Source organism: Stenella coeruleoalba, assembly GCF_951394435.1.
Source record: "Stenella coeruleoalba genome assembly, chromosome: 16".
NCBI lineage: Eukaryota > Metazoa > Chordata > Mammalia > Artiodactyla > Delphinidae > Stenella > Stenella coeruleoalba.
Window position 1 is genome coordinate 19,362,857 of NC_137162.1, and position 51,868 is coordinate 19,414,724.

Sequence of the window (51,868 nt, forward strand, 5' to 3'; positions counted from 1 at the left end):
TGTCATCACCAGTGTCATCACCACAAGGACAATAGAGGCATGCCCATTGCTGTTTTAGGCCCCTTTGGCCTAGGGAATGGCAAACAAGACTCTGATGAAATTACCATGGAATGAAAATAGTCTGGGGCTCCAAATCCTAAAGTACCTGAACCCCTGAGGCCCCTAAATTTCCAAGTTCTATCAAAGGGTCATGGATGGCTCATGTCTGGTGGCCGTAATGGTTTTGCATATGGTAACTTGTGACCATTCAACCCATTCCGGTCTTCCTGGAGTGACTTACCCTTAACTGGCAGCTGTTCTTCTGCCCTTGCTGGCATGGGTTAGGCTCCCTGGTCTGTGCTCCCACAGCATCCTGGGCTTCCCTCGTCCCACCCTGCCTTGTATTTGCCTCTTGCAGGCTACATCCCCTGGAAGCTGTGGGCTGCTCTGTGAAAGTGAATGTTTTTGTCTTGCTGTTGTATCCCCTGGATCTAATACAGCACCTGACAGCATCAGAGGAGCTAACTAAATATTTGTGCAACAAATAAATGAATAATGCTCCCCCCCAGCTCTTTTAATCATCATACCCAACAAGGGAAAAGGAAGTGGGTGAGTTAGGAAACATTACTAGCATGTAGCAATTAACAACCCCAATCATGAACACTAAATGGGAACTTAGGAAAATAATTACGTGAGAATGTTAAGCAATACACAAGTTAAATTTCTTTTGGCCTCACCTGGAAAATGGGGCTATTAACATCTACTATACTGGTTTGTTGTGATGATTAAATGAGACAAAAAAGGTTTATCATAGCGCCTACTTACTATGAACATGTGTTTGATAAATGATATTTATTTTGTTGTTGTCATTTACAGTGACATTCAGTAGTAAGTGAAAGAAAAAACAGAACAAAAATAATTCTTTTAGGCTGATTTTGACTAATAAAACAACAAATTTTAACCATTTCTTTTAATGTAGCAAAATAAGGTTATTTTTTCTATAATTTCAAAAATTTTGTGATTAAAGTAAAAGTGACCAGGGTTTAGTACCAGCTCCCTGAAACTCATTCATAAAGTAAAAATAAGTATCATGTCCTCCTTGCCTTATAAGGTTTCAGTGAATTAAATGAATTTCCAAATGTGAAAGTGTCTTAAATGTAGTCACATACCTTTTTCAGTTCTTTCTCTCTTGCCTTAATTTCCCCCTCTGGTGTCCTTGCGAAGGATGTACTGGCCATGAGGCAGACCCTGAAAAAGAAGCGAGAGTCAGCAATTCAAGTGAAAATCCGTGTGGGGCTGGCCATGACTTTAGGAGTCAGGTGCCAGGCTGGAAGGGATCTGGTGGGCACCTCCAAGGGAGAGGGAGCCCACAAAAAGAATCTTGGAATATCTGGGAAGTGGAGACAAATCCCCCATGCTGGGTCCTGGGTTTGGAAGTGCTCCAGAAAAATGCTATCAAGACTCAAGAATTTAATTTTAAAAATGCCAAAGGCGGCTCCCCTGGTGGCGCAGTGGTTGAGAGTCCGCCTGCCGATTCAGGGGACACGGGTTCGTGACCCAGTCCAGGAAGATCCCACATGCCACGGCCAATGCCAATATTCTGTTGGCAGAATATCAGATTGCTCTGTTTCATTCATGCTGTATGGGAGAGTCAAACACAGTTTCAACTACAAAGTCAACATTTGGGAAGCCGGGCCAGGCACTTTTCACTTAATCCTCACAAAAAACTCTGCAAGGCAGGTGTTATTATGCCCATTTGTTGGATGAGAGAACTGGGTCTCAAAATTCACAAGCATGAACAAGATCATACGGCAGAGCTAGGATTCAAAAGTAGGGCTCTGGCCTGCTGAGAGCCTGGCTCTTTCTACTACACCAGAGTATAGACAGAATGTTGGACTTTAAAGATTTGCTCTATAAGTTCATATTTTAAGGCACTACTGCTGCTTCAAGTACAAAAGAATAATAGATAATATCAAAAACAATTAATCCTTGCTCCAGAGCACAATAAACACCTCTGTGGACTACTGAAGATGAACCTGAAAACCAAAAATCTTGAGCACATCAAGAAATCTAACCCTAAGAAAGAAAGCTAATAAAATCAAATAATAGAAAGGAAATTTTTAATACAGATTAAATTAAAATAATAGGATTTTCTGAATAACATTTCAAATGATTTAGGATGCATTTTTCTCATTGCATCTTAACAGGGTGCATGGTTTCAATTTGTCCCATTAACAGTGATGTTCATTTTGACCACCTGATTAAGATGACATCTTCCAGGCTTCTATACTGTACAGTCACTCTTTTCCCCTTTGTAACTAATAAGAATTTTGTGGGGAAGCCATTAGGATGCTGCTGCATGTGTGCAAACTAGAGTCAATGATGTCTTCTACTGAGATAACAGCAAAGGAGATGGGCATATTTCATAAACCTCAGGAAATAAAAGCCACAAGCCATGGTAGTTATTTGAAGCTAAGACAGTGTAAGAAGCTAAGGACAGTGTAAAAGTATTCTGGCCTAGGCAGGTGGGTGGATGGAGATGAACTATGGCACAAGAGAGAGAGTAGTCAGGGGAAGATGGAAAGTTCAGTGTGTGGGTAGATTCTCCTAACTTGTGAGTCATTATTCTTATTTTAAAATTATTTCAAATTTAATTTTTGAATAATATATTCATATCATATGAAAATATTAAAGAATACAGAATATTTGGAAATTAAACAGCAAACTACTAAATAATCCATGGGCCAAAGTAGAAATCAAAAGGGAAATTAGAATATATTTGGAAATGAATGAAAATAAAAGTACCACATATCAGGGCTTCCCTGGTGGCACAGTGGTTAAGAATCTGCCTGCCAATGCAAGGCACATGAGTTTGAGCCCTGGTCAGGGAAGATCCCACATGCCATGGAGCAACTAAGCCTGTGCGCCACACTACTGAGCCTGCGCTCTAGAGCCTGCGAGCCGCAACTACTGAAGCCCGCGTGCCACAACTACTGAAGCCCACATGCCTAGAGCCCGTGCTCTGCAACAAGAGAAGCCACTGCAACGAGAAGCCCGCGCACCACAACGAAGAGTAGCCCCCACTCGCCACAACTAGAGAAAGCCCACGCGCAGCAACGAAGACTCAACGCAGCCAAAAATAAATAAATAAATAAATTTTTTAAAAAAGAGGAGATAAAAAAGTACCACATATCAAATTTTGTGGGGTGCAGTTAAAGTGGTGCATAGAGGGATATTTATAGCTTTAAATGCTCATATTAGAAAAAAATAAAAGGAAAGCTCTAAAATAAATTATCTCAGCTTCCATCTTAAGAACTACCAAAAGAAGAGCAAATTAAATTCAGGGTAAATAAATAGAAGGAAGAAAATAATAAAGACAAGGGCAGAAACCAAAGAAATAAGAAATGGACAAATGGATAAAAATCAATTAAACCAAAATCTACTACTTTGAAAGAATCAATAAAATTTATCCCAGGGATGCAAGGATGGTTCAGTATCCATAAATCAAACAATCTGATAAGTCATCTTTAACAAGAATGAAAATTATATAGCCATCTCAATAGATGCAGAAAAAGCTTCTGACTAAATTCAACATTCATTTATGGTAAAAACTCACCACAAAGTGGGTATAGAGGGAACATACCTCAACATAACAAAGGCCATATATGAGAAGCCTACAGCTAATGTAATACTCAATGGTGAAAACCTGAAAGCATTTCCTCTAATATCAGGAATAAGGATGCCCAGTCTTGCTACTTTTATTCAATATAGTTTTGGAAGTCCTAGACACAGAAGTCAGGCAAGAAAAAGAAATAAAAGGAATCCAAGTTGGAAAGGAAGAAGTAAAACTATCACTGTTTGCAGATGACACGATACCATACAAAGAAAATGCTAAAGATGTCACCAAAAAAACTACTAGAACTCATCAATGAATTTGGTAAAGTTGCAGGATACAAAATTAGCGTACAGAAATCTGTTACATTTCTATACACTAACAATGAACTATCAGAAAGAGAAAATAAGAAAACAATCCCATTTACAATCACATCAAAAAGAATAAAAAGGAAAAATAAACAAACGGGACTGTATCAAACTAAAAAGTTTTTTGCACAACGAAGGAAACTATCAGCAAAATGAAAGGGCCACCTACTAAATGGGAGAAGATATTTGCTAATGATATATCTGATAAGGGGTTAATATCCAAAATATACAAAGAACTCATACAACTCAACATCAAAAAAACAAACAACCTGATTAAAAATAGGTAGGGGACCTTAAGAGACATTTTTCTATAGAAGACCTACAGATGACCAACAGACACAAAAAAAGATGCTCAAAATCACTAATCAAAGGAAACGCAGGGCTTCGCTGGTGGCGCAGTCGTTGAGAGTCCGCCTGCCGATGCAGGGGACACGGGTTTGTGCCCCAGTCTGGGAAGATCCCACATGCCGTGGAGCGGCTGGGCCCGTGAGCCATGGCCGCTGGGCCTGCACGTCTGGAGCCTCTGCTCCGCAACGGGAGAGGCCACAACATTGAGAGGCCCGCGTACCGCAAAAAAAAAAAGGAAATGCAAATCAAAATCACAATGAGATATCATCTCACACGTGTCAGAATGGCTGCTATCAAAAAGAACAAATATCAAGTATTGGTAAGGCTGTGAAGAAAAGGGAACTCTTGTGTAGGGTTGGTGGGAATGTAAATCGGTGCAGCCGTTATAGAAGACAATACGAGGATTCCTCAAAACAATTGAAAATAGAGCTACCATATGATCTAGACTTCCACTCTTGAGTATTCTTCCAAAGAAAACAAAAACACTAATTAGAAAAGATATATGCACCCTTGTGTTCATTGCAGCATTATTTACAATGGCCAAGATATGGAAGCAACCTAGGTGCCCATCAATAGATAAATGGATATAGCAGCCTTGGACTGAGCCTGGGAAGGGCCTGAGCTGGTGGGGAGGGGACAGGGGCTCAAATCCTTTCTCTGCCACTTAGCTGTGGATTCTTGGGCAAGCTACCTTAGCTCACCTTGGCTCAGCCAGTTCACTTCTCTGCAAAATGGGGATAAATGAGGCCTGGCTTAAAGCGTTTTCAGAGGTAAGTAAGAGAGCGTAGGAAAAGCACCTGGCACCTGCCTAGCACAGAGGACAAACCCTCTAGACAAGGTACTTCTCTCTCTCCAAATGATGTGTGTGCCGGTGTGTGTGTGTGTGTAAAGGTGTAAATACACGTGTGTGTTCGTGAGAAAAGGCAGGGCCGGCTGTGGGATGCAGCACACAGTTGGCTCAATTACTCATGGCCTCGAAATAAAAAAGCAGCTCCAAGCATGTATGGGCCCCAGGATGACTGTAAATCCCACAGCCCTGGGCCCAGGCCAGAACACTTGCCAACCCTACCCCACCTCCTCTGCTGGTGGCCAGAGCCCTGCTGCCCTCCTCTCTCCCCAGATGGCCTGGTCCATGCCTACCCAGGGCCCTGGGAAGCCACAGAGCGTCAGGGGCTCCAGAGTGGTCCTGAAGGGTCCAGGGAGGGGGTCCGGGGCAGAGGCTGGGACCCCAGTTGTCTGCAGGGCTTTTTGGAGACTCTGCACTGCTTGCCTGCTCCGGGGACCTCTCCAGGTTAAGGAGATCCATCTGGAACCAGCGAGTGGAGGGATGCACAGCCTGGGCCTCTCGCCTTACATGTGGCTCAGCCAGGGGTGTGGATCCTTAGTCCCTCCCCCACAGGAGCTGGCAGAGCAGGTGGAGCTCTTTAGCCTCAGCGTTTCTGAGGGCTCAGGGATCCCCTTCCTGTTCTGGAGCTTGAGGAGAGCTGGCCATCTAAAGGACTCCTGCTGTGACTTTATTTCTAAACAGATAGCCCCCTCCCCGGGGGAGCTCATTTTGGCCTCAAATATTACAAATGTAACTTGGATGCCAACTGGCATAAAAAAGAATTAAACCTAATTCTTACGAGCAACCAAGGCGTGCAAAGCACTCTGTTCTCATTTAATTCTGGAACCACCTTTTAAGATAGTTTCATGTGGTATCTCCATTTTCCTAGAGAGGAAATGGAAACAGAGGTTAACAAGCTGGCCTAAGACCATACAACTAGCAAATGCCAGGGCTGGGATTCAAACCCCTGCTTTTTTCCAGAACCTCCCTCGATGGCGGGTGCTTCCACGTATGAGACAACACACCTGGACAGGCTGTGTTGGTGGCACTAGGAGCTCTGGGCAGACGCTGGAGTGAGGGTCCCGGGGCCCCAGGAGAGCTGCCTCTAGGATAATGAACGAGCACAAACCCCAGGCCCAGCCTTCCTCCACCTGCCCAAGCCCCTTCCTCAGGCCCCTGGCACAGCTGTCGCCATCCCAGCCTGTGATCCGATTACAGACCCCAGAGCCGCTGGTCTCTTCCTGCCGCTGCCGCTGCTGCTAGTGAACAGGAAAGCAGAGGCCCATCCTGCCTGCGAACAACGCGGAAGCAAGCGGAGGACGAAGCTATCAGAGGCCCTGCCAGCTGCCGTCATCGCTGGGGGCCCCGCCCTCCGAGCTCATTCTCTGGGGTCTTAGGCGGCGACTGCTGAAGAGGGGCAGGAACGAGGGCCCCGCGGTGAGGATGTGAGGAATCCTGCAGTTGGCTTTGTTTAGACGGGTGGTAGGGGCGCCTCCTCCCTTGCACCAGAGTGCGGACACGTGCGCACACACAGAGGAAGCCCCCTCCACCTCCCACCCAGTGGCCTCGCACAGGAGGCCCAGGCCTGAATTAATGCTGGGCTTCACCAGATATGAATTTGGCGACTCTGGGCCTGCTCCTAATCTAAGCTTGCTTCCTCACGTGTAAACTGGGTTCATCATAGCACCTAACTCGTAGGTTTTTACATCCCAGGTCCTCACCAAATGCTTGTTGAGTAAAACCATTCCCCGCCACATCGACCCATCCATTCCCTGTGGTACAGGCCCCGGACCCCTCTCTCTTCTGCACTTCTTTCCTTCCTAGCATCCCTACACCTACTCAGCTGGGCTTGACCCGAGGTGTTCTTTCCTAAGCCTCCCCCTTCCAACCCTGCAAGTCCGTGAGCTACTTTCCTCAGGGTCACACTTCTGAGGGCTAGAGCGGGGGGTCCAAGAGGCTTCGGATGTTTAGAAAATGTACCCAGTTCTTGGAAATAAGGCGCAAGCCTACTGAATGCTCTTTCAAGGTCACACTAGAGCAGTGTCCAACAGGCCCCCTAGGGGCCTTCTGACTCTCTAAGGGAAGGCCATTTCGTTTGACACACTGTCTTCCACTGATTAGGGTGTAGACTCTGCAAAGTTAGATGTTAACTTAGAAAGAAATAGAGGATTGGGAAGTTGGGAATGATCCTTGTAGGCTAGAAAAATAACCCCAAAGATTATAGTTTTATTGACCTATAGAGCTTCTGTCATGCTGCTGGTTCCCTCATTTATGAGATAAATCTCTTAACACACGCTCACTATATTGTGTATGAGAATCGTATTTTCAACTTTTCAAAAATGATGCTTCAACACGGATCTCACGTTTCTAGGAAGAGGCCAGGGTTGGGGTGGGAGGATCCCCCAGGGTGGAAATTGGAAAGAATGCAGCCCCTGTGGAGGATGACGGGCTGTGGATGGAGAGGAAGGCTAAGCTTAAGGCCAAGCGCACCTGTGTCCTGAGAGCGGTGATGCTTAGGATGCTGGTGGTGATGTGTGTGTGTGGAGGGGGGTGCGGAGGAGGGGGGTAGATGGAACTACAGAGGGGCGACTGCTGAACATAGTGGCAACAGAGAGCTCGGAGCTCACGGGTCCCTCTCCCTAAGCCTGCGAGAAGAGACAGGTGAGAAAATGTAATCTCCATCAAAAGGGCTTCAACAATGAGAGACCTCAGAGGAAATCATCAGGGGGGGGTAGAAGGAAGGTTTCAGGTGTTGAGATTGAGGCTGAAGGTTCCAGAAGCTTTTGCGATATAAGAGGTTTCGGAGGAGGTGGGGCAGGTATGGAGGATGGCTGGCTGCAAGGACCTCGCCTCAGGCCCAGGGATGAAGGCAGCCAGGAGGGCGGGAAGCCGTCTGGAAGGAACCGGAGCCCTAGTGAGGCCGGTGACAGCCTGGGCAGGCCTGGGGCTTCTACCAGAGCAGGGCCTGGTGCACATCAGAGGTCAGGACTGCTCCTAGTGGGGACTCTGGGCAAGAGGCACTGGAGGTTTTCCTGGTGGTCTAGTGGTTAGGATTTGGGGCTTTCACTGCCGTGACCCGGGTTCAGTCCTTGGCTGGGGAACTGAGATCCTGCAAGCCGTGCGATGTGTCCAAAAAAAAAAACGGCATTAAGAAAAGGGGGTTTTCCTCCCTGGCTGGGCGAGAGGACACCCTGAGTTGGTCACACTCATCTTGGGTCCTGGCTCTTGGCTTTCAACAAAAACTCCCCAGAAACCTCAGGTGTGCAAGGAAGGTATCAGGGCAGCAGGGAGCAGCTGTCAGGCCCTCTAGCTGCGTCCACTGCAGCACCAGGGCGGTGATTATCCCCCGAGTGTCACCCTTAGAACTGCTGGCAGCAGGCACGGACCCTCAGCTGGGAGCCTCCAGGCCCCTTCTATTGAGGAAGCCCGTGAGTCAAGCTGGTAAGTTTAAAACTACTCTCCCCTCAGTATGGGAATTCGTTTAAAGCGCCCAGTACAATGGGGGAGGTGGAACAGTCCTGAGGCGGGTTGGGACAGCGGCGGCTCTGGTCTGCCAGTCACAGGGGCCTCCCTCCCACCCGCCCCCCTGCAACCAGCTTCCACCCACTCTTTACCTCGGTTCAGATGAAAAGTTTCATTTTCCTCTTTGGATAAAGCATAACCAAAAAAGTCTGCTGCTTTCCTTCGCATAGACGTCTTCAAAAGGATTTCTCCCAGGTCACGGGCCATTCTTTGTTCCAGAGGTCAAGGATTTCAACAGGCCGGAGCCCACTCTTTGAGGCCCGTAGATTTCCCCAGTTAACAGGCAGGACTTGAGGGCTTCCTGCGCCCTGCCCCAGACCTGCTGATTTAGAATCTCCAGGGGAAAAGGCGGGAGAAACTGCATCTTCCAAAACCACTCCAGGTGGGGAGTTCCCTGGTCGTCTAGTGGTTAGGATTTGGGGCTTTCACTGCCGTGACCCAGGTTCAATCCTCGGTTGGGGAACTGAGATCCTGCAAGCCGTGCGACATGGCCAAAAAAGAAAAAGAAAAAGAAAAAGAAAAAAAGGGCGGGGGCGGGATTAAAAAAACACTCCAGGTGAATTTGATGATGAGGCAAGGCCTGGGTAACAGGTTTCTGTTAGAACTCCACCAGGATATGGGGTATTCATACACTTCTCGTCAAACATCTACTAAATTGTTCCAGCTTCTTCCCCAGCCACCAGGTTCACCCCTAGGGTGGGGCAGCGTGGACCCCACAGAGCATAGCTTTGCAGAGCATCCACGCCCCCTTCCGCATGGGGAGAACCCTGTCAAAGGGAACCAGGGCGATGATAGAAATAGTCTGAGGGAGAAGTCGGAGGGGAGAAGCAGCCTGGGGTGTCCCAGGACACGGCCCGCAGGCAGGAGGAAGTCTCACTGACGGGGAGGCACCACGTGCCTGTGGACCACAGAGGAGGACAGACCTGGGCTGGGGTCCGGCTGCCCCCACGTAGAGCTGCGTAACTGGGGTTCGGGGTGGGGAAATAGCCTCTTCTTTGGAAAACGAGGACAGCAGTTCCTCTCTCAGGGCTGTTGTGAGGTTTGTCTGCCATAAAGAACATAAGTCACTGAGCACAGAGCCTGGCACATAGTAAGCGTTCAGTAAGTCCCAGCTGCTATTATCAATTGTTCGTTCTACAAACACTCTCTGCATAAAAACGGCAAAAACAAACAGCAAAACAGAAACTTAGACATGGTCCCAGTCCTCATAGTGCTTACAGGGTACAGGGTTTTAAAGGGATTTTGCTCTAAAGTAAGGCAAATAGAAGGTTTTTGTTTTTAACGTGACAGAGGAAAAGAACTTTGGGGAAAAGCACAGGTTTGATTCAGATGAGAGTTCTGCCCTCGCTCCTGCTTTCAGATTCAATCTGTTGGAGCAAGAATAGATTGTGGAGGTCCCAGAAAGGGGGCCTGACTTCCTGAGACCAGAGAACCTTTTCAGCCTTGAAGAACAAATAAAATTTTTACCCCCCCGTGCCCTGCCCCTGCACTAGTGTGTCTAAAGTCTTGGTCACCTGCAACTATTCTTAGTTCTATCAACTTCCAAGTCTGCCTCTACCTCAAATGTCTCAAGTTACTGCTTTAAAACCTTCCTATACCTGCAAACTACAAAGTGAAGACTAATTAAATGGGTTTGAGAACCAAAAGAGAAAAGGGATGGTATGGGAAGGGGCACAGAATCACAGTCCTGCTCTTCAGAACTGGAAGATAAGATGAATGAGGACTGAACCCAGGCCCTCCTCAGGGAAAACTGAGCTCTAAGAGGCTAGGGAAGAGGAGTGGCAGTGGTGGCAGTGCTCAATGTGCAACCTTTGCCTTTTTCAAATTGGGAGCAGAGGATAGGGTTGGGGGACTTAAGAGGAGTTGATGGTTAACTGCTAGAGAATTCCAGAATCAAAAGCACTCAGCCAGCATCCTCCTCTGCAAAGATGCTTGTGTGATACAGAGTGGGGGGGGGGGAAGGGGGCTCCTGGTTTTGGATTTGCAGTTCCTTTTCGGGGACCACTTCCAAGTCGACCACCTGAAATTGAAATTTTTTTTTTTTTTTTGCTGCACTGCGTGTCTTGTAGGATCTTAGTTCCCTGACCAGAGATCGAACCCAGTGCCTGGGCACTGGGAGTGCAGAGTCCTAACCACTGGACTGTCAGGGAAGTCCCCAAACGTTTCGTTTTAATACCCAGCCAAGGGCAGAGGTTAGACAGACAGACACCCCAGGAGCGTGTCCACAAGAAAAAGAAAGCAAAGAGTCACTGGAAGGACCTCTTTGGCATGCAGCTTCAGTAATTTCTCTTTCTTGAAGGTTCCAGAGCTTTAATCTCACAACTGAGAGTAAAGACAGACACTCTCACCTCAGAAGTGAAACACCATGTTGCTTATTTCTCTACCTGTGCCTTAAACTCCAGTGCATCATAAGGCCACGCTTGGTGCCAGTATTTGCATCAGGGGCATGGATGGATGGAGTGTTAGGGAGGACAAGATTTAGGCCACTGTGTGACGCCAGCTGAGGCACAGAGGCAGGGCCGTGCATGTGCACAGGCAGGCACACATGCTCCTTCACACCTGCTCACCGAGAGGATGAACACTTTATTCTCCAGCAGTACAGAAACTGGACTTCTGGGAAAATCCTAAAGAGGATAATAGTGCTTTCTCCAAGGCTACAGGGGTGCTAACTAGGTTTCTAACAAGAAAACAAATCATTAAGTATAGTCATCACTCTGTGAGAGAATGTAAGAGATCCTAATTCTGACTCAGTAGTGTTGGGGAGATGCTGCTGAAATGGTAAACTGAAAAGCAACGTAATAGGTGAAGGTGTTTCCATTAAGGGATGCAAGGTGTGAGTCAGAAATAGGAAACAGGGAAAACGAAGACAATCTCTTCTGGGTCTACAGAAGGATTCAGAAGGCACCAGCAGAAAAAAATGCTGCTCTGAGAAACAAGTAGGGCTGTTGGAAGAAAGTGTTGCCATTTTGTTAACAAGATCCTATTAAACAGCTGCTGTGTATCTTTCTAAATAGCAATACAACCTGTTGCGAGCACTAGGTACCTTGGCTGAAAGCATCCACTTTATGAGCACTTAGCTCATAAACTCCAGCAACAGGGCAATCTCAAGAATATCACACCTTGACCTTCTCGTTGCTCCTGGAACTCTACTAATGAGGAACTAAAGAGGAAACTAGTTTGAAAACTAGACTGGAAAAATGGAGGGGTTGGCATGCGTCAAGGTCCCCCTCTAGCGGTTCTGGAAATAAACAAAGTAACTTGAAATTTAGAATATCAGGAGAAAAAAATAGCTGCATAGACAAAGCTGAAGCAAACCTTTGCAGTCATCGTTTCTAATTCTGAGGGCGTATGATAGATTCCTGTTTGAAAAACCTCTCCTAGCAAAGGCTTCTGCCTTAGAAGTGGCACGACCCTTTTACTATGTTACACATTAACTGCCTCTGTGACCTTGGTTCCAAATGATTTGGTCTCACATCCATGTCCGTCAAATTCAACTTTCTACTGTTTGTTTTTCTCTCTCTCTCACCTATATGTACTTTTATGTTACCAGTCTTTATAACTATCATCTTTAATGAAGGAAAAATTTCAGACTTAACTTATGAGGCTAAAGCAGGACTTGGCATCACTGCACACCTGACTGCTTGTGTATTATATAATCAACATGCCATGCACTGGTCTGAAGCACAGAGAATACATAAAAGGTGACATTCAAATGTTAATGTCCTCTTTGCAATAGACTTATACCAACCAATGTGATGACTTGAGAGAGTAAATATATCCACATTCTCCTTGAAAACCTAATCTCTATGCTGCCTCATATCCCTGTGCAGTTACTGGCTGCCACAAGGGCTCTTACACCCAGGAGACTCTCTGTCTCTAGGAAGGGGAGACTCGGTGCCACATGGTGGCAGATTTATGGAGCAACACTAACATCTTTCATGCAGAAGTCTGGCAACCGGGAGTAACCCAATCCCCCTAGGACATTCAGGGACACAAGTGATCAGAGTGTACCTAAATAGGTAAAGGGCTAAAGAAAAGGGGAGAAGGGTGGGGAGGGAAAAGGTAAAGAAAACTAAAGATGGTGGTAACTCGCCCTTAAAATCTGTTACTGGGTGTAACGAGGAGGACCAATCAACACTGTACAATTATGGTACAAAATATCTCTTACTTCCATAGTTAACCAGGGAGAACAAAGAGCTAACCATTCCATATTTTACATTCTTTAAAAAGGTGCAAAAATTATACAAACAACTTTCTATCTTGGGAAAATAATCCTAAATTTCCACAGTTCTGTGTAAAAATGCTCAGTTTAAGGGGGTTTGTTTTTGGCATTGTAGCCAAAAGGAAACAATCTAAGCACCCAACAGGAGGAGGTATTTTAAGTAAATTAGGCTACTTCTATTTGACAGAATTTTGTGGCCGTTAAAATTTTGTTTCTGAAGAGGTTAAACAGAGGAATATTTTATATTGTATTACTAAGTGAAAATTCAGGATATAAAATTATATACACACTTCAAATCTACTAATACTTGGTAACAATATTAACAAAATCTCAAAGTGGAAAAATCAGGACAGGACTATCCAGCCACAGAGAAGCACTTTTTAGATTTATGAATCACTGGCTAATTCCTTTGGTGAATTTCTTTCCTTCCTCTAAGTTTCTGGGTTAGCCAAGTATGTCCAGGATTGTCATATTTTTCTATTCATTTTCATTAAGAATTAATAATTTATAGGGAATTTCCTGGCAGTCCAGTGCTTAGGACTCTGCACATCCACTGCCGGGGGCCCAGGTTCAATCCCTGGTCGGGGAGCTAAGATCTCACAAGCTGTGCAGCGTGGCGCAAAAATAAAAATAAAACAATAAATTTATGACTGAGATATAACAAGGAATATGGGTTTTATATTTATATTCTATGTTTCATTATCTAGGTGCTTATTGTTACAAATCCACTGGAGTCTCATTTATACTGATATTCTTGGGGAGATGCTTAAGATTATTAGGAAGTTCTAGAATGATGGCATGCAGGTAACATCCCTTGCCAAATTCTTTATTATAGAGGGTGGGTCATATCAGGGCAAAGTTATAGATCATAAACTATATACCATTTCAATCTCCACAGGTAGTGACTCATAATGATTATTCTTGGGGAGATGCTTAAGAAACATTTTAGGAATATCAGAAAGATACTGTGCTTACATAACCCTTTGAATGGGGTCTTAGAGTATTTCTTATACTAAATTCTCTGTTAGGGAAGATCAGTTATATTATGGCAAAACTATAAACAATATACTGAACGTTTAAACTCTACAGAGATTCAGCTGGTCAAATTGAAAACTCAAAGTGAATGTACATTTTAAAGTCACAATACTTCTTCCTCCTTTTAGAAGTGCCTCTTTAGGGATTTCTGGCTCCACCAATGGAGACTCCTAACAAACCAAACCTCTTGTAGATAACAACTATAAACTGAGGGTAAAAAAAGTCAGCAAGAAATAAATGGTATATATATTAAAAAGGAAGAAATAGAACTGTCTCTATTTGCATATGACATGATTATGTAGAAAATCTCAAAGAATCTACAAAAAAGACCTAGTAGAATAAGGGAGATTTCCAAGGACACAAGAGTATTCAACCCAGTATAGGCTGTACTGGTGACTTGCTTCCAAAGGAGTGTCAAAGGGGGAAAAAAGTAACTATAGTGAAGAAACCTGACAAACAATCTTGGGCAGGTGATCGAGGTAAACATCACCAGTGATAAAGCACGTTAATAACAGGCACTGCTGATGTGATGTGATGAGGACATTTCACCTCTATAGTATTATATATTTAACTCCAGTTTAACCATGAGAAAAATAGCAGACAAGGGCAAATTGAGGGGCATTCTACAAAACATCTGAAAAGCAGTCCTCAAAACTGTCAAGGATGAAAAACAGACTAAGAAACTGTCACAGACCAGAGGAGACATGACAAGTAAAAGTAATGTAGTATCCTCTGTGGGATCTGAGAAAAAAAGGCATTAGTGGAAAAACTGGCAAAATCTGTAGTTGAAAAACTAAATGTACCCACGTTGGGGGAAAAATGTACCACGGTAACTGTTATGGGCTGAATTGTATCCCCCCTCCAAATGTACATGTTTAAGTCCCAAACCCACTACCTCCAAATATCACTGCTGTTTTGGAGATAGGACCTTTTAAAGAGGTGATCAAGTTACAATAAGGCTGGAGTGGGCCCTAATCCAATCTGACTGGTGTCCTTAGGAGGAAATCTGGACAAACGAGCTTATTTCTTTTAAACGTTATGCTTCAAAAGGTACCATTAAGAGAGTAAAAAGACAATCCAAGGGCTGGGGTATTTACAAGTCACACACCTGACAAGGATCTTTTGCATCCAGAATAAAGAACTCTAACTTCTGTTATTAGTATTCTATAATAATGCAAACTATGATTCTATAATAAAAACACAAGTAACAGAATTTAAATATGGGCAAAATATATGAATAGACATCTCACTGAAGAAAATATATAAATGACCAGTAAGCACATAAAAAGATGCTTAACATCATTAGTCATTAGGAAAATGCAAATTTAAACCACAATGAGGTACTACTTCACATAAGAATGGCTATACTAAAAAGACAGAAAAATAAGTATTGGTGAGGATGTGGAAAAAAACATAGCCCTCATATATTACTGGTGGAAATGTAAAATGGTGCAGCCTTTGGAAAAGTCTGGCAGTTCCTCAAAATGTTAAACATACCATATGACCCAACAATTCCAATCCAGGGTAAATACCCAAGAAAAATGAAAACATATTCACACAAAAAAAACTTGTTCATAAATAGCATTATTTATAATAGCCAAAAGGTAGAAACAACCCAAATGTCCAACTAATGAATGGATGAACAAACCATGGTATACAGTTGACCCTTGAACAACATATAGGTTAGTGGTGCTGACTCCCCTTTGGGGTTGAAAATTCATGTACTGTTATCTCTGCCTCAAAAACAAAGGAATTGATAAATTACTCACCCAAGGGCAGGAAGCTAAAACAGTTTGGATAGAATAAGGCCTCAAACCCTAGATCTCTTGATTCCTCATATTATGAACACAATCTTTATCCTCATACTTAAAGATCAATAAAATGACAATACAGGTGCTATACTGAAAAAAACCTAAGTATAAGTGAACCTGAGCAGTTCAAACCCATGTTGTTCAAGGGTCAAATTGTATATTCATACAATGGGATATTATTCAGCAATAAAAAGGAATCAAGTCCCGGTATGTGCTACAACATAAATGAACCTTGAAAACATGCTAAATAAAGGAAGTCAGTCACAAAAGGCCCCATACTGTATGATTCCATTTATATGAAATGTCCAGAACAGGCAAATCCATAGTATGAGACAAATTAGATTTGTGGTCGCCAGAGAAATGATAAGGGGAGAGGGAGATGTAGAGTGACTGCTAATGGGTACAGTGTTACTTTTGGGGTAACTGAAATGTTCTAAAATTAGATTGTAGAGATAGTTGCACAATTCTGTGAATAAACTAAAAAGCACTGAATTGCACCATTTTAATGGGTGAATGTTACGGTATGAATTACCTCAATAAAGCAATTTTAAAACACAATAAGCAGCAAAGCTCTAATCTGGGAAAAGACCAATGTTTCAATAACAAGGTTTTCCAAACTACTTATCCAGAAAAACAAGGAAATTTTATAGCTCAATTTCTTGGATACTCTCCCCAACTTCTATTAAACACACTGCCGTTTTAAATTAAAAATACTTTTTAAAGGACTGTTGCATTGAGTTAAAGCAGGGGTTCTAACCCTCACTGAGGGTCAGAATCACCTTGCAGAACTTTAGAATTAACAATGAACAAGACCCTATGCCTTAAAGATTTCGATTCAAGTGGTCTAGGGAAAGATTTCAGCAATGTTACATTTTTTTTTTAATTAATTAATTTATTATTGGCTGTGTTGGGTCTTCGCTTCTGTGCGAGGGCTTTCTCTAGTTGCAGCGAGCGGGGGCCCCTTCATCGCAGTGTGCGGGCCTCTCACTGTCGCGGCCTCTCTTGTTGTGGAGCACACGCTCCAGATGCACAGGCTCAGTAGTTGTGGCTCATGGGCCTAGTTGCTCTGTGGCATGTGGGATCTTCCCAGACCACGGCTCGAACCCATGTCCCCTGCAGTGGCAGGCAGATTCTCAACCACTGCGCCACCAGGGAAGCCCAGCAATGTTACATTTTTAAAAGCTCACTTATGGATTTAAAAATGCAGCCAGGATTGGGAATCACTGCTGTAATTCAACAGAATATTAAACTGTGTTTTAAAAATCTTCTTTTAGGGGCTTCCCTGGTGGCACAGTGGTTGAGAGTCTGCCTGCCAATGCAGGGGACACGGGTTTGTGCCCCGGTCCGGGAAGATCCCACATGCCACGGAGCGGCTGGGCCCGTGAGCCATGGCCTCTGAGCCTGCGTGTCCGGAGCCTGTGCTCCGCAACAGGAGAGGCCACAACACTGAGAGGCCCGCGTACCGCAAAAAAAAAAAAAAAAAAAATCTTTTAGGTGAAGGCAGACCTTTTCTTAAGCAAAACAAAAGGTAGATATTTAAGAAAAATTTGTTTCTAATCATAGAACCATAAATAAAAAGCCACATAAAACACAAAGTTAGTCATAAAACGAATTATTTAATTGAAGCTATAAAAAAGAGGCAATATAACAGATAAAATAATTAGGAAAGACTATTTAGCACATTTTAAAAGATTTAAAATAGGAGGACACTTTACAAAAGGTTGTGTGGGAAAAATTCTTAAACTATAAGTAGAAATGTAACATTACAGAGCATGTTATAAAATACAATGACAGAAATATAAAAGGGCTATGTATGCTCTAAGTCTGAAAACTATTAATAATGACCAGATATTTAGGTTTAAATTTACAGTTCCTGGGTATGAGGATCATATTACTATACACATCTTCCAAACCAATGGGAAGTATTTTCCAATTAACCATGAGTGGTATCATCTTCTACAAAGTCTTTGGCCATCTCTGCTGTGATCACATCAATATGACTAACCTGAAGAATAAATGTTAAAAACAAAATCTGTTAAATCTTAAAGAAATATATCAGTGTTCCCCTGTATAGGGTAATATTTTAAAAATACACCCAATCACCTGAATATTTTACATAACAAGTCAAATGACTCTAAAACACTGACTGAAAAACCTTTATTTACAATGCTGTTTGTTCAATGCATGAGTTTAAAAATATTTGAACCATATTTTTGTTCAGTTTTTATTACTTTGCTATTTTAAAGAATCTTAAGGCTGAAAGCACCAGGAAGAGTTGTGTGGTCTAACCAAATATAAATGAACTTATGTAACTGTTTAAGACTGTGAATTAAATAAGCACTAAAGAGATAGATAGGAAGATAGTGTCTCTTAATGCCAATAAAAATAAAACCAATGCAATGAATGCTACAAAAAAAACTGATAACCTTCACAGGCATTTTAAGTTTTTTTCAATAACTTTCTAAATTTTCTTTCATACTTAAGTAACATAAAACAAGAATTCAACAGTATAATGGATTGAATACTACATAAACTTAAACTTAATATAAAAAAAATTACCTTATTTCTGAACTTTACACCATAGAATTTGTCAGCTGACTCAAGCAATTCAGGCCTAAAAGTAGTTGTAATAAATTGAGCATGTACAGCAAGTTCCATAATCATATCTGTAAAAAGAAATAGTAATCTAATAAAACCCTTTTTTAGTTGAAATGAAAATTTAAAAAGCAACTATCTTTTTACTCTTACCTAAAACTTAAAACTGCCTGCATGCATACATCTACAAAAAATATCAACTTGTTTCTTAAACTAGGGATAAATCTTTAACACAAATAACTTAGTTACAGAATATAAAGAAGCAACACCTTCTAACACAGCATTAGAAATAATGTCAGAGCAAAGTAAATTTTCTCACACAAAAAACCAAAAGCAACCTTTTCCTGCTACCCACACCCCCAACCTGTATACTGGATTTGTTTGCATAAACTTACTAAAGATCACATATAGATTATTTAAACACATCAACATTGTTTATGACAGGGACTATTCAAGCATTGAGAAAAAGTGTTTAAAGGAGAGACGTTTGTATAAAAGTTTAACCGGAGGAGGATTTTCAATTATTACATCTATTTCTCACAGAACTAAACTTTGCAGTCTAATACTAGGTTTTTGAAAAATTGTTCAAAGAGAAATTATTTTATTTACTAATACCCTGTCCAGGCTCCCTGGATATCTCAGGCAACAAGAAATATACTATAAAAGAGGTAAGCTATTGGGGCTTCCCTGGTGGCACAGTGGTTAAGAATATGCCTGCCAATGCAGGGGACATGGGTTTGAGCCGTGGTCTGGGAAGATCCTACATGCCACGGAGCAACTAAGCCCGCGAGCCACAACTACTGCTGCCTGCGAGCCGCAACTACTGCTGCCAACGTGCCACAACTACTGAAGCCTGCGGGCCTAGAGTTCATGCTCCGCAACAAACCCACCTCAAAGAGAAGCCCACGTACCGCAACGAAGAGTAGCCCCCGCTTGCCACAACTAAAGAAAGCCTGAGCGCAGCAACAAAGACCCAATGCAGCCAAAAATAAATAAATAAATTTTTTAAAAAAAGAAAGTGAGGGAATTTAGTGGAGTGGGGATGAAGGGGGAAAAAAAAAGTTAAAAAAAAAAAAAAAAAGAGGTAAGCTATCATTTCTAGCAAGTTACTATGAAACTATGAAACCAAAACTGTACCTGACACAGCCTTTCTGTGCTGAGCATCCAGAGCCTGGTCAATCTCATCAAACAAGTAAAAAGGAGCTGGGTCACATTTCTGAATGGCAAAAATCAGAGCAAGAGCTACCAAGGATTTCTGTCCACCTGAAAGCTGTTGCATTTCTCTCATTTCACCTTGTTTTCCTGTAAATGACACCTAAGAAAATATTTAATGAGTTATATCTCAAAGGGGTAAAAATGTACCAATTTAGATTCGCAAAATAGTCTACAAATTCTACTATGATAACGCTCTGGGGAAAATTGAATGTAAAGGTATTTTACCCTAATTCCAACTCCAGTGAACTGGTCAACTGATGGAACACTGCTTTGTGACCCAGAGCCCCTCTCACTTTCACCACTCCCTTCTCCTTCATCCTGAGACTGACTGCCTTCCACATCTCCTTTCTTCATCACCAAAGTAGCTTTGCCACCAGGTACCAACTTTTGGAATACTTCACTGAAGTTTTTGGATACCTTAAAATAAACAGATAGATAGATAGATAGATAGGGTGTCAACTGGAATATGTATTTTTTTAAAAAAAGATAAAATTTAAAAGCAATCAAAAATAGTTTTATTTTTTTAATCTTAAGAACAAGAATAACAGATTGGATCCCCTTTAAGAGCTGTATAAAACATTCCAGTTACTATATTTGCAACCTATATACTGGATTTGTTTGTATGTTTCAGATCCAATTATCAGTGGAAAAAAAGTTTAAAAATCTTTACAAATTGAATAACAGACTGAATAATACCTGAAGACTTTAGCTTGTGTGTTTACTACAAGTAGAAACATACCTGTTTGAAAGTCAACTGAATAGCTTCATATTTTCGAAGTTCAAGTACATTCATCAGTTCCATGATTGATTTGTACCCCCTATCCAACTCTTCTTGCCGCTTTATTAACTTTTCTTTCTGCTCAGAGAAATTTACAAACTGATCTAAAGCTTTTTTGTTAACATGGCTGTACTTCTTCAATTCTGTGTTGCACTGTTCAAGTTTTCGAAACAACTATAAAGAGGAAAAAAATGTGTAAATAAATCCACATACAGGGAAATTTGCAATGAGATTTCAAATTTAAAACCAATTAGATTTACCTGTTTGAGGCTCAGTGTTTGGTATTTTTCAAATGCTTCCTGGGGAAGTGATCCAAGTTCTCGAATTTTCTTCATACACTCTTCTTTCTTCTTCAGTAGCATGCCTTGTCGATTTGTCATCTTTTCTAGTTCTTTAGTGTCATGATTTATAGCATCCATGTGTTCTTTTTCCATATTTTTCCAGCGCTCCATACTTTTCTGCAACTCCTTAATTCCAGCTTCTGTTTTATCAATGGAATTGTCCAAATCTAAAATGGGGGGAAAACCAAATTAGGCCATAACACCTATTTTATTATTTTTTTGACCAAGCTGCGTGGCTTGAGGAATCTTAGTTCCATGACCAGGGATCGAACCCAGGCCCTCAGCAGTGAAAGCATAGAGTCCTAACCACTGGACCGCCAGGGATTTCCCCAAAACACCTGTTTTAAAGCCAGAGTGTTAGGTGACTAAAGATTTTCAAGGTCAAATCTATCAAAATAAATAAGGTTTAAATTTTACTGTGAAAACTTATGAAAAACTTCAGAACAAAACTGGGAGTGTACATGAGTCAAGGTATACAGTTTACATTTAATGTTTATAAAAACCTAAAATAGTTTTCTTCTCAGCAACTAGTGATAAGAAACTTGATTCAGCTATTTCGTACTTTTGTCAATGAAACTAGTAATATTATGGTCTCTCATAAAATTGTCACAAACATTTCAACAAAACAAAGGTTACTATTTATAATCAACACCCTAAACTCTGTTCACTATAAACTGTTTATGATGATGGAAAACACATAAAACTATTGGTACATGCTTTTGCCTATTTGGATATTTCACTTTGTAGTAAACAATCCTATAAAACCAATAAGCTAAATTTAACTAAATACCAAAAATATTTTTACTAAATAAAAATTCACCTTCTGATCGTGCCATGGTATCTTTTACTCTTTTATTGATGGCTTCAAGTTCTGAGGTTGTAGCAGTGAGAACAGTACCCCCTTCTGTCTCTCTCAGTTCATTGAGTTCCTACAACACAAAAGGAACTTAAGAGCATTAAACCACAAAAATATGAATTTTGTTAGTTTCAAAATGTTATAACTGCCGTTTATATAGCTGTTAATATGTCTGAATAAACACTTAAGAAAACCAAAAAACATATTTAAAAGAATTGTAAATACTTAATGTATCCATTAAAGGGGAAAAAATTACCAGAAAACTTCTTAGCATCTACTGATGAGAAAATATTCATAACTAATATTTACTACCTAGAATGTGCCAGATAATCATACAAAACGGGTACTACTGCTATGCTTATTTTACACAAGAGGAAACTGGAGCTTAGAAATATTAAATGACTTGCCCAGTACTGTACACTAGGTGGCAGTGCTAGAACTCCAAGCCAGGGCAGGTGGTCAGACTGCTAGGCTTTCTGTCCCCAGAGCCCATACTCTAAATCAGAGTCTCTCATATAAGCATTATCAAAAGGTTATGCTTGTCAAGGAACCCTAGAAAAAGAACATACCTGTTCTACTTGGTCCAAGCGCTTTCTTAAATTCTCGTTGAGGTAAGTCTCTACTCGAGTAATAATACCTTCTAACTTAATTCTTTCATTTAGCAACTGTCTGTTTTCCTAGAAGAAAAAACAAAATTCTTTGTCTACACAGCCATGCACATTTCACATACAGGAATGCTATCAATCTGTTGTTTTCTCCATTATTTTTGTTCAAATGAGCTGAAATAATTTTACACCTTTCCAAAAGGCCCTATATTTAAAAAAAAAAAAAAGCCCTATATTTTCTTCATTTTCCCTCTTATCTATTCAGAATGCTGTTTCTGTGCCTGGTTCTTTTTATAAGGCATGCTACCAAAAATATTTTTCTTTTCCTGCTTTTCGTGTTTTGAACTTAGTATTAATTGCTTACATCTCTGTATTTAAAAATCAAATGTTGTTAAAATGTTTAATCAAGACAATATTATTAAATATGTAAAGGTGGTCAGGTCAATAAATACAGCAAAGCTCACAAGCTCCATCTTACCAATGACAAATGGGCATTAAGTAAGATGAAAGAAAACAAAGATTTCTTACACAATCCTAACATATGGTTTGGAAAAACTTATTAAAACCTCATTTACTTTAATGGATATTAGAAGTCTAATAAGTCTTATATTTTCTCAATAATCTCTTTCACATTCCTTTATTAGCCAGAAAGACACTTTTCACAACAGCCAATTGTCAACAAAAAATTTTTTTCTTGTCAACTCTACTTGCCTGCTGAAGTTGACGAATTTCATCATTCAGTGCATCTACTCTCTTCTGATCTTCCAGACTAAGTTGAGAAAGCAAATCAGTTCCAAGTTCTGCTTTCAGCGATTCTCTGGTGGACTCCATAGCATGCAAACTTGCCTCCAAACTTTGTAAGCTACGTTGCTATATGACAGATTATCCATTTATTAATAAACGTACTAGTCAGTGTATCACTTATAATAGTGAAAAATTGGCAACTATCTAAATTTGATATTAAAGTGAGCTAAGTAATCATATTAACTCAATTAAATATTAGATATCCATTATATTTGATAATTAGAACTATGTAGCAACAAGAAAAATATTTATGATGCAGTATTTGCAGGATGTGTGTAACACATCATATTCCATGGTCAAACTATAAAAAGAAGTTGCTAGAATGTTAGGGTGGTATAATTGTGGGTGTATATATATATATTCTAAACTTTGTTGTTTTAGTACTATTGATGTACAAAATTAATAGTTTTTTGTCAAAACTGCTTCATGTTTATGACACCAATGTGTATTATCATTTGTAATAGCAGTAATAGTTTACTTTCTACTCATTTTAGCACAATCTGGACAGAATGCAATCAAATAAATCCATAAATAGTACTTTATAGACAAAAATGGATACTGGCTGACTACTATCAGGCAGTGCTATTATGCCGCAGCTCAAAATGCCTATTTGTTTAATGAAGTTGGAAAGTCTGAATGAGGCCTACAAAAGGAGACTCTGGGTACTCATGGGTAAAAGTGTGATAAAGATACATGTAGATTCCCAAAAGTATGGGCCTAAATGAAAATGGAACAGAATGTATATGTTATATAACATATAATATATGGTCCACCCCAAATCTTTATAATTAAAACAAATCTATTAAAAAAAGCATACTTAACGAACCTTGGGCATAAAGGTTTTCTCTGACTGCTGCCTCTTCTCTTTTAACATCTTCATTTCTGATAATATGCTATCTCGAGATGCTTTAAATTTCCTTTGCTGAGTCTCTATCTGCTGCATTTGGTTCATCAGCTGATCAATTTCATTATTAATCCATATACAAGGCTAAGGAAAATTCTCTTTGGTGCCTGTTAACAAAACATTGTGTATCCCCCTTCCTTTTCTTTACCTGTAAATAAAGCTATTTCCACAAATTTATGGACCATAACAACGCTGAATTAAATACTACACTGTGTTCAGTCATAAAAGAAGCTTAAAACATTTCACCCCACTTCTCTCTCAAAATAACACACATACTGTTTTACTAATTGCTATACAAAAAAATAAATAATAAATACAATCCTGGGAAGCCCTAAAGGAAGCTAAATGAAATATAATACATATATATTTTTTCATTCAACAAATATTTACTATATAATCTATTATGCTTATAGCACTATATAAGGGAGTCAGATATGAAGAGGAGGCCTTGCCCGATGTAGAAGAATAACTCCATCTAGCTGGATTATCAAATACAGGAAAGTAGTTGGTGCCTACTGTAAACCTCTTTTTTATTAGTATTTCCCCATGCTTCGTGCTCACATCTTGCCAAATTTGGGCAGTTCTCAAAAGTATACTATGCAGACCCCTGCAAAGTTAAAACTAAGATGTTTGTTTACCTTTTTCTTTGTGCTTTTGCTTGCAACTGATGACAGAAAAGCTATAAACTCACATTTTAAAAAATGCCAGTTCCAATAAAGAATATCCTAATGAAGCAGTAAAAATAATTATTTTTGCTGCTTGAGTATCTGTACTTAATACTGTGTGACATAATGCAAAGTACACATAAAGCACTTCTACCTTATACCATGGTTGTTTTAAGAAGATGCACGTGCACAAGTGTCTCACAGTTGTGAATCGAACTAGTCACTCTTCACAGAACACCATTTTTATTTGAAAGAACTAAGAGAACTACGGTTACTAAGACTTGCATTTTGATGGCCATTTCCTCCACTAATACTAAATCTGAGCCTCAAGATAATAACCTCTAATGGACATTTTTCAACCTTTATATATTTAACTTCTGTGTAGTATGTGGCATTCCTGATACTGTCCACCCTTCTTCCACTGAAATACTATCCTGGTTTTCCTCCTATAAAACTGTCTGACAAATACTCCTCAGTTCCCTCCATAACCTTAAATTTTTGTATTCCTCAGGTTCTTTTCTCTCAGAAGTAGATTTATTGCTACTAGCTATTTAACAGCTAAGCAAAGGATGTTAAAATAGTTTTTAGTTTTCCCTGTCTTCAGAATTTAAAGACTTACTACATAAGCTCCTGTGCTTAAATAAAAGTCAAACACATGGGATACTTTTCCCCATGGCATATGAGAAAATACATCTAACATGCAAAAGATTCTATATTCCCAACCAAAACAGTTATTTCTCTACAGCAACACAAGACAAAAAGATATTTTCAATATTTCTGCGCAGATTTTCATTGAGCTTTGCTTCAAGCTCACCTAGTTCTTCTTCTGCTTTTCTAACATCTTTTTGTAATTCAAGTCTAGACTTCCTTGTATCATAATAGCCTCCAGTTAAAGCACCCCGATGACTAACTTGGTCACCTATAAACAAAACGTAAGAAAATTAGTAATTCTGTATAACAACTTCTTTATTCAATAATAAATTGATTAATAATCAAATGACTAATCTAAAGGCTTTACCTATTTAATAAGAATGTAAAAGTTAAGAGTTTAAGTCACTCTGGAAAAAATTCTGCTTTACAATATTAACATTTGCATTTAAAAAAATATACCTTCTAGGTGAGCCTGAACATCCGCCAGAAAGGAAAGAAGTGTTAAAGACTAATAGGAACATGTCAACAGGACACAGAACCTAGCTTGAAATTCCCACTAGCCACAAATGGGAAAATCTGAAAATCAAAAATGATGATGGCAATGTGATAATACACTGAATTAAAAGAAGTCCATAAATCGTAGCAATACATAAAAAAGAAAAAAGGATGGGGCTCTTTACAGAAGAGTGACAGCTAATAAATATAGAAGCAATCACAGAATTTTAGAACCACCATTTAGAAACCCCCAATGTATTAACTTGAGTCAAGCAAGGGTCACCAAAGCATGCTAAACCACTGGTGAAGAAGTTTGGGGGAACCTGATATTCATGTATTCTTAAAGGATAATCCCACATATCACTTATTAATTACAAAGGGGATAAGGCATCTTTACAACCAAGATTTGTTAGTGGTCAAACCTGGCATCAGTAACAGTGGGACACATTGTGTAGTGCAATAAGAAGTACACATCACTCATGCCAAGAATGCTTAACCTAAACCTAATGAAGAGAAAGCAGTAAGATAATCCAGAACAAAAGACTTTCTTTGAGAAAGTGAGTTTCTTGGGGTGGGAGGAAAACGGGAGACCTGTCCTATACTGAAACTGAAAGAATCTAAAGAAAAGGCATTGAATGCATCCTTGATTGGATCCTGGATAGAAAAATATTTTTGGACAACTAAGAAAATTTGAGGACTCCCTTGAGGTGCAGTTGTTAAGAATCTGCCTGCCAATGCAGGGGACATGGCTTTGAGCCCTGGTCCAGGAAGATCCCACATGCCACGGAGCAACTAAGCCCGCAAGCCACAACTACTGAAGCCTGTGGGCCTAGAGCCTGTGCTCCACAACACGAGAAGCCACCACAATGAGAAACACGTGCACTGCAACGCAGAGTAGCCCCCGCTCACAGCAACTACAGAAAGTCCGTGCGCAGCAACGAAGACCCAAATGAGGCCAAAAATAGATGCATAAAATATAACATTTTGAGAACAGGTCTGGAGGCTTCACCAAAGAACCAAAGGAAGTCCATGGTGCAAAAAAGGTTAAGAACCTCTACTATACATCAAATGATTATACTTAAGAGACATCAACTAAATATAAAGAGGTTGACCCTTTTTACATTCTGACTTGAATAAACCAAATATTTTAAAAATGAGAAATAACTGGACATGAATTTTCAAACACTCTTAAAACTAAAATGGAATTTATTTGTTCAAAGCTAAGAATTATTATTACAAACCTTCCAGGGTAATGCAGTCCATAGTGAAAGCACGGGCCAACTGGGTTGAAACTTCCATACTACGACAAATAAGTGTTTTTCCAAACACATGTTTGAAAGCTTTGTCAAATCTGGGATTGTACCTCAATTTACTTATCATAGGAATAGCATCCTAAAAATGAATATTTTACAAGCAAGCAAAGAGATCAAAACACAGTTAATTAAAATGTGTTAGCAGAATCATGAATTACATCTTCCTGAAATACAAACAAAATACCTTTATATTTCAAAACTGTTGGTTTTTATACTGAAAAAGTTAGAAAAATCATTCTACTGAAATATACTGGAAATTGTGCTCATGTAAATCATCCAGGTTTTCAGTACTAGAGCACAGTGATAAAGAGCTTAGTGGCTCTGGAGCCAGACTGCTCAAGCTCAAATCCCAGTTCTGCTGTTCAGATGTGTGCTCTGGACAAGTTGCTTAACTTCTCTATGTATCAGTCACTTCATCTATAAAACTGCAATAACAACAGTACCTTCCTGACAAAGTTGTTAAGTCTAGGCAAGTTATATATGTGAAACACTTAGGATAGCCTCTGTCACATAGAAGGGCCAAATGTAAACTAGTAGTATTTCCTCAAAATATTTTCATTTTATTTTATCTCTATCTACAGATATATAACCTAAGTTAGATATTCAGAAAAAAAATTTTTCAGATAAAATTTATTTTCCCTTTTTTCTCTCGACTGGCAACAGAATTTTTAAATTAAGAAATACGGGCTTCCCTGGTGGCGCAGTGGTTGAGAGTCCGCCTGCCGATGCAGGGGACACGGGTTCATGCCCTGGTCTGGGAAGATCCCACATGCCGCGGAGCGGCTAGGCCCGTGAGCCATGGCCGCTGAGCCTGCGCATCCGGAGCCTATGCTCCACAACGGGAGAGGCCACAGCAGTGAGAGGCCCGCATACCGCAAAAAAAAAGAAAAAGAAATACATCCTACATACAGAAAAATGCAATAATATGTTAAGCTTAAATTAATAATTATGAAGCAAACACCAATATAACCACCATGCAGGACATGAAACAAAACACTACTGACACCCAGAAGCCATGAGTGTAACCCTTTCCTAATCATAGTGGTTACCTTCAATGGTTACCTGCTGGGGATGACACTATTAAAAGTTCATTCGGGCTTTTCCATAACCTGTTAGGAAAAACCCGAACGAACTTCTTGTCCAACCCAATATAACTTTTGTGGTCACTACTTCCTTGCACTTCTAGTTATATCATCTAAGCTTATTTTGTTCAGGTAGTGTAAAGGGAACCATGCTTACATGCATTCTTTTGTGTCTTGCTTCATTCACACATCGCATTTATGACTCAATTTCTCCTCCCCAAAACTTCACAGATAATTCGTAAATTTAAAAGAAGAAAAAGCTATCCACTAAAATGGCTTATAAGATTCTCACTGTTCCTCTTAAATTGTAGATCATTCTCATAGGGTTTTAGCTTTAACCTTAAAAAATAGTGAAGTAGTTGCTACTACCATCAATACTCTGAAGCCAAACACCTCAAAGCAATTACATTTTTTTCAAGAATGATGTCTAGGGAACATTTTTAATCTGTTTAAAAATATACCAGCTAATAACAAAAGCAACAGTATGCTTTCAGAGTCTGTCATCTTGCTAGGTATTTTTACTCTAATTTATAAGCCATTTAAAAAAAGTACATTCAGAAAACTTTAAAATATTTACTTTAAATGATAGTTCCTCAGGGAATTCTTCTCCAGCTACTTCATCTTAATTTTGTCTCCCTGAGATACACTCTCAAAGTATCCTGTGCTTATGTATGGTTTGGCCAAAAAGTTCGTTGGGGTTCTTCCGTAACATCTTCAGGAAAAACCCAAATGAACTTTTTGGCCAACCCAATATTTTAACACTTTGCACATTTTGCAATTGTTTGTTTTATGTCTTGGCTGTGACCTCTGTCTCCCTTCCTTTCCTCATCCAGCACTATGCTCTTCGGTAAGACAGGAATGTTTATCTCACAGATCACGTGAATACCAATGTACAGTGCCTGTGCACTAGGATGTGCTAAACACAAGAAAAAACGTATTGAAAGGAAGATAGACCTTAACACACATCAACTCACATTGGTTTCAGGATAGGCAGTATCCCTTACATCTAATTTGTTAAGAGGCAGAAAAGTAACCTCTCCAGGTAGGTTCATTTTATTAAACTCCATCAAAATCTTCGTGCTGACTTCATCTGAATCAACAATGTGATAAAACAACCTACATGTAAAGAGAACAGATACATCTGAAGTGCTATAAACATTTAAGCAAACAATTCACTTTTTTTCTATGCAATCCAATTTGTATGGGGAGGGCTACTTAGAAAATTTCAACGGAGGGAGAGGAAGTACAAAAAAGGGAAATTTCTAGCTTCTACAATTAGGAACAAACACTTAGCATCTACATCTTTAATTAGAAAATTAAGTAACTGAGGATAGACGACAATGGGAGACATATTGTATTAAAACTACAAAAAGTTGTTTCTTAGGTTACTCTTATTCCCTCTTTCCTTTAAAAACTCAAAATATCAAGCAAAAACATCTCACCTATTTCCAGCAGTGACTTCCACGCATGTGTAAAAAGCAGGCTCACATTCAAAGTTATTCATCACAATACCATGATAGCCATTTTGAACATGCTGGTTTATTCCCTTTCGACGAAAGTGGTCTAGCACTTTGTTTATACTATCTATTCCATTTAAAATGGCCTGTTTAGAAGTGAAAAATATTAAAATAGTGCCAATGGCACTCCTGCTGGTAAGAAATGAACCCATTACTCTAAACATTAAAAAATATACCAAATTGGGAGAATGGGATTGACATATACACACTATTATGTATAAAATAGGTAACTAATAAGGACATACTGTATAGCACAGGGAACTCTACTCAATACTCTGTAATGGCCTATAGGTGAAAAGAATCTAAAAAAAGACTGGATATATGTATATATATAACTGACTCACTGTGCTGTACACCTGAAACTAACACAACATTGTAAATCAACTATACTCCAATAAAAATTTAAAAAAATAAAAAAATAAAAAAATACCAGAGATTAAACACTCTCTCCAAAAACAGGTCACTCCCTTGAAATATGCCAACTACGTGCAATACTTTATATCATGGATTCTGTTCTATGACATCAACATTAAAAATGGACTCGCCATCTAAAAATCAAAAGTGCTCTCTTTAATAGCATGGGTGCTTAAATGATACCCATTCTTTCGTATTTATAAGACAAGTAATTTGCCCTCTACTCTTGAAAGCTAATAAATTCTTGCGCAATAATAACTGACAATGCAAACTGAGGTAATGAAAGAACCTGCCCACCTTTCCTGTTGCAGCTCTAAGAAGTTGCTGTTTCTTTTCAAGATCTTCTCTTTTAGCAGCAAGTGCTTGCTGTTCTGCATTCTCCTCTCTCCACAAGTAACTAATCAATAAAAATTAGACTGTCTTTAATTCTAAAAATATTAATATTCTAATAGTATACAAATTTGAATAAATACTGAAATTAAACTTCAATAGTTAATTTATAACTTAAAGACTGTTTAACAGCCAGTAATCACATTACTCAAAAATATTAAGACATATTTTAGGCTATACTAACTTTCTTTCACTTTGTAATTCATCTTTCTTATTTTTTACTTCATAGTATTTTCTGTCCAGTTCTTCAACTCGAGCTTTGACTTCATTAAGATCCTGATCCAGTTTCTATGGAAATAAAAATAATTCAAATTTAAAATCCAATTCCATACAAACAAATCCATAGTGACAGAAAGCAGATCAGTTGTTACCAGCGGATGGAAGGGGAGGACAGGAAAGGAGGGAGGGAGGAATTACCAAGGGGTATGGGAAACATTTTGGGGTGATGAACAGGCTTGTTATATTAATTGTGGTGATGGTTTAACAGGCATACACATATATCAAAACAATTAATTTGTTCATTAATGTCCTTACTACTTCTATAATACACACCCTAGAATTTTAAAAGAAAAAATACATTAATAAATTCTCAAAACACTGCAGTGCATACTTTTCATACTTCCCCCTCTAAACACACACTAGAACATAAGAGATGTAGGAACAGACTAAGAAGCGAAAAGGCTGTTTTGTACAATTAATTAGCACTGTAAAATCATCTCTACCCATTATAAAGCACAGAGTTCACCCTCACAAGTGGTCATTTTGATACACGTAAGTGTGGCTGAAATACTGAAAAATAACTTCAAGCTTGAGAAAGAAATGAATAAAACCTCTCACTGGAAAATCTTGGTTTATCACTAAACTTTTTCAAAAGGGCATCTGTTGAGGTCGATATTTCCATGAACTCAAGACAAAATGCCTTTTCTTTATTTCAAGGCAGAACTGTAGCTATTGCAGCTGAAACTATACTAACAAATTCGCAAATAACTGACTACCTCAATCAACCTGTGTTTTCCATCCCCTCCGTAAAATATCCTGAACAAAGCCCAAAGTACACTGGACTCTCAAGGCCAGTAGGCTGTCTATTATTCCTGGTCACTTTTCCTACCAGTTGAGCTGTTTATGGTTACAGAGTCAGTTCTGTTTGCTTCCTACTATGTTTTTGTTTTGGGGTAACTGATTACATTAAATATTAGATAAACTGATGATATGAGTACAAGGAAGAGTTGTTTCTTTAAAAAAATTGATTTAGTTTTGGACAAATTCAAAGGTGAGTCACTAAAAATTGGATTAAATGGGCAAATCAACTCTAAAAGACTAGGGAAAATAATTATTTAATATATAATACATAAGTTAATAGATACTGTGCACTTTATATCAGTAATTCAAAATGTCAAGTCGCAAAGTCAAAAAGACTGAGGAACTGATCCAGATTAAAGGAGATAACAGAAACATGACAACTAAATGCGATATATGATCTTATACTGAAACCCGAATTCTGTTCTCATCCAACTTCAAGGAGAACTGTATTTACATGTGTGGTCCATAACATGAAAGTCCCCTAGGAACTCCAATCACTACTCATATTCATAAGAAATACCTTAGGCTCTACATCAAAAGGCTGGTACACACTCTGCTGGAGGAGGTTGATAAGGAGGCTATACATGTGTGGGGGCAGGGGGCATATGAGAAATCTCTATACCTTCCTCTCAATTTTGCTGTGAACCCAAAGCTACTCTTAAAAAAAAAGTCTAAAAAATAAAGATTGGTACATACGCATATATTTATCTATTTAAAATTAAATACTTATAAATATGTACATTTATATATGTGTAAAAAATACATATAAATATTATACATAAAATATACATAAGTATACACATTTAAGATTTTATGCTTTTAGTGGCTTTTTTTGATAAACCAACCATACCAACTGGTACAGATCTCATGGGGTAAGAAGGTTCCTTCTGGGCATGTATATATATATTCTCCTCACCCTACACCTGTCCTACACACTCCCTTCTCATCACTTCCAATCATCTATATATATCCACACATATCACTTAAAGAATTTTTCTCCCTTTCTAATTTTAAATAATGTAAGATCTTTCTTGTTCTGAAAGTAATGATTTTATCTTCTACTTCACTTTTTAAGAAAATGCTAACTAAACATGCATAGTAAATGTTTAATTCATTTAGAAAATGTTATAAAATCACCAATGCTTTAACAAAATATATATACCTTCTGCAGTAAGTTATTACATTGACAGAAAATTACATTAGAATATAAAAATGGAAAAATTTTAAGTTACTATAAAGTCATGTTTTAGTTAAGGGTAGAGTTCAGGTACATATTACCAAGTCATAAAAATATATTTTAAAATACATTCAATCTATACGGACACTCACTGACATGTAAGAACTCTTCTTCGAAAAAGAGAACTACCATATGTATCATATTACATTGTGCTGGTCTTGCCTAATTAAGTATCTGGTCTTGTATATTTTAAGATAAACCATTTACAAATAAAACTTAAAGAAATAGATGAAACTGCACATGTTCACACTCTTCTGAAAGATTTCACAAAGCAGCTATGAAAGTTCTTACATTATACTGCTCCAGATTTTTCTCTTTATTTGCCTCAGTGTCCTCCAAATCCTTATGTATAGCAGCAATCTGTCTTTTCTTGTCATTAATAGCCTGATCTAAAGACTTGAGTTCCTTTTTAATCCACTTATCCCTTTCTTCTTTTGATGTAAACTGGCTTCCTCGACCCTGCTTTGCATAAAGATCCGTTCTTTCCTGCGTAGCTTGGGCCAATCTACACAAGATAGAAGAGAATGGTTTGAAAAGGACAACAGGAAATAACCAAGTTTAATTGCAATAGATACCTCAAGAGTACACAGAGACAATAACCATTTCTATAATTCCATAAAAGAAGGAATTAAAGGGAATTCCCTGGCAATCCAGTGGTTGGGACTTTGCTCTCTCACTGCTGAGGGCCTGGGTTTTATACCTGGTCTGGGAATTAAGATCCCACAAGCCGCATGGTGTGGTAAAAAAAAGAAAAAAGAAAAAAAAAAAAGAAGGAATTAAGTATAAAAAGCAACTGTTATCTAATGGAGCTCCTGGGACTAGTTCTATATAACATTAATTTAACTGCAAAATCAGTTACAGTCAGGTAAAACAGCCCATCCCCTAAGGATTTAAGGTCATTCCAGGTCTGGGTTAATCAGTAAACCTACACAAATCTAGTACCCCATATCTCAGGAATTTTCAAAATAGCTCCAACTATACTTAACTATTTGAACATTTTCAACTCCTTACAATAAAAGACACTATAACGATTAAAAGGCAAGAGAAAACACTTACAACATACAGAACAAATATTAATGCCCAGATAACATAAAACAACCCTATAAAACATCAGAAAAAAAATCAGAAAAAAGGGGCTTCCCTGGTGGCACAGTGGTTAAGAATCCGCCTGCCAATGCAGGGGACACGGGTTCGAGCTCTGGTCTGGGAAGATCCCACATGCCACAGAGCAACTAAGCCCATGCACCAGAACTAGTGAGCCTGTGCTCTAGAGCCCATGAGCCACAACTACTGAGCCCACGCGCCTAGAGCCCGTGCTCCACAACGAGAGAAGCCACCGCAATGAGAAGCCCGCGCACTGCAACGAAGAGTAGCCCTCGTTCGCCACAACTAGAGAAAGCCCGCGCAGAGCAACAAAGACGCAACATAGCCAAAAATAAGTAGGATAAAATAAATTATTTTAAAAAGCCGACCAAAAAAATCAGAAAAAAATGGACACAAGATATCAACAGGCAATTCATTAAAATGAACATAAGTGGCATAAAAACATGATAATGTACTAAATTGTGAAATCAGCAAACGTTGGCAAGTCCAATCTACGGATAGATATTAAAATGTCTAGATGTTAAAACGACATAAAGTGGGAGAATGAACACACAGCAGGATACAATTTGGGTAAAAAAAGAACAATCATCATGCATGTTTTTAAATGCCCAACATTTAGCTATGTTATCTTGGGCAAGTTATTGAACACCCCCAGAGCCTCAAGTTTGTCAAATTTACAGTGGTGATACTGTGGATCTCCTAGGGCTTTTGAATAGGCAATAAGCATACAATAATGCTTGGCCGACACTGCCTATTACTTTGAAATGGACATTTAACTTTTGCCCTTATTTACTGTACCTTCTTAACCCATAACTACTTAATAAGGTTCTATAGAGGAACAATGTAGAAAATTAGAATTGTTGGTGAAAAAAATCCCAGACCTAGCAATTCCTCGCTCTTCTTTTTCTTTTACACTGTTGAATTTAGGTTCTGTTTCTGCCAGTTCTTTCTGCTTTTCTTCTATTTTTTCAAGCAGCTTCTGCCTTTCTTTTAATAAGCGTTTCTGTAAATGAAGATAAGTAAAAATGCAATCTATTTAAAAACTGTTGTTTAATTTATAAGTCTAGCATAAAATATTTTCTCATGAAAAAAATGCATGAGACTGATCACGCAACACAAAACTAATTTTTAAACTGATCCTGCAACACAAAACTAACTTTTAAATGTAAGTAACAAAGATAGTACTCAGTTGCAACTTGAATGCAAATTATTTTAATGTGCCAAATCTTTTACAAAAATTCAAGCACCCGTGCCACAGAAAGGACTGTCCTCTGCAGTTCCCACTCACCTGAACATTTATATCTTTCATTTTTAGCACTTTAACTCACCCTCTGTTCACTATTGCCTGCCAATTCATCTTGTAAATCCTTGGCTTTAAGCTCCAACTTAGTCCTCTGCTTAATTTGTTCTTGTCTTTCAGCACTGAGCTGCTCCTTTTCTTCTTTCATAGCTGAAATTTTTGTTTTCAGTTCTCTAACTTGGCGCTCAATATCCTACTCAAAAAGTATCAAATAGAAACAAGTTAGACAACTAGAAATACAACAGCAAAATCAGGACACCACTGATTTGTCTCTTCTTTTTCTTTCATTTAAACTTTCAGTACTACTGTCTTTCCAATACTCAATCTCGGTGACATCCCACTTGAAGTTACCATTCTATAATTCTGGTACAAAAAGTTTACTGTGGTCAAAAATGTGACTAAACCTGGTTTATAACCTTACCTCCATTTTATCTCTTGCATCCTGCTGGGCGTCTCTTAATTGTCTGGATTTTTCTCCACTAGTCTCTCGCTTAGCAGAAAGCTGGGAAAAAAACCAAGCTATGATTTCTAACTCATTTCGAATTTGTTCAGTATTTAAAATTTTAAAATATCTGCTAAATTTTAAAATATCTGCTGAATTTTTTAATATCTGCTAAGTATTTTTAGCAAAATTTTAAAATATCTGTTAAAATAAACATTCACTTAAAAATTTTTTTCCAAAAATAATTGTAGTGGTTTTAAATAGAAAATGCCTGTAGTTTTCAGCATTACCTAAAACAAATTTTTGTACAAAATGTCAGCAATACTAATTACAAATTACACCTTAAAAAGCCAGGGAAAAAATTCATGAAACTTTAAAGGTGGCTTCCTCTCATCCTGGTCTGCCTGACATCACCACCTAATTATATTTCAGATACAACTACAGCAAGGACTATGTGGGTCTAGGCATTTTCCTTGGAGTAAACTGATAGTGTAAATTTGCTGAGTAATGAATTCACTAAGAGGTTTTAAAATTTTGAAGTTTGTGTTTAAAAATCATTGAAAAGTATAAACATAAAATGAGTTTAATATATTCGTAAAAATAAAATTAAACTGAAGTGGCAAAGTATTTTACCTCATCAAGTTTAGCACGAGTCTCGTTAAGTTCCTGATTGTAAATGGTGTATTCCAGGGCTCGTCTCATCTTATCCCACTTCTGATACTGAGCTAGTTCTTCCTTTTCTTCCTCTAAGGTATGTAATCTCTCTTCAATGTATTTTAACAACTCATTGATTTTTTCCCGTTTGCCCTCTTAAAAATAAATGGGAGAGGGGTGAAGGAGTTCAATAAAATTTTTATGTAACATCAATTCTCAAATATACCATGAGTTAAACTTAATCTTAAGAACGTTAGCATTATTTCTTTGATATTATGTGGTAACCAAATCCAAGATGCTAAAATTGCCATTAAAATGCTTTATTATGAAAAGCATCGGAGAATAAACACATGGTGACACTGATTCTTATATTACATGTGGTAAAGGCCTCTGTTTAAACTTCCTTTAAAAGCCAGTGTGCCTTCCCATGACATTAAAAAAAAAAACGTACTTAACATCACTGGTGTCACTGATTCTCAATTCTTACAACAGCATTATCTATAGCTACCATATATTGAATACCAACTATATTCCAATCATGGTGATACTTTGCTCCTCTACTCACCACTACAAACTATAAAAAAGGATTTCACAAGATGGGAAATTATGGACCAGGGAGGTCAAGTCTAAAGTCACAATATCAGGTAATTATTAGTAAGATTTTGAACCCAAAACTGTCTGACTCTAAGCCATGAGAGGGCACAGCACTTGAAAAGCAAAGTAGGGTTTCCATAATAAATGTACTAAGGAAGACTGAAGTTCAAAATTTCATATTTACTTGCTCCTGAACAACTTAAAGCCTAATGCCAACTGATATTCCAGCAATTATTTTTTGAGGAATACATACATTATTATCCTCACTAATAATAAAAAGGACATTAGAGGCACAAAGTAGGTGACCTAGAAAAGCACTATTACCTCACAGTAACAACTCTTTATTCAAAGAGACAAATTATTGGAACTCTCAAACCTTAAACTTCCTGAAACTAATTTTTTCTCCATTCAGTATATAGGCAAATTATCATACAATACACTTTTGAGGATAACTCCTCTCAAGTATCATAACACAATGAAAAAGTAATTCACAACAAAAAGAATAATGTAGAATCATATTTATTTTACCTGTTTCCTTCATTAAAGAGATGCTTTCTTCTTTTCGTTCATCATACACTCTAGTACCAGCTACTTCTCTTAATAGTTTTAGTCTCTGAGAATCTGGTGCTGTTGCCATCTGGTTGATCTAAAAGTTTTAGAAAAATAATTATTTACAGAGCTACAGAATGCTCTTTAAGAGCTCTACCTTGAAAGTTATTCACATGCTAAGCTTTAAGTATGAGTTCACACTGGGAAAATAGCAATGAACAGAAAAGGTCTTGCCCTCGAGGAACCTACTTTCTAGTGGAAAAAAACCAGGAAGTATGCATACCATTACATTATAATTGCTATGCGGAAAAACAAAACAAAATAAGAAAATACAGCATAAAGAGTTGGAGTGACAGTAATGCTCTTGTAAAAGAGGCAGACATAGATCGCTTATATGAAATGACATATAAGCAAAAATTGAAATGATGTAAAGGGACCTACTATGTTGTATGTGTGCAGGGAAGACTCAGATAACGGCTTTCAAATCAGCCTGCTTTTATTTTATTTTTTAAAGTTTTTTTTGATGTGGACAATTTTTAAAGTCTTTATTGAATTTGTTACAATATTGCTTCTGTTTTCTGTTTTGCTTTTTGGCCCCAAGGCATGTGGGATCTTAGCTCCCCAACCAGGGACTGAACCTGCACCTCCTGAGTTGGAAGGCGAAGTCTTAACCATTGGACCGCCAGGGAAGTCCCCAGCCTCCTTTTAAAGAAATTTCTCTTATAAAGACAGTCTTTTCAAACTCTTGCTCTTAAAGTGAAACTCCATATTCTTTCTAATCACTTCTTCTGAATGCTAACTTTCCAACACATACCTAAAAAAGCCTCCAACATGAAATAAGAAGTGGACATTTTAAAAGGATTTTCCCCTAGTTCAATATAGCACAACAGAAAGCTATTAGGACACTGCAGGTATGTTCTAAGAAAAAGAAATTATTTTAGATATATATAGTTAAAACATACGAGGAAACAGTAGAACAATCAGATAAAATATATAACTCCTAAAAACTATAAAGAATATAAATTGTATTAAGGGAAAATAATATGTAGCACTACGGTAGATTTCTGGTAATTTAAGCATTCTAGCATTTTAACTCTGTGATATACTAACAGAGAGAGTATTAATTTCAGAGAGTAACTTTTTTCAAATGTGATTTTTATAAAGTTTCTACAACATCCTTAAATATGATTGTAACTTCTACAAACCAAAAATGTCTTCCAGTACAGTGCACCTTGGTAAATGATACAGATCACCAAGAAAATAAGATCCACTTAAATAATTCTACTGAAATACTGTTATCCCACTATACAATGGATCTATTTTGTACATAAATTTATGGCCACAGAAAAGGTAATACAAACTTCAGTGCAAAATAAATCAATGAAAACAGAAGACAATAAGGTCTATTTTCACTCCAACTTAACCACTAGAATGAAATCAAACTCATCATTCAATGAATATACTCAAAAAACAAATTCCACTTAAAAAGATACTATTTCTTACCTTTCCTTGTTTAACAATATAATAAGGATTGCTTCGAGAAAAACCAGCACTTTCAAGGAGATTCATCACATCATTTTTCCTGTTGATAAATTAAAAAAAAATTTCAAATACATAACAATCCAACTATAAGCAAAAAGAGTACACTAACTCCTGAGCTAAGGTGCATGAAGGAGTACAGAACAGTCATTTAACCCTTCTGTTCTATCAGCCTCAGAGAATCTTCTGATTCTTATGTTTATGCTCTAAATTGTGATTTGTTGAACATGAGGCAAAAGTACCATATATGAGGCAAGTAAAAGAATACTTTTAGTCTTTTGTATAGAAATTACAAACGTAAAGAAAAATGCTTACGTGACCATTTTCTTGTCTAAGAAATACTGATCCTTTTTGGCACCAATAACTCTTCGAAGTGAAACTTCCTCTTTGTCGATCTAAGAAAAAAAGGAAAAGCCCAAAGTTAAATCTAATAGTAAAAGTGGAAACTTTATAGTTAATAAGGTCATTTCAGAGTCCCTCACCATAGCAATTATTTTGAAACTTCAATCATCTCACTAAAGATATGCCACGAATACTCAATACTATGACAAAGACATTTTTTCACAATGGCTTGCACATTCCCATTTGTTTACCAGAATATTCATTACAACTTTAAGACAAAATTAGTATGTAAGCTATAGTTATTTTAGTATGAACTAAATTATAAAAGCCTAAGTACAACTATAAATAAGTGTTTCAAAGCATGAAAAAAGTCAGTTGCATCAATAAAATTCTCAATGTTACTACTGAAAAGAAAAAGCAGTTACTCACTGGCAACCGGTTGTCTGAATTGTCAAAAATAATCTCCACAAAAGCAGAAATAACACGAGGTCCTGTACCCTCCTAAAACATGAGAAAAATTAATATGTTGCATAAGTGGGATTTTCATATTCTTTAAATACATTTAAAGTTTAGTGCATGGTAACAAGCCTGATTCAATGGAGAAAAATTTCTATCAGACTAATATACAGCCCTCTTGCCAAAGCAGCAAACACTGGATTAGGATAATAAAACTCAACCAAACAGCTTCTGATTCTGAATTTTAAAAATGAGAACTATGCAAGAGACGTCAAAGTTAGATTTACATAGGTCTTGTTCTGCATATCACCTCATTAGAGCATAAGACCCCATAGCCACCCAATTTTACCTATTTGCTAAAATATAAAACACTTTGAGGCTTCTCTCTTATAGATTCACCTTAATGCTAGAAAGGAGCCCTAACAAGTCACATGATAAAAACTGTCTTTTTAAACATTTGAGATATTCTATATAGTTTTAAATCTGCTATGAAAACATATGCATTTAACATATGGGTCACATTCAGACCGATTGTGACCCAACTACTTACATACCAAGCCCAGATAATTTCTAGACTGTGAAAACTGCTATTATGTAGTAGTTCAATACAATGAAGAATGATACCTAAAGAAATTATTCTTTTAATGCTAATCTGAGAAACCTAAAGAGAGATTTTTCTATAGGGAATCAATCCTGATTACTGGACTAAAAATTCAAATGTAAGAGGTGGGGGAGGGAATTTCCTGGCAGTCCAGTGGTTAGCACTTGGTACTTTCACTACATGGCCCTGGTTCAATCCTTGGTTGGGGAACTAAGATCCTGCAAGCCACACAGCGCAGCCAAAAAAAGAGTGAGGCGGAGAAAAATATAATGGTCAGAAAAAGAACTTTAAGTCTGAGAGATACTGTGGAGATATATTGAAGAATCTCGCTTTCTGGTCTTAAAATTAATTATAAGCCATATTTAAACAAGACAGGGACTTCTCTGTGGTCCAGTAGCTAAGGCTCTGCGCTCCCAGTGCAGGGGGCCCAGGTTCGATACATGGTCAGGGAACTAGATCCCGCGTGCTGCAATGAAGATCCTGCATGCCGCAACAAGACCCAGTGTAAGTAAGTACATAAGTACGTAAGTAAATAAATAAAGTTACATCATTTTATCATAGCCTTTTATACTTTATCCTAAAATTAGTTTATTATTCATAATTATCTAAAGAAAAATTCTAACAATTTTCATTACTATATACTGTCTTTCATATTGGATGTTACCGTTGTTACCAAATGATGTTACCATTTAAGTATAAATATGGCTAAAAGTAACTTTATGTTGTTTAGTTTGTAATGGTTGCTTTTCTATGCTCCCAATTAACTTATTTATTTATTTACTATTTATGTAGGCTACACTGGGTCTTGGTTGTGGCGCATGGGCTCTAGAGTGCGCGGGCTCAGTTGCTGCAGCACGCAGGCTTAGCTGCAGTATGTGGGATCTCAGTTCCCTGAGCAGGGATCAAACCTGGGCCCCCTTCACTGGGAGTACGGAGTCTTAACCACTGGACCACCAGGGAAGTCCCCACAATTAACTTCTGATTCTGAGTCTCAAAGTTTCTAATCCCCAACCTAACTTTCTTCTTTCTCAGCAAACCTGCTTCCAGACCGTTACCAGGCCATACTCCTAATAAAGAATTTATATTTATATGGAAGGCATATCCATCCATAGGGAACTCGCACAATTTTCTTACCATTATATAAAATTTAAGCCTTTATCCTGCATTAATATAGTAAGCTAAATTTCACAGCAGAACAACATACATAAGAGACACACTGTGTCATGTTCACAAAGGATCTGAAACTTGAAAAAATAATTTTGTTTACCAGAATTGACAATGTATTTTTAGAAGTATTTAATATCCATAAAGCAGTCTCACTCACATGTAACAAAGCCAATCTCTGTTCCGGACGAAGATGGCTAAACTCATCACTGAGAACAAACTGAATTGCTAGAAATACAAAAACAACTATTAGTAGGATCTAAAAAAGGATTTATGCCTTAGTTGTAATTTCCCATACCTTCACAGAATACAGTATATCAGGTAATGAACAATGCAGATAAAGTAGATTACCTGTTTTATATAGACAAAAGGAATGCAGAAAATTTGCCTGTACTTCAGACTAATCAGCTAGGAAATGATGATATTAGAAAAACATTAAGTTTTCGCTGAAATATTTAAGGTAAGAAAATAAAAACACTGAAATACACGAACAGACTAGAACTAAGGTGTACCTCTTGATCAAAGTATACATGGTTAGGTTTCAAGCTATAGTTGCTTTTATCCAGTAGATATAAATAATATAAATTAAAATATTTAACAAAATAGGATATATTCCTATAATATCCTTAATTGCATACTTTTTCAAAATAAATAGCACTAAGTAGGAAATGTTTCAGATTTCCACTTTCTACTGCAGTACTTACTTACCCTTTGTCTTCTGTAAGGAGCCATTCCTGCTTCCATAGGATGCCTAACTGGACCACCCTCTCCTAGAAATGGAACTCTTTACTCAACTGTTCTATTCCCAGTCCACCCAAGAGAGCTTTGACACTCTAAAAGAGGGAGTATGTATATATGAATGTGTATGCTGGGGGTGGAGGTGGGGATTGGTTTTCTTTTATAATCACCTTGGAGGGGACAGGTTCAAACTGCCCTCATCCCCCCTGGAGATCAGGAAATATTAATACTTCCACTCCAATCCTACTCTTCTCACCATCCCCAAATTACAACCACTGATGGGGTAAAGAGTACCCTTTAGCTTTGTAAGTAAACAAGGGATAGAACCTTTGCTATTACTACACCCTCCTTTTCCTCAAGCACTACTAAGAGGTTCAAAATTTTTTCAATCTACTCCTTGTACAGTCCAAATCTGTTAAAATATTTTTTCTCCCCAAAGAATTTAACAGAGGCATTACTATGCTTAAACGCATTTTATATTTAGAGATAGTTTTTAAAGTTCTACTTACAATCTTCTGACAACAACTGTCTTTGTTGAGTCTAGTTTTTTACACCTCTCCATCTTTTATTAAAATAATTGATTTAGATGAAACAGATAAGCCATTTTCCATAACAATGTTAACTATTCTACTGCACTTACATTCTTTGAATCTCTCTCTCTCTCTGCATTTACAACATTTATATACAGCACTGAAGTTTAGAAAGCACTTCCATACATATTATCTCATTTGATTCTCACAACCCATCTAAGGTAGGCAGGGCAAATATCTCTGTTTTTAAACTGAAAGAGTACTTTGAGAAGTTAACTGTTTTGCCCAGTCTCACATGGCTAATCACTAGAGTAGAGCTCAGATTCTTATACTCTAAATCCTCTACATTAAATTGCAACCTCATTTGAAGAAGTATTTCTTGTGTTTCATGCAGACATAACCTCAGATAAACTACCATAAGATACCTAGGTCTTACTATGTTTAGAATTCAAAAAACAATACCTACCATAAAAAAAGTTACTTTTTCCAGATCCATTTCTGCCCACTACAAAATCAAAAAGTCCATGTTATTTTGTATAAAAAACAATAAAACTTTACAGAAAGTATTCAAAAAATATAAAATCCAATTTTCTAACATAACATCTTAAAAACTGAAATTAAGTACAACAGAACAGTGAACAACAAATCAATAAACAAAACAGCTTTAATTACCAGATGAGTGCAATTTTTGCATAGTCTTCAGATAATTTTTTTCTTAAAGGAATTTATTTCATTGTTTATTTTTTTGCTCTTTCCCAATACTTTAAAATTAACAGGAATAACTAAATATACTACCTGGTTTTCATGATTTATAATCATTACAATGGACATGTAATTCTATTTAATTGTATATAATAAAATATTTTTAACAATTTAAAGATTCACATAATGCTAAAAATTTTAAATACTTAAACAATCATTTAAAATTTTCAAACCATTTCCATGTTAAACAGTTTCTGATCAGTCCTATACATCATGTATAGTTCTTAGAATCACAAAAATATAGACAACTATGAGGCACTTTTTTTTACTACCTGAGTTCAGAAATAAGCAATTCTATACATAAAAGGATATCAAATATTTTAGATTTAATGAATTCATTTGAACTTCTTTTGTTTAACAAAATTTTCATTGTTAAGAGTCATGAATAACTATGCCACTCTCTCTCACAATCTTGACCAATATCCTGAACAAATTAGCCCCAAAGTCATCACCTTTAATCCAAGATAAATTCTAGAAATCAGAAAGTAATGAAGTGCTTTAAAAAAAAAAAAAAAAAGGCATATAACAGACACAGAGGCCAGCCTGAAGGGGGCTTCTATTAGCTAAATCTAGGACAATTTGAGCACCAAAATAATTAGATGAATTATAAATTAGTGCTGGGGCAGTGGTGGGTGGGAATAATCCATGAGTCCATACTGATAATAAAAAGATAAATATATAGCTAAGGAGTGAAGATGTTTGATTACAGTAGAATACCAAGTGGTAAATGTGAAAGGAGTGCTGGAAATGGAACATCATCATTCTGCAACCATCAGAATAAAGGCAAGAATTATCAATGAATGCTAAATCTAAGGGGGAATTTTGATAAGGAGCACAATATGTGCATAGTCCAAAAGTCTCTCCCCATCTCCATATTAGTTGCAAGGGAGAAAACACTAACTATACAGTGGAAAAATTGGACAGAATCTCTACTCAGTGATCAAAATTATCATCATCAATAAGAAGTAGATGGATATCATGTGCCTCCAGGTGGAATACCCTGAAAAGGACACACCATTTATGTAATATTTTTCAAAAATAACATTGTAAAAGACAAAGGAAGGCTGTGGAAATTATCCAGATTAAATGAGACTAAAGAGGCATGACAACTAAATGCAACGCCTGATCCTAAATTAAATCCTGTACTAGAGGGGGAAAAATGCTACAAAGAAAATTTCTGGGTCAGCCAACATAGCTAGAAAATAAAATAACATTATTGTATTGATGTTAAATTTACTGACATTGATAGTTACACTGTGATTATATAAGTAATATCCCTATTCTTAGAAAGTACACATTGAAGTCACAGGTAAAGAACCATGATGTACATAACTTACTCTAAGGAAAAATAAGTGTGAGAGCAAGTGCAAATGATAAAGCAAGTGGGGAAATGTTAACAGTAGATTTGGGGGACTTCCCTGGTGGTGCAGTGGTTAAGAATTTGCCTTCCAATGCAGGAGACATGGGTTCGAGCCCTGGTCTGGGAAGATCCCACATGCCGCGGAGCAACTAAGCTTGTGCGCCACAAGTACTGAAGCCCGCGCGCCTAGAGCCCGTGCCCCACAACAAGAGAAGCCACTGCAGTGAGAAGCCAGCGCACCACAACGAAGAGTAGCCCCCGCTCACAGCAACTAGAGAAAAAGCCCATGCGTAGCAACGAAGACCCAATGCAGCCAAAAATAAATACATTAATTAAAAAAAAACCCAAAACAGTAGATTTGGGTAAAGGATACACAAGTAGTGTCTCTGTACTGTTTTTATTTATGCAACTTTTCTGTAAATTTGAAATTATCACTAAATAAAAGTTTTAAAAGGTAATTTATCATTAAAAAATTACAGAAATAGTTCAAACCATAATCCATTCATAAATAACTGAAAAATTTATAATTTCCCTAAGAATTACTCCTACCCACACAGTGGAATGCTACATAGCAATTTTAAGGATGTTGAATACTTAATGATAGGGAAAGATATTTCAGTTTATTCTGAAGGAGAAAAAAATAGATTACCAAAAGATTACTACAAACCAATTTTTATTTAAAAAGGCGTACTTATATATATGTACACAAAAACTGAAGGGGTATTGAGATAGACCCAGTTTATGTGTGTCCCCAGATTCACCTGCCCTAACCCAGGCCTTGGCTGCCTGTCAATAGAAAGGCTAGTCTCCCAACAGCTCAGGTTGTTTCTGCCTACCCTGGGGGTGCATTCAGATCTGTGAAAACCCAAAGGAGGTTGCAGTTCCCCAACCACTCCAGGGGAGTTAGTCCCCAGAGTAACACAATCCAAAAGCACAGTGTGGGGGGGGGAGGGGGGAATCAATGCCCTATGCGGTAAACTTTGACCAAAGAGAGACAGAAGCCAGCACATAAAACCTTCTCCATACCTCTCCCACCTGAGCTTTCCAAGGTGTGGTGGGTTTACAAAGTCTGTCTGTAAGTTATCCAATGTGACGGCAAACCAGGTGTATCTTCTTTATAAAGCTATGACCACTACCCCCCACAACCCCTTGCCCTCAGACTGCTCCCTCCTAATTAAAGCCTTAGCAGCTAAGCAGGCCTCGGGCTCTGTTTTCCAGGAAACCACAAGCTAGCTCTGGGGAGGATAACAGTTTAAATTTTTTCCTTTTAGCTTTTATGCTCTTTATGTTCTATAACTTCACGTATATTTCTTTTGTTAGAAGGCCAGGAAAAAGGTAAACTTAAAAAGGTTTATGGTTCTTGCACTTAAACATCAAACATTCAAGTATCAGCACATGAGGTATCTGCCTTCAAATCTTGTGTTTTTTTAAGGGTCAAAATCATTAAACAATCAAAGTGGTAAGCTTTCAAAAGACATTTTTAGGAACAATCTCACTGTATACTATTTTTGGTCTTTCTTATATGATTAAGGGATCTATTTTTAAAATATGTTAAACAAAGTCATATTATGTTTTTTCAGTTAAAACGAAAGAACATTTAGATAATGTCCTTTCTAACTGTGACTATTAACAATCTTAATGTTGCAACCAAAGTAGTAAAACAGCTGTCTGATAATAGCTAAAACAAAAATACTTGATAGGCCCTAAAGATATAATTTAATCATTCTAAGTAATAATGGCCATCATTTTACAGTTCATTTATAAAATTACAGTCAGTCCTCCAAATCCCAAATCCCTGTGCTTCACACCTGGGGATTTAACCAACTGCGGATTGAAAATATTCCGGGTGGGGGCGGTAGGGGAACTTTCCAGAAAGTTCCAAAAAGCAAAACTGGAATTTGCCACAAGCTGGCAACTATTTACACAGCAGGTATATTGTATTTACAACTATTTACATAGCATTTACATTGTATTATAAGTAATCTAGAGATATGCTTAGGTTATATGCAAAAACACTAAGATTTTATAACAAGTTTTATACAAGCATTCAGGATACCAAGGGACAACTGTATACAACTGACATATTAAGATATTTATCCACTTTTAATTTGTAAGTTAAGGAAATAATATAAATCTAGTGATTATTCATTTTTCTCCATTTCTAAAGATTTTTTTATTGACGAAAATCAGAAGGCACATATAATCAAAATGTTTTACTAAAGTAAAACTCTAGTTTTTACTAAAGTAAAACTCTAGTACAATCAAGTTACCCTTATGGCACACCAATTCAATGAATGATTCTCCAGTAGGCAAGGCAGAGGGAAAAGTATGTTTTCTTTATTCCCAACTACAAAGTTGCAATTGATGTACCAAGGGCAGGTGTTTTCCTTGCCCTCAATTTTTAAATTGTATTATATATTCATTTATTTCAAAATAAAGTATGATTCTCCAAGTTTCTCTGGGAACATCAGTATTCATTGTTCACTCTTTGCTGATTTCTCTATGAATCTCACCTCACCCATGCTATGGACTGAATTGTGTCCCCTCCCCACCCAATTCATATGCTGAAGCCCTAACCCCCCTATGTGAAGCTTTTTGGAGAAGGGGGTCTTTGGAAGGTAATTAATGTGAGGTTAGGAGTGTGGGGCCTTTAGGGTGGGATCAGTGCTCTTGTAAGAGGGTGAGGTAGAGGCTCTAACAAAGAAGGTCCTGTGAGCATGATGGAGAGGGAGGCCTACAGAGCAGTGAAAAAATAAATCCCTGTCGTTTGAGCCACCTAGTCTACGATATTTTGTTATGGTAGACCAAGCCGACTAGCATGCCAATAAACTCTGTGAGGACACTGTAGCAGAATCTATGTCAATAGCAATCTTTGCTTTTCTAGTGTCTAGAAGCACTCATTTCACCTATCCTTTAAAAACTCAGCAGTGTCAGAAAACACTTTTGCTGTCTGTACGAGCAAAATGGAACCTTATCATCTGAAGAACCTATAGATTAACTATTATATTGAAAGGCAATCACCATTAGCCCCTTGTCCTCACACAACCGCCTTCTCATTTAATCTTCCCAACAGCCCCATGAGATGTATATCATTATTTCCACTTTGCAAATGAGAAAACTAAGCAGCTCAGGAAGTCAAGTTTGAAGAATATATGGCAGAATTGGGATTTTAACCCCATTCTGTTACAATTCAAAGTTTATGCTCTTCCCACCAATCTGTGTAGTCTGTCCTTAGACATTATAATAGGAAATAAAAAAGATCTGAGAACAATCTAATTTGTGAAAAAAGAATGGTCACCTTTGAAATAAGGCAATAATGTCAACTTTAACTAGAAAATGACATACCAAGAAGAGCTGAAACGCTAAATTTAGTGTCATTCACTATAAACTTAAATCTGTCAAAACATACACATACGAGGCTACCAAATAAAAATGATGAATTTATGATTGTCTTATTCAAGTATTTTAACCGTATAAAGGAAGCAATTTCATCAGTGCAGATAAAAAACAGAAAAGTAATTTCATATAGAAAAAAATACACATATATTTATGTAATATTCAGAGACAATTCCTGTCTCCTTAAGCCTAAACACAGGCAGGATTTAAACGGCTGTAGAGGCATAAATCTGATCTAGTAAACCATGAACACTTACCAATAACATTATGTTTTGAACTGAAGGGATCTACAATTGTTTGATCTCTATAACTTCGAAAACCCTGGATAATAACCTAATAAATAAAAGAGAGATTTTTTTCAGAACACACCCCAAAAGAAATCTTCTAAGCTAACATTTTCCTTCTGCACTCCTTCCCGTTCTGGTTTCTCATTTAACACAAGACAGAAAAGCTTCCATGTCCTAGAAGAAAAACTCATTTTGGAAAGTGATTTAAAAAAACTTCTAAACAGCCCGTTTATCAGTAACCATTGCCACTGTTGCTTTTTTAAGAGTTATAATTAGTAACCTGTTAGGGAACTCTCAAAACCAAGCACCCTGTATACGGTTCGTTGGAACGCTAACCCTTAGAGGGCCGTCTAAAAGTCTATCGAGTATGCAGACCGGCCCAGCTTTCCTGGGAGCCCCTGTCAGTAACACACTCGGGCCAAAAAGAGCCGCCGTTCCAGGACAGGACTGCCTGGAGTCCAACACCTCCAGCAGAGACACTTCTTGTAAAGAGTGTGAAGGGGCTCATCTGTGGGGTGGACTCCAGCGCGGGAAGGCCATTCTGACAGAAGTAACAACGGAATGAGGCGGCGCTACACATTCAGCAGGAAGGAGGAGCCCCTTCACTTCTCCGGTTAAGTCGGGAGACACCCCAACTTGGGCCTCAGGGGCGTCCCCGGAGCCGGGGAGACCCTCTCTCCACACATCCCACGCAAAAGGCCCACGGGGGGCTAGCCGGTCCCGCAGCACAGGGCCGCTTCTCACCCTCCCGGGAAGGCCCGGCTCCCTCCAAAGGGCCCCGCCCCGCCGACCCCTCCACCCCTCTCCCCGAGAACCCGCCTCCCTCAGGCGAGCGCCCTGCGGGGAGGCCTGGGCTGCAAAGCGGCGCCCCAATTCTCCGCGGCCCCCGCGCTTGCAGGCCGGGGCCTCACCCCTCCCACCCAGTCCCAGTCCAGCCCCGCGCCCACCCTGCGGGGAGAAGCGACACCCCCGCCTCAAGGAGCGGTCCTCACGGGCCCGTGAAGGGTGGGAGGGACGCACAGGCCTCACCTGCTTTATGTACATGGTTCCTCGCCCCGAGCCGGGGAGAAGGCCTCCCGCGAGAGAACCAACAACTCGGCAGCTGGATCAGGTGAGGCGCCTAGGAGACCCCTCCCCCCAAAGCGCCGCTCTCTCCCCTCTAGCCAAACAAAATGGCGGCGCCCAAGGAGGCGGAGTCTCCGCCTCGGACGGAACCACCCTCGCAGCCCCCAAAGAGCGTAGGGGGAATCAAAGTCAGATCTGCTCTTTCTTTTTGGAAGAAGGAGCCCTTCTTCAATGTCTTTAGGTGAATTTCACTTGATTCCTCAATTTTTAGATGAGTTTTTCCTGATAATTAGTCGGAAGCTTCACTCGGACAAGAGCCTTGATCGTGAGGTTGGCCCGTATTCCCTCCGAGCGTGGAGCCAATGGTTTCGACCACTAGGGGGGAAAGCTTCGGCGCCAAAGCGAAGACTGGGAGGCTAAGGGCCAGTAGCGGTGCGGGTAGGTGCTCACGTGGTCTCGGGCTGTTTGGAAATACGGTGCTGGCGCGCGTCCCCGAACACGGAACGTACTGGACGCGGGTGGGATTCGGTGTGCAGAATCCCTGCTCCTCCACTATTCTCTCTCGCTCTGGGAGCTTTTATAGGTTTAGAATTGCTCCCACTGGGTCTGGACCGCCCAGTCGCAGGACACCCCAAATGGACTTGAGGCTCGAAAATTAGTTTTAATAATGTCATAATTATTAATACCTCGGGCGATTTTTACTGCTCTGCCAACTGCTATAAATCTAGGCGGTTGGACAACTGCAACAAAAAGAGATTTAGTTAAGATGAAAAGCTCCCCTCCCCTCCCTTTTTATAACAGCCTAAAACATACGAAGTGCTAGTGGCAACCCTGGGTGTATCTGATATGTTATCAATCGTAGGGGAAAAACATATTGTTAGAAATTGGATCTCCGGGTCCCCGTAAAATTACCTGCCACTCAGCAGCCACTCAAGTTGGTTGGTCCTCGCCATCCCTCCCGCTGCGGCTGGCAGTTCTAGACCTTAGTCTTTCTAGATTGAACTGTTTCTAGTAGCCTCTTAACTTCATCCCTGTCAGCGCCTCTTAGTGCTGGCAGAATTCTTTATACACCGTTTTAATAGATGAAGGGAGAAGGACACTTCAGGGAAAACAAATGACTTATTTGAAGGTGAAAAGGGGGAGAGAAAGAGCACATAAGGGAAAACAAATGACTTTTAGGAAAGTCAAATGGGCCCTTAGGAGATCAGATGGGAGACCTGCTAGTTTTTGTGACTTTGTTTGGGTGTTACTCAGTGATAAGAGTCAGACTTCTCTGTGAGTTCCCTGAGAGAGGATTTATGACAGTTGAGTTACTTTGAGCTCTTTTGGGAGGCAGATAAGAGATTTCAGGAACTCAAGTACTTTAAGCTCAAAATAATTTTTATGCCACAGTAGTGGATTCTGGAGCCCTTCAAGAGGGTATTCAGAGTATACTTGCCACTTCCTCCCTCCCAGGTCTGAGGAACATGGTGTCAGTATAGTGGACCAGCATGATAATCTGCTCAATGATGAGAGAATTAAGCACTCTAGGCTATATTATGACGGAGAGCAAAGAAGTAATGTGCCCTTGAATGTGAATTGCTGCAGGCACCGTGGGAGTGCTCCACTCCTTCCAGATGAAGATGAAAAAGAATACATTTTGCCGGATAATAACTGCCAGTCTGTGTTGATCTCTTCTAGTAAGGACTCTACCTCCAACCCTGCAGCTGAGTTACTTCTCGCTTAAGTTCTGTTAGTCCACTGTCTGTCAGGATCAATCTGGTTTTTGCAAGGACCTAACGGGTGAATTAAATGGAGATTTAATGGGGACCACCCCCCTCATCCTTTAAACCTTTGAGAGTGGCACTCATTTCCACCATTCTGTCCAAGATGTGGTACTGCTTCTAATTTATTATCTTGGCTGGCCTTAAGGCAGTTTTAGGGAGTCTGACTTTTAGATGAAAACATGGGAGTAAATCTTTGTGACTATGGATTAGGCAATGGTTTCTTAAATATGATACTAAAAGTACAGTGATGAAAGAAAAAAATATATACTTTATCAAAACTTTTGTGCCTCAAAAGAATTAAAATGACAAGAAAATGTGAGTTATATATTTGACAAGGGACTTGGATCTGAAATACATAAAGAACTCTTACAATAACTTAGCAACTTAATAAGTTAACAATAAAAAGACAAGTAACTCTGTTTAAAAATGGGCAAAGGGGGCTTCCCTGGTGGCACAGTGGTTGAGAGTCCGCCTGCCGATGCAGGGGACACGGGTTCGGGAAGATCCCACGTGCCGCGGAGCGTCTGGGCCCGTGAGCCATGGCCGCTGGGCC

At 38.7% G+C, this 51,868-nt stretch overlaps 1 protein-coding gene across 1 annotated transcript; it reads right to left on the reverse strand.

Annotated features, from left to right (window-relative positions):
• Window positions 1-17,320: 17,320 nt before the first annotated feature.
• On the reverse strand, window positions 17,321-49,651 carry SMC3 (structural maintenance of chromosomes 3). The gene is made up of 29 exons (XM_079900792.1): window positions 49,514-49,651; window positions 48,455-48,530; window positions 43,146-43,184; window positions 41,572-41,639; window positions 39,620-39,691; window positions 39,164-39,243; window positions 38,813-38,891; window positions 37,289-37,406; window positions 36,146-36,321; window positions 35,492-35,572; window positions 35,099-35,263; window positions 34,652-34,773; window positions 32,958-33,171; window positions 30,534-30,637; window positions 30,257-30,356; window positions 29,471-29,631; window positions 29,003-29,144; window positions 26,875-27,025; window positions 25,254-25,406; window positions 23,745-23,896; window positions 22,826-22,984; window positions 22,079-22,186; window positions 21,474-21,582; window positions 20,573-20,820; window positions 20,274-20,486; window positions 19,760-19,951; window positions 19,457-19,634; window positions 18,284-18,390; window positions 17,321-17,729 (listed from the first exon to the last, which is right to left on the reverse strand). Exons 1-29 carry the CDS (start codon window positions 49,526-49,528, stop codon window positions 17,658-17,660), a joined length of 3,654 nt encoding a protein of 1,217 aa, XP_079756918.1. The 5' UTR covers window positions 49,529-49,651; the 3' UTR covers window positions 17,321-17,657.
• Between the last annotated feature and the right edge of the window lie 2,217 nt (window positions 49,652-51,868).

Bases quoted from the DNA above. Each gene is read 5' to 3' on its own strand.
- SMC3 (XM_079900792.1), bottom strand. The intron at 35,264-35,491 runs GTAAGGTTATAA...CTTTTTGAGTAG, and splicing joins ATGCAAGAGATAAAATGGAG to GATATTGAGCGCCAAGTTAG. The intron at 22,985-23,744 runs GTTCGTTAAGTA...TCTGTCATATAG, and splicing joins AGAAAACCTTTATGCCCAAG to CAACGTAGCTTACAAAGTTT.